We start from the raw sequence: 69,626 nt of genomic DNA on the forward strand, positions 1-69,626 counted from the left end.
GTTCTTCTTCCTTGACCGTCGGGGTCCGAGGCCTCGCGTTCGTCTTTCGGCTCTTGACTCCTTGGGCCCAAGGAGAAGCCCACGCGATTTTCACGCGTTACTTCTTCACGCGGCGCCTTCTCGACGCGCACGTGGCGTTCTTCTTCTTGCACCGTGCTCTCGCTGGCCCTGGTGCCCTCACGGCGGATCCGTGGCATCTGACCTCCGGAGGTCGGGAAATATTCGCGTTCGTGGGGTGGTACCGGGCTTACGGAAGTCGCGGTAATTTCGCGTTTGTTAAATACTTGTTTTTGCACCGGACCGGCGGGGGTCTCGGTGACTTCGTGTTGCGGCGAGGGGAAAAATTATCGGTAAATATTCACGTCGCCCTTGATAGGGGTATATGGACGGGTCGGGAGTATAAGAGCGAGACGGTTCACGTGACCGCGTAAACGTGACCGCCTTTACGCGTTTTTGAGCTACCTGAACTATCCGTGCTAGTCGCGCCGCTATGTGTAGCCAACGCGGCTCCGGACGTCCATTCGAGTGGCTGGCCTGGCCCTACCCACTCTGGAACGGCAGCATCCGCGAAGTACTCGGGTACCTCGCGGGGTTGATTTTCAACGTTCGGATGTTGTAAAATCTGGGGGGCGGCGAGAGTCGGCTCTCGCTCGATTTCTTGTAGGGGCAGGGGATACGGATCTCCTGCTCAGTCTTGGAGGTACATTATCGCGTTCGGTACCCCCGTCGGCAATCTGGACCGACCGCGTTCTCCTCTTCCATCTTAACGCGGGTATCGCGTGTCGGCTTGTCGGAAATCGCGTTGTTCGCGCCTGTATCCTCCTCCGCGAGGGGCGAAACGGACGCCTCCTCGGGGGCGATTCGCGTGGCCCGAACCCGGACCACGGTCACCAGCGACCGACTGTTGGAGGAGGTTCCTCATCGCTGGACGCGTCTGTAGTTGGTACCGGTAGTTTCGATACGCCGTAAACATCCGCTGCTCCGGCGCGAGGAAGGGGCACGCGTACATGGCATGGCAGTTCGTTCTGCACAGCCAGCAGACGTACGCGCTCCCGTCGGCTGAGGCGAAGGTCGCCGCCTGACGAGCCTCTTCCTCGGTGAGCCGGGGAACACAGGAGGTATTTGTCCCCCTCCTTGACGTGAAATGTCCAATTCCGCGATGCGGTGGTCCGGACCACCTATCCCCGCTGGGGTACGCCCGAACGCGGTGGCAAACCTGCCCGTGGTCTCCGTCGACGCCAGCGTTGACGGCCGGCCTCCTGTAGCCTCCCCGCCTCTCATGACGAGGACGGGGTTACCTTCCCAATCCTCCTCGTTAACGTGGAGGGCTGAGGCGGGGGAGCTCGTCGCGTTCGACCTGGCGGCTCTCCCTCCCCTCGCTGCCAGTTTCGGGTCCGGCAGTGGGAGTCCGCGTCGGGCGCGAAACGTGGTTCCTTCTGCGGTCGCGATGCGTCTGATAATTGACAGGTCCGTCCACTGGTTCGCGGGCAACCTCTGGACGGTCTCTGCCACCGCTGCTCGCGTCGCGGGAGCTAATCCGCGTACAAAATAATGAGCCAAGGCTTGCTCCGTAAATAACGCGGTGCACTTGAACGCGTTCGATTCGAGCCTATCCGCGAACGCGTTTTCCGTCTCGTGCGGCTTCTGATGAGCCGACGCGACGTCATCGTGCGCTACCCCCAGTACGTCATCAGTGAGGTAGCGCTTGATGAATTGATTAATAAGCCCAGGCCAGCTCACATCGTCATGGAGCTGGCCTGCGCGGATTCCACAAGCACAAGCGGGAACAAGCCAAGGGCTTCTTATCCCGGTCGTAAAGGTCACGCCGCCGTCCACTTAGCAGAGTCAATCTCCGCGTCAGATGAACGCAGTGCGCACGGAAGCAGCGAAAATCATTATGAAGGAGAATTTGTAGCCGAAGGCAATTTTATTGAGCCATCTGAGGGCTACGGACACGAGGACTACGGGGCAAGCGGGTCGTCAACTTTACCGACGCCCACATACACGACGGAGTCGTTTTCAGAGCCCACGGATCCCTTGATGATGTTCCAGGGGCGCGGCCACACGCCGGCGCCGTACATTCCGATGGAAGACAAGGGTACAACGGTTCGAAGGCCAGGCTGGATGGGAAGGCCGCAACATCAAGGAAGGCCGCCGGCCCATGGAGGACCTAGACCGCAATATCCCGTCAAGAAGCACGGACTGGTGTGCTATCACTGTTACGAAAAGGGGCACGCCGCGCCAACGTGCATTCTTTCCCTCCGGGAAATGCACCGAGTTTTGGGAAATTATGAGGCGTTGTCTCCGATGGAGAGATTAGAGATACCATCGACGAGTTATCTGAAGGTCAAGAATTGGTTCGATTCGCAGACGGCAAGCACGCTGAGTGCTTCAACGCCGAGGTCGAACCAACCCTTCAGACGGACCGCCGCGGGGCCCGCGTCGTCGGACGTGAGAAGGAACCCGCAGCCGCAGGGAAACTAGAGAGGGGAATCTCGAGGGAGTCTCGAGAAGCGCAGGTTCAACGTACTGCGTCCGGGACTCAGTCCCGTTCCCCGTCTCTAGCAAGAAGGGAAGGCCACGACGAGGAGGTAGTTGAAATAGGGGGTAAGCCGAAGGAGCCGATTGTTGTCAAGAAAATTCTAAGTCGAGACAAGGATCGTCCGATGGATCAAATTCGTAGGCCCTGGTACAGAGTTAAGCGACAAGAATGTCCTGAAAAGACCGTGGTCCTTGCGCGAAAAAACTACAAAGTTTACGCGGATATTGGACCAACGGTCGGATTGATGAGTCGAGTGTTGTCCGTGCTGGACACAGGTGCCGGACGGAATTTGGTTCGAAGGTCGGAACTTCCGGCAGGAATGGAAATGTTGGTGTCCTACGGATCGACCCAAGACATTGGCGACGCGAACAATAGGCCACTCCGGACTCTCTGCACACTTAAAATGCCTGTGAGGCTTGGAAGATTTGTGGGCGCAGCCGAATTTATTGTATGCGAAAAACTAGCAGTCCCGCTAATTCTAGACGCGGACTACTGTGACCGGTTTGTGGAAGCCATTTATCCAAGGAAGAAAACGGTTGAGTTGGCGGATTTCTCGGAGGTTCCGATAGTTAGGCGGTTCTCGACGAGAAAAGGGAAGAAGAATCTCGTCCCGGGAGAGGACGAGAATGATAGAAAGGGGGAGCGATTTCTCCTAAGGTAAAAGTGGCAAGAGCCACGACTATCGAGCCAGGGACGCAACGCGTCGTGGAATGCACCTCGAAGAGCGCGGGCTTGGTTGTGGTTCAGCCGTCCTCGTCGTTGTACGAAAGGCACGGGTTGACGTGCACGAATGGTGTCGTTCAGGTTGAGCCTGACAGGCCATTTCGTTTACTCGTTGCGAATTTTAGGACGTACCCTGTCAGGGTGCAAAAAGGCCAAGTGGTGGCAGAATTATTACCGCATCCGAGGGCCGTGCTCGAGAGCAAAAGCACCATTGGTGAAGTTCTCGGAATTCAAGAAAGGAAGAAGGAAAAGGTTTCCTAATTTTACCAAGACGCCTAACGGCGAGACATGATGCGAACCGTCGGATCAAGCGCGCAAGGACCAGCCAGAAGAACGGTCGAGTAGGCTCTCTGCGACGGCATCGTCGAAGCCGGAGCAGCGGATTAAGCCCCCACCGCCGGACGTGGAGGACCTCAACCTGAGCCACGTGCCGGAACGGCTGCGCGAGCGGTTCCGACGGATGTTGAAGAAATACTCAAAGATGTGGGATGGGACCCTTGGTGAAATTAATACCACTGTCCACCGGATCGAGCTGGTCCCGGAGACCAGGCCCATCGCACAAGCTCCCTACCGAGCCGGTCCAAAGGCTCGGGAGGTCGAGGACGTAGAAGTACAGAAGACGTTAGAAGCAGGAGTCATCGAATCGACGCAGTCAGAATGAGCGTCGCCCGTTTTATTAGTGCCCCAGCCGGACGGATCGATGCGCTTTTGCGTACACTACCGCAGGTTAAACGCGATAACGGTGAAGGACGCGTACCCTTTACTGCGCATGGATGAGTGTCTGGACTCGCTTGGTGACACCAAGGTTTTCTGCGCGTTGGACGCGATTTCGGGGTATTGGCAGATGCCTATTCCCGAAGCGGACCTCGACAAGACAGCTTTTTCGTGTCACTCAGGTCTCTACCGTTTTTCAAGAATGCCCTTCGGGCTTACCAACGCGCCGGCGACGTTTCAGAGAGCCATGGATATACTGCTCTCACCGTTCCGATGGAAGTTTTGTCTGGTGTATTTGGATGATATCATCATCTTCAGCAAATCCTGGGAGGAGCACGTCGTCCACGTTGACGAAATACTGCCTGTATTGGAGAAGGCAGGTGTGAAGCTCAAGCTTCGCAAGTGCGAATTTTTCGTCGAAAAGATCAAGTACCTGGGCCATGTCGTTCGGCAGGTACATTAGAAGTTGACGCCGCGCAAACAGCCGCCTTGGAACAAGTGAGGTACCCTCAAACGCAGACCCAACTCAGGAGCTTCTTGGGACTTTGTAATGTCTACCGCAGATTCGTTCCGCATTATGCGAAAATTGCGCATCCTCTAAACCAACTACTGACGAAAGAACAATCGGTCCAGTTGGAAGGATTCGACGAACCATGCGAAAAAGCTTTTCATAAGCTCAAAGACGCTATCTTGGCACCACCGGTGTTGGCGCTGCCGAAGAAGGACCTACCCTACTCGGTAGATACCGATGCAAGCGACTATCAAATCGGCGCTGCATTATTTCAAACGCATCCGGATGCGCAACGTAAACCCATCGGGTTCTTTTCAAGAACGTTAGCCGCAGCCGAGAGAAACTATTCTGTATCAGAAAAAGAATGCCTAGCGGTAATTTGGGCTATACAGACTTTAAGACCATATCTATATGGCGAGCACTTCATTGTGCATACCGACCATGCCTCATTGAGATGGTTGATGAACGTAACGGACCCCAGCGGGAGATTAATCCGATGGAGGCTCCGCCTCTCGAAATTTGATTTCGAAATCAAGTACAAGAAGGGCAAGGCGAACAGCCAAGCTGATGCCCTGTCAAGATTACGGACCGCAGGAGAAACCGTCGACGAAATCGACGACGCAATCCCATGCTTTATGGCCGAACCAGTCGAGGGTACAGTGGAGGACGAGGACAGTTTTGACGCGTTAGACGACATCCTCGCTCTTGAGGGGGGACCGCCTCTGATCGCCTCAATCAATTCCAAGCTGTCACTCCAGAGGAGCTCATTCGCGAGCAAGCCGTCCACCCCTTCTGCAACTGCATCAAGGAAGAAATGGACGCCGGAATGGTGAGAACGTTCAGCATGGAGACCGAGGAACTCGAAGGAACTCTATGCCGTACCGCGGCGGAGTTTGTACAAGTGGTAATACCACAATCGTTAAGGGACCGCGTCCTTGGGTTGAGCCACCACGCAAAATTGGCAGGCCACCCGGGAGGCAGGAACTTTACAAGACATTGAGAAGATATTTTTACTGGCCTACGATGGCCCTAGACTGCTACGCAGTCGCGAAGAATTGCGCCGCATGTGCGTGGGAAAGGGTGAAGTTAAGAAGAAACACGAAGGAAATGAAGCTGTTCACGCCCAAAGCTCCGCTGGAGTTTGTCCCCATCGACATCTTCGGCGAGCTAATTACAACTAAACGAGGAAATCGGTATATTCTCGTGATCAGCGATCGATACTCGAAACCGGCACGAACCGTACCGTTGAAGAAGATATCAGCTGCGCACATCGCACAAGCCTTCGTTACCATTGGATATTCGTGTACGGACCGCCGGTCAAGCTGCTGTCCGACAATGGAACACAGTTCACGGCCCGGTTCTTTCAGAACGTCTGCAGAATTCTCGGCATACGCAATGTGTTCACGACTACGTACCACCCGCAAGCCAACGGCCGAGTTGAGAGGTTTAACCGCACGCTGGCGTCCGCGTTGCGAAAATATGTTGGAGAGCATCCCAAGGACTGGGACTTATTTAGCGACGCTGTGACGTTCCCATACAACATGCAAGGTCATCGAACTACGAACATCGCGCCCTTCGAGCTGGTGTTAGCTCGGGCGCCGAAAAGCATTGCGTTACAAGCACAGCCAAGTTTGGAAGGATTTAGCTCGAATCGAGCGTACTACCTGAAATGGCAGTCGTGGTTGGAGAGCTTGATGAGAAGTGCCGATAAGAGTCTGCGCAAGGAACAGGCACGGTACAAGCGGAATTCCGGTTCAAGGCTCCGCAAGCCGAAGTATGACATCCCTTCAGGATCATACGTATTCCTTCGAAAGGAGCAAGGCACCGCCACCGAGCCGAAACATAAGTTGGCATAAGTGGCTACGGGACCCTACGCAGTGAAGAGGTCTGATCAAGGTACAGTCGTGATCGCCATTGACGATCAAGAGGAGCGCGTTTCGCGATACCGGGTGGAACTAGCCCCGAGTCCAATGGACCTCGCGCCGGTCACCGGCTTAACACAAGCGCTACGGTTCCTTGATGGGACAGAGAGAGAAGAAGGACGGAATGTTTTCGAAAATGGGGGTAGCCCTCATGTACACACGGCTCCGCGAGAGGACCCTGAAGATCTAGTTACCGAGTTACCGTTAGCGGATGCTCCGCAAGACTCACGCGAGTCAAGAGACCCGGCAGAAGAGGACGAGTTGGAAGATCTTCAGAAGGGGGAAGGAATTGTCAGTGAACACGAAGAAGGAGCTGAAGATCAGGAGTACGTGATCGACAAAATAGTCGACCACGGATATCGAGATGGGAAATTAATTCTCAAGGTAGAATGGTATGGCTACGTGAGCGAGGACGCGACATGGGAGCCAATTGAACAATTACCGCGTAGCGGAGTGGTGACGTATTTTCGGAGGAAGAAACAACTCCTCCCACATCAAGCCGCATGCGCGAGACCAGGATGAGCCCCCTACGGAACGCGTTGGTGAAAACGCGAAAAGAAGACGCGAGTCATAACCAAAACCCTACGTTTTTACTTTCTTAACTGTTCTGTTTTGTTTTTGTTTTATTTGTTTTGTGTTTGTGTTCGTTTTCGTTTCACGGGAGGCATCTAGGTTGGTGATCCCCGAGTGAGCGTGCGGCGCTCCCCGAGAGAGGACGACGGCCACGAAGATGCCAATCACTGCGTCAACGAAGGACGAGAAGATCAGGCAAGGTAGAGAAAAATTCAGAGGCGCCGACGCTTTTCTGAACGAAGGGGAAGAACCCCCGCCTGAAGGAGCGCGACACCCTTTGAGGCAGAGACTCTGAGTAGTTGATGGACAAGGGACGAAGAACGCAGCTGACTGCCCATAGAAATTTTTTTCTATCTTTCTTTAAAGAAATGATAAGTCAACGCTTTTGGTGACAATATGGTAGTGTTTGTTTAATTTACAACTTAGCGACCAAGTGCGGTCAGAAGGGCACATCATGAAGAATTCCGTGAGAGATCGAGGCGCTGGAAGGGCCTCGAAGGAGGACTATGATCGAGAGGAAGAAAAGAGAGTTGATGAGGGAATCGTGAGACTCAGGGGACGAAGTTCAAGAGACCATGATCCCTGGGATGGATTCTACCTGGGGGAAGACCAAGAGGGACGCTCATGTTGCGGAGAATGCGTCGGCAGAAAAGTGATAGATACTATCAGCGAAACGCCCTCATGACAACATACTGAAAGAGCGAAGGAAGCGGCTGTCCTTACCCGCGCAAATCGCGCGCGCTGCCTGGATAATTACTGCCAAGAAGAGGCCGGACGCGAGGTCTGTGAGTAGAGTATGAGAGGAGAAAAGAAGCAGGCGACCTGCATAAACCCGTACGTTAAGGGACGGACGTGAGGGACGGTTTCTAGAAATAAGAAAGTGATATCGTCAGTCCGGATGATGAAGTACAGTATGCATCCGCATTGCTGCAAAGAGGACATGAGCTAACGTTCGGACGTACGATTCGAATGCACGAAGTGTAATTTAATCGGAAGAATGGGAAGTGTTCACGAGGAGATACCAATCTGGAAAATGAGTCAGAAGGAGCCGTAGCTGTCCCTTGCAATTATAAGCAAGATTAGGAAAATTACTGGGTAAGCGAAGGGCACGCGAGGGGTGCCAACAACAACGATACAAGTGCCCAAGGCCGCCCCACGGTTGTCTTCTTACATTCAGTGTAGAATGTGACGGCCGCACCCGCCGACGGCTTTGGCAAACATTTGCTTCCGAGGTGCTGATGAGGCTCAAGAAACAGTGAGACGGACGCTTGCCGAGCAGGAGGACCAACCTCCCTAGTTTATAACACCGCCTGTGAAAGGATCTAGAGCACGCGAAACAACGCAAAATTATACTGAGGACGCCCTCTGCCTTCCCGACGTGCCGCGCTAACGAGGGTGATGACATAATGTCATGCTGACTAGGACGAGCGCGACACCGAAGCAGGACAAAGACGAAAGCGGAGAAATGAGCGGACCGTGATATTCGATCAGCCCTCCACGACGGACACGTTACTTATGGGCTCATGACTGTATCCTCCCCCCACTGATTGTTTCTGTTTTATCTCTCTCTTGTTGTTGTTTTTTGTTTTGTCTCCTTTGTTTATTTTTTTTTGTGTTGCAGAGATTCTCGTTGAGTGTGCTCAGAAGACACGAGAAGGAGAAGAGAAAGGAAAGGCGAAGCCGCCCAAATCGGAAGGCTGGCAGCAGGGCGAGCCCTCGGTGGCTTTGACAAACGCGACGACAAGTGGAGGAGAAGAGCGACCCACGCACCTACGCGCGTGCGGCACACCGAGTTAGGCGATTCCGAAGCAACCCGTTTTACGGAGGGACCAGCTGGTTGTCGCGATGACGGGCCCGGTGTGATGAACAAGCGCGAGAGAAGATCGACAAGGTCGATCATCGACGAGCAACGACAGAAAAAAAAATATACACATTCATGTATGTCAATGCTCGTGATAACCTGACTGTACTGTAGCCCGTTTTCGAAAGGCAGGCAAATAGGAGAGGCGGATGAGGATGACGCACGCCGAAGCTCGAAAGGGCCTGCGACGCAACCCCAAGAGAAAAGGGAATGCTGATGGAAGGCAGGGGACTCGTCACGATCGAGAGTCGACTGAGTGTCAAGGTTTTGACGCGGATCATCACACTGAACTGCTGAGAAAGGAGAGAGAAATCGTGCACGATTGAGGAAACCGGCATATGAAAGCCATCGAGGAACTCGCCCGACGAACCCTTTTGCGACAGGGACAGTTGTCCCTAACGTGGACGGAAGGGCAGACGAGTTGGAAAAGAGGAGGAACTGAAGAACGTACACTTCAGAAAAAGAAAAGGAAAGGCGGACACGACGATCTGTCAACCCGATTGACGGCGTCGAGTGACGACAACGTGCATTTGTCGGGGTAATGACGTTCCCAATTTAATTCCTCGAGCCAGGAAGAGAAGAGCTAGGGGAACTCGCAAACTAAGCGACGTCGATTACACCGAGGCAACGTGGGACCCCGGCATTGATCATCGATCGTCCGCGGACGATCGACGGCGCGACTGAGTACAGTATGCGATCCGTAGGTCACTTGTGTCAAGCGTGCCACATTCGGGGAACGAAGGGGGAGTTAGAGGCAAATGAGGGGATACGCTGAGCCCCCGAGTGAGGGTAGGATGCAAGAAAAAGAGGAGGAAAAATTGGCATAGACCAGAGGTGGATATGAGGGACGTGGGAACGCGTTGCGGGAAGTTGAAATTTTTGCTACGCGGAACGCAGGCTGACGATTTCGCGTACACACGTACAGTACGGTTCGGCAGGAAGTGAGGGAGGTTGTACGAAGGGAGCACGAATCAAGAGGAGGTATCTCAGAATTCAAAGAGGAGCATAGATGGGAACAGAAGACGACCAGGGGGTCGGAAGCACGCTGGAAGTGACGACACGACATGCCGGCGGCAGAGGTAGTCGCACGAGGATGTTGTATGAAGCCAACACAACGAGGGACGAGTCATTCTATTGATTTAGAAATGAAAACCACCGGCAGACAAGTGCACGGAGACACACGTGTGAAGCGGCCGTGAGAATATTTTGAAAAGAAAATTAAGGAAAGCAGCAGCCTTCGCTGGGAAATGCACACGTATCACGTTTGTTGTCATCAGACCCAAGGCGCCGATCTTGCGACCACGGAAATCACAAGAGGAGGAAGCTTGAGAACCAAACCCCCCCTTCACTTTCCCAAATGCCCAAAATTACGACTGAGGATGGTTGTTTGTGAACACCCCAAACGCTGACGGAAACCCCCACAGGAGACTCCGGTTTGCTATGCCAAGGGCGTCGCCCGCGTAGAGGTCGAACTAAGACCGAGGAGATGACAAGCAGGAGAGGAAGACAGATTGAGGTCTTGATACCCCTTACCCCCCCCGCTCGAGGCAAGCAAACTCTGCTAACCGGTAAGCGCAGAATGAATACAGTTGAGGCAATAACCTCGTTCCCCCTCCCTTCTCCATCATCATTATTATTTTTGTGTAGACGCAGAGGACGCGACCCCACAATGGGATGTTGACAAGCAGCCCCAGAAGATAACAGTAAGCAGATCAGGACCCCGCGACGCGCGCAACATCGGCGAAGGTGACGCGCGAGCAAACGCCGTCCAGTTCGACAAAAAAGAAATGGCGTACCTGGAGAGAAAGGTTTTTTGGGAGCACGTGGAGAATGGATGTGGCTGTTCGACAGCTACGCGAGACCACACAAAGGGGGTTCGGAAGGTGAATCTCACAAAGCGACGACCAGGACGTCGTCAGCATTACGTTAAAAATGCATGAGAAGACAAGCCTGCGAAACGGAGACGTACAGTAACTCTGTGCGTGCAAAGCTGACGAGCAGGAAATGGAGAGATGGATCTCGAGGGGGACTTCGCCAAGGCGATCAAGGCAGACGGTACCACCATGGATGAGGATATATCGATGTTCAAACATCGAGGAACACACACCGGGAAAAGACAACTGTCTTTGTGATTCGATCCCACGCTACCAGAACACATCACCCGGATGGTCCGCATATTCAGATCGCGTTTAGAGACCTACAGGGGAGTCAGTACTGCCCGAGTGAGGGATGCAGGCGAGAAACGGACCTACTGAACTCGCGAGAAAAAAAGGAGGAAGTTGGGGATGGAGGGAGCGACCGCATTGACGGTACGCAGAAAAAGAGGAGGAAGTTGATAGGAAAAGGGAATGCAATTTACTGTCGGTGGAATGTAGGGAAGTGTCGGCGATGAGACGACACCCTCAAAAGACAATGATCCGAACACGGATCGGCAGGACGCTACGATCGGCAACGGGTCAATGGGACGATTCACCCAAGGATTTTTTCCTTCGGAAGTGAGGCGACAAGCTGCACCCGTTACGCGCAGGTCAGTGAGGGACGCTCCTCGAAGAGCCCCCTCGTTTAGTCCGTAAGCACGGAGCAATGTGCGATAGACGCTGGCGACGTCGTCGTTCTTTGTGATAACATCTGGAGAGGACAGGGAGTTCGAACCTCCCCTGGTCGATGGGACTGCGTCGACGATTGGTGACAAGGGGGCGGCAACCGGAACAGCCGTAGGAGAAGGCGGACGAGCTGGGCCGGCGTGTGGGGAATCAGGGGGTAACCGAGGGATGGAAGGAAGACCTAGAGGGTCGGGGGAAGTGGAAGAAAAGCCCACGCCGTGGCGCTTACGTTTGGTACCACCCCTCGTATGGCTCGGGGATGAAGGAAACATCAGGCTCGTCTTGCTCTTGCACTCCGGCAGGTTACCGGAAGTGGCGATGTAGGGGTATGAGGAAGACGGTGAGGAGATTATACGGAAAGGGGGCCGCGTGCAAGAACGCTCGGAAGGGGATATGTAGTGCAATACGCACCTGAAAAGGGGGGTGAAAAGAATTGAAAAAGGAAAAAAATTGGGTAATGTAGTCCGGGTTTGGGGGACACACGTGTGCGACGAAGCGCACGATTATTTAATTATTTAATTTATTTACTAATTGGATCTAGAATCTAGAGTCGGGAGCTACTGTACTCGCCCCGGCGGCGCTCTATATAATTTAGCCCTTTGACCGACCAAGTCAATAAAGCCAACCCGAGTTGCCGGAGTTAGATCTCGCCTTCGTCGAAGACCGCTTCCGTTCACGCGACGCGCTTCCCTTCTACGCTGCTAACGACATCCTCTATTGCTTGGGGTCCCATTCCTTGTCCTTATCCTTTTACCTTTTATATCTCTAATTCCTATCCTTTTCTATCTCTACACCTATTTTTCCCTTAATTGTGTTGGTTCCATTGGAGTCGGTTGCGACCGATCCGGTGTAGGTGTTTTAGCCATCGTTGTGTAGCGCTGCTACTGTTTCAATTTCCGTAGGAAGGCTGTTGTAACGACGACTCCGTCGAAGGTCTTACTGTATAAGACAGAGTTGGTACCGCCTACCGCGATCGCGATCGCGCTGGTGAGGGTGTTTTTAGCCATCGGGCAACACGTCGGTAGTAGCGTTGCTACACGGTTACGATCCCGTCGGGTAGTGCTGCACAAGCCCCCGTCGAAGACCTTGAATTATACCCAAGGTGCTGAAGACGGTCGTCGAGCATGGGCCTTACAACCCAGCGAACCGCGGTTACATTCTCGTAGACAAGCCCAACCCGCACTCGTCGAGCACTCAAGTCTTCACAAGTCTCTACCACCATTATCCTCCCGGGCCGGGTATCTTTCCTTAACCACCCCGTCGGAGTCGAGCTACCGTGGGCCGCAAGCCCCCACAAGGGGAAAGGGAGTCTCGAACGCTCTGTAGCGCGTGCCATTGGCAGTGGTTGTTTCTGTTGCTGTTTTTCTTCTTTTTGTTTGACCGTCGGACTGTGTTCGCGGCCTGCCAGGCACATTGCACTACAGCCAATCCGGACGGTGGTCGCGTCGGCACCAGGTCGAACGGGGTTGTCTCCGTCGACCAGTGGACCTGCGTGTTATACGCGAAGGTCAGGGGCTGGATGTACTCGTCCCAGTCCCTCTGATGCTCCTCGACATAGTGTCGGAGGCGCTGCACCAGGGTGAGGTTGAACCGTTCGGTTTGCCCATTTGTCTGGGGGTGATAGGCGGTAGTCAGGTAGCGCCTCACCCCCAGCAAGGCGCACACCGCGTCGAAGAACTTGGCGGCAAATTGTGGTCCGTTATCGGTTAGCACGTAACGAGGTGCGCCGTATACGTAGACCCAATTGTCCAGGAAGGCGTTTTCCACGACCGACGCGGTGGTTGTCCGTAACGGGATGCTGCGCGTCAGCTTCGTAAACCCGTCGGTCATGACGAGCACGTGGCGATTCCCGTGCGCCGTCTTCGGTAAAGGACCCAGCAGGTCCATGACGACGAAATCCAGCGGCCCTGCCGCTGGAATAGCTTGAGGTCCTTCTGATGCCGCCCCAGGGTTCCCCGGGCGGCCGCGCACCAGGCGCAATTCCGTACGGTACTGAAGGCGTCGTTGGCCATATGAGGCCAATAATATTCCCGCCGGAGGGTATAATACATCCTCGTACCGCCCGGGTGTCCTGCCAGGCGGGGATGATGGGCGAGGTACAATATCTTCGCCCTGAGCCGTTTCGGTACAACCCGCTGCAGGGTCCCATCGAGGGGGGACTTGCGGACGACGAACCCGTATCGGTCGACGTCGTAGCGCGAGTCTGGGTTCCCCACGGTCTCGGCGGCCGCCCTACAGAAGGGGTCCTCGGCCTGCTCCCGAAGGAACTCTTCCACCGTTACGGATGAGATGTCGCGTTCTCCGGGTATAACCGCGAACGCTTGCTCAGCTCTCCCCGGGTCGACAGGGGTCTCCCAGTGTACGGTACCTTGGCGGGGGATATGCTCCTCCTCTCGCCATTGTACCGCGAAACACGGGACCTCGTCGTCAACCGGTTGGGAAGTTGCGCCGTCAACTCGGAGGCGTGATACACCATCCGCGAGTTGGTGCTTAATCCCCGGTCGGTACTGTACGTCGTAGTCGTACTCGGCTAGGCGTAGACGCCAGCGCGCTAGCCGGCCGGAGCTATCCGCCGGGTTGAGGACCCATCGGAGGGCCTCATGATCCGTACGGAGGTCGAACGTGTTCCCATACAGATATGGTCGAAGCGTGAGGATGCTCCACACGACAGCAAGGCATTCCTTCTCGGTGGTGGTGTAATTTTTCTCGGCGTCGGTTAGAGCCCGACTCCAATACCCGATCGGTAGGCGGTCACCGCTCGGCTGCTCCTGTAGTAGGGCACAGCCGACTTGGTACGCGCAAGCTTCCGTATCCAGGGTGTGTTTCTTTCCGTAACGGGGTAGAGCGAGGATCGGTGGGGACACAAGGCGCTTCTTGAGTTCCACGAACGCCTCGTATTCCTCATCGGTAAGAACCTCAAACTCGAAGGGTTGATTTTTCCCCGTCTTCCGGTTTAGCGGAGCGGCTATTTTCGCGAAGCCCTTCACGAACCGACGGTACACGTTGCACATTCCTAAGAAGGATCGCAATTACGTCTGGTTCTGGGGAGATCGAGCGCGCTCGATGGCGACCACGTTGCGGCGCTCGACCTCCAACCTACCTGGTCGGATCACGTGCCCCAGGTAGGTGACCGAGGTGTCGAAGAAAGCGAACTTCGACAGCTTCAGCCACACGCCCGCGTCCCCCAGTAGGCGTAGAACCTCGCGGACGTGCGCGACGTGTTCCGTTACGGTCTTGGAGCAGATGATAACATCATCCAGGTAGACCAGAACGGTTTCCCATTTTACTCGCGACAGTATAATGTCGACGGCCCACTGGAAGGTAGCGGGGGCATTCTTCAAACCGAACCACATGCGGAAGAAACGGTACAACCCGCAGTGCGACGCGAACGTCGTCTTGTCGCGGTCATCCTCGGCGATTTCTACTTGCCAATACCCGCTGTTGCAATCTAGCGTAGTAAAGACAGTAGCGTTGCCGAGGGAATCGATGCACTCGTCCATCCTCGGCAACGGATAGAAATCCCGAACGGTGACTGCGTTGAGCTTTCTGTAGTCGACGCAGAACCGCATGGTACCATCCTTTTTAGGGACGAATAACACGGGGCTTGCCCATTCGACCGTGGTGGGTTCGATTACCCCTGCCCGGAGCATGCGGTCAATCTCCGTTTTCTCTTTTTCCCGTAAGGTTGGTCCGGCGCGGTAAGGCGGCTGGTAAATCGGGCGAGCACCGGGCTTGAGCTCAATGCAGTGTTTCGTGGCCCCGATTTTTCCCAGCTGGCCGGTCCACATCCCCTTGAATTCGGACAGTACCTCGAGGACATCCGAGCGTACCTCCTCGTCCTCGGCACCGATGTGGACGTACTCTTGCCAGGCGTTGGGGTCCTCCTCAGGGGCGGCGGTTTCTTCGGGGTTATCCGTTCCAGCCGCCCCGAGGGGCGCCTTGGGCGGCGTGGCTTGTTCAGCCCCGCCCTTGTCCGTACGGTTGTCGGCGGCTTCTTCCGCGCCCTCCTTTGCGGTTGAGAGGTTGGAATTAAATATCCCTCCCCCTTCCTTAGCTTCGGCCGCTTCCGCGGCCGAGTCGCCAAGGGTCAGGATGTGAGTGGGCGACGAAAGAGACAGTCCGACTACGTTATGCTTCAGGATGTGAACCGAGCGGTGCCCAAAATTGCTGAGCATTACCGAGAACGGGTTTTCGGGGACAACATCCATGACCCCCTCTGTCATGAGGGTCAAATTCTTGTGCGCGGTTTTTGGGGAGTTCTGTAAAAAACATAGTCTCCCCACCGGCGTGGTGACCCTCACCATGGCCTGCGTCATCGGGGGAATTGTCACCCCCCTGGCGAGGCGGATCTTCCGTCACGGTGTGCTGGCGGGGAAGGCCACCTGCTTCCGTTCGGGTTTATCCGACGGCGGTAGTTGTTGTGCGGTGCTCCTCGAGGCCATCTTGCGGTCGTGCCTCGAGGGGGTTGTTCCGACCAACGCCACGGGTGGCCCGTCGTGGAACACGACCTTCCGTTGCGGTGGGAGGATCGCCATGACGTGGCCATCCATGAAAGTCGTACCGAGGATACAGTCCACGGCGAGGCTCGTGACTACCACGAACAGGACGCGCGCCACAAACTCACCGATTTGGACGAGCAGGGGGATTTCCCCTAGTGCCTTCATCGCGCGGTTGACGCGTCGATGAGCGCTGGGCTCCGAACCGGTTTTATCGATGGTCGCCACGCCTCGGCGACACACCGTAAATGGATGAGGTTCGGGCCGGCTCCTGAGTCAAGCACTGGCGTGATGGCGACCATCAACGCCTGCTTCTGACCAACCGTCGCGGAGATCTTGTAATTCTGTTTCTTGAAGAAACAGATGGTCTGGACTTCCGTTCGGTTATCCGGCTGCGCTTCCACTGGCGCAGCCGGATCGGGGGTGCCTAAGCTTCTGAGGCTGGGCACGGGGAGAGACGTCGTCGCCTCTACGGGTCCTCCCCGGCTTCCCCCGTCAGCAGCAAATCCTCGCGGGTTTCATCCGCGGCTTGCGCCACGTGGTCTTCGGTATGGTCGGGGTGCGGTTCCTCGACCACGTTGACGCCCGCGGGGGCCGTCGGACGCTGGTTTCGCCAAGCGGACGGCCCCTGGCGGTTGAACGGGGATCCCGGGCGGAGGCCTTGCTGGATGCGTAGCTTCTGGTAGTTGGCCTCTCGTGCCTCCAGAAGCTTGGCCCGCAGGCTCGCACCGGCAACGAAGGGGCACTCCTCTTGTCGGTGCGTGGTGTCAAGGCAGAACCGGCACAGTGGCGGTCCGGGAAATCTCCCGCCGGAGAACCGGACGCGTGGATCCTGCCCTTGCCTCCCGTACGGTCCTGTGTGCACGTCGCCAGAGTTGGCGGGTGGAACTGGGGCGCTCGCCGTCGAGGCTGCCGGCGACGGATAATAACTCGTCGGTGGCGAGCTCATCGAGGTCGGCGTGGCGGTTTGGTCCGTCACGGCCAGGATTGCTTCTTCAGCAAATCCCCCGGCCGTCGGGATGTCGGATGCCGACTCAACCGACAGCACGGGCCTCGTCCTTGCGGTGCGGTCAAATCTTCTAGCCGCTCCGGATGGCTCTCGGTGCGCCATGGCTGACATCCCCTGTCGACGGGAAGCCCGATTGGTTTCCCCGATCGCTTGCGCATAGCGAGCGACGGATTGGTAGTCCACATCCGGGTGCGTGGCGAGGTAATTACGAACCTGCGCGCACGTGGCGGGCAGTAACCCCTCGACGAACATGGACTTCAACCGCTTGTCGGAGAATACCGTACCGCAGCGGAGTGCCTTGTCCCAGAGGTGGTTACTGTAGACCTCCTCCGTCATGTTTGAACTCTGACGGAAGGAGGTCACGTCCCCAACCGCTTCAGAAATTACCTCGTCGGTAGCATAGGTATGCAACAGAAAGTTGACCACCTGTGGGTATGTCCGGAGCAGCTCGCGCCGCTCCACGTCAACCGCCATGGTGTTTCCATTGAGACGGGACTGGAGTAAGGCGTGAGCCTGCCCGGCCAGGTAGAATTGGAAGCAACACACGGCGGCTCCTTCGGTAATACCGTTGTGGTCGCACGCCATCTTGAGGCGTGCGTGGAATCCCAATACCGCAATCGGATCTTGACCGCTGAACGTCTGGGACCTCATCTGCACGTCCAGTTTTTTCCGGTAACGGTTAATGTGCCGCACTACTGTAGAGTCATAGCGCGAGCTACGCCGTTCCAGGCGGTAGGTCTTGTAGTTGACGGCCTTGGTAAACAGGTCATTGAGGGCCTCATTACCGTGGGCCGTCGCTCGTCGCTCTTCGGGGCAGCCCGGCGGTGTCTGCTCGAGCGACGATGCTCCTCATCCGACACGGTGTGGTAGTCTTCCGAGTCAGACGGGTCGTGCCGGTGCCGGTCTCGGCTTCTATCGCGGCGTGCCCTGTGGCCCCGCCTGCGAGAGTCTTCCGAACCGGATGGGTCATCATCGGAGGGGTATCCTCCCCCTCCGGCATCGCGGTATCGCCCGTGGCGTGCCTCGCGGTTATCGCGGTATCGCCAGCGGCGTTCCTCGCGGTCTTCATCCGTCCTGTGACGGGGGTCTTCTGCGTCGGAATACCGAGTGTATTCCGCTTCGGTCCTGTGCGTGCCGGGTGCACGTCTTCTGTTCAACCGGTACGGGTCCCGATTCTCTGCCTCGGGGAGCCCCAGGCGGTTGTCTGTCCCGCGGGGGTCGCCCGTACCGGCGAGTATGGGGAGGACATTTTCTGTGGTCCTCCTTGTAGCACCGTGAACGGTTGGGAGATAGATGGCTCTGCCCTCCGGGTGAGGGTCCATCCTATCAATCCCGGTACGGCGCCGATCGGATCAGCGATATTAAAGCTTGAGTCCCGAACGGTTTCACGGCGCGGCGCCGGCGGCGGTACCGCGCCTCCCGTTTCGGTAAATTTCGTGGCCAGACGGATGGCCACGGCGGAGCGAATAGCTCCCTTTAGAGCCAATGCGGTCGGAGATTTGTCCTCTTCCGCGGCGAGCGCTGCCACCACCTCGTCGCGTACGAGGGGGGCGATCTTCTCGTCCAGCAGGGCGCGGAGCGCGGTGTCCGCATGCTCCGCCACCAGTCTTGGTGCCGTTCGGTCGAGGCAAACCTGGACGACCTGAGGTAGTTCCTCAGCGAGGAAATCCTCCATCCAGGTTTGTAGTCGCGGGAGTAACGCGTCGTACAGTACTTGTACGCGGTTTCCACCACCAGCCGGTAGCCCGGCGGTGGTGTCCGAAACGGAAGGGGTCTTCTGACCCCTGGTAGACGGCGGGCGTAGCAGGGCTTCCGGATTGTCGACCCGGGGGCGCTGTGCGCCCCTGCCACCGCGGGTACTTGCTCGCCCGGAGGCGGTATCTTCTCCGGCGGAATCCGCACGGTTCATCGTCGATGATCACTGGCGATCGACGCGGTGATTTTCGACCTCTTTCAATCCGATCGGTAATTGCTCGCGCTGGTGATCCAGTGCGGGCTCAATCTCTGTAGTTATCCCCTCCACAAGAGTACGAAAGTGTAGTATAACTACCTTCGTCCCGACCACTCGGAAACGAGGGGGGTTAGAGGTAAGGGAGCGCGCGCCGCTGGGTAACTCACGCACGAACGCAAACCGTACGGAAGGACTGGAAAAGAGGGAAGGCTCACGTGGCCGGTGACGCGCAGCCGGTCAGTGGTGTTAGATCCGGACGGCCGGTCAGGAGTTAGGAGCCTGAGACTAAAAGGGAAACCGGAACGGGATAGCAACTAGCCGTAAAGGGAAGGGAGGCGAGTCTGCCTCCCGTTTACTGGAACGGGGCAGGGGCCCCCGGTCTTAACCCCTAAGAGGGACGCCGGGACACCTGCCCCGCTACAGTAGCTGTTACTTACTGTATACCAGCTACTGTGCTAAATTGGCTAATTTGTGCCATTAACTACTAATTACCAGTTAGCCACCGTACGGATTATACACGTGTGCCCGTGGCCACGATCCCGGCTAACGGTTGTGCCACGTGTTACCCGTGACCACGCCCGCTGTTACCGGCTGTCTCACGTCGGACCCTTGGGGTACTACTGTGCACGGCGGCGGGCGCGTGTACGCCTGCTCGCTACAGTAGCACCCGACCTCCCGCGCGGTTATCATCTCGCCGGGGGGTTGTGGTACGGAATTGTACTGCAATCTTCTTCGAATGAAGAAAATATTCACAGCGAACTGCGATGCCGCAAATCTTCTGTTCAAAAGATTGAAGGATGGTGATCTGAAGGGAACGGAAACTCCTCGCGCTGCTTGGGATTCCGAAACTGCATTCCAGGAATATAGCTTAGCAGTTTTCCGAACAAGGTACAACAAAATTAAGGCCTCTTTAGGACTCTCTGGGAAGAAACCGGGTAAGACAACCAACCCGTTTAAGTTCCCCAAATGCTCCTGTCTTCATTATTTTATATGGTATTTATATTCTAACGTAACCTGTTCTGCATAACAATCTTTGTATTTTGTGTAATAGGGAAGGACCTCGATGACGTTTTGGAGGCTAGGGCCCTAGAGCGGAAGTGCACGAACCGGGATGTGGAGGAGCGGGCTGTGCCACGAGATGGCCGTAGTTCGTTTGATGGTTCTGAGTCTTCCCTAGAAAACGAGAACGGAGGGGATGGGTCGGATGGTGTTAGTGGATGGCAGACGTTCAAGCTTCCTCATTTGTTCTATGTCTGGCTTGAACCGGTATCCATGCTTCGAATGCTGAATGTAGCTATTTTGCTTCCTGCTGGAATTGAAGAAGATGCGCTTGAGGTTGGGGTTGTTGACGATGGGTGCTGTCTGGAGGTCTCTGTTAAGTGGCTACCGTCGATGACGCAGTTCGATGTGCTTCACCGCAAGTGGTTAGATCCTAATTCCAAGTTGAAACTTGAAATGTATCATCCGATGCTACAGGCGTGCGAAAATGAACTCAAGAAAATGTGAAAGAAACAAAGCGATGATATATGGTCCCGCTGCAAAATTTACTTGCCTTTCATTATTCAGACCCGCGTGTCAGACGACGAGCAGCACCGTCTAGCTTTCGCGGGACTGAACGACTGTGTTGTGAATGTGTCGTTGCATGCGGCGGAGAACGAAAAGTACAGTGGGTCAAGTAGTAAGAAACCATTTCGGGAACATTAAATTGATATGCATGACTTTAAAACGTACATGGTTGTAGCTACAGTTGTTAGCATATTGAACAGCTTCAGAACTACACTCTTTCAGTTGTCGGGATCGTATTTTGTATCGCAGAGCTGGAGTGCTAAATTTGTTGGAAGAATGAAGCTCTTCATTTCATGGAAAAGAATGGGGTTGTTGTGCTGCCCCCTTTCCCTCCGTTATCCATTTTTATGTGAATAAGAGAATGATTATTTTGAGTCGTAAACTGTTTTATCTGGGGAAGTCGACAACCTGCAAAGTAAGGATCCCTGCAAATTTCTGAGAGCATTGAAGTTCTTTTAAATGTATGTTGAGTCCCATCAGAGCTACCCTCAGCTTTACTGCCGACAAAATAAGACGGCTTTGCCGAGCACTTATACCATACAAAGATCAAACATATCTTCAGATTGAGCCCGCAATTTTCGCAACAGGCGTTGCCGATGCGTATAAAGTGGCACGGTCTGGAGGAAATAACTGTAGCAGGTGCATCACAACTCATTAAATGCAAGATATATACATCACACTACTATGGTATATATAATATACGTTTGCAGCAAATCTCGTACTATATAGTACGAGATTTGCTGCAAAGGTATAAAAACGCTCATATGAGCGTTTTCAGGCTTTCGAAGAGCACATTTATCTAAACAGAGAGACAGTGCAACTATGGAGGTTTTACCCCAAAAGCTGAGTTCGAACTGACCATTAAGAGGTTTATGCTTCAATTAGAACGGTAAAGCAATTTGGAGGATGAACTACTAAATGGGTTTCTGAACAGCTTTTTATGCGGTTGAACGATTGGCGTATTACAATTTCCCATCATGTGTTTATCGTGTTTGAACAGAAGTTTCTTACATGTAATGGCAAACAGGTAGTAGGGCCTCTCCGAATCACCTAATCGCAATGCGACGCATCGGTTAAAAATATTACAAAGCTCTGCTAGTAAAGCATGAGATACATGTATGCATTTCTAAAAGGACGAACATTATATGCTATTTGCTGCATCGGTTTTAAAAGTGGCAGTTGTGAATCGTCGAGGACCCTGTCCGCGCTGTTGCTATGTACAGATTTACATTTATCGCTACTGCGAACGTTTGTAATCTATTGGAGCTCAACAGGGTCTTCATATGTCTCATAAGAATACGAAGGCTTCTGGAGCGCAAAACAATGTACAGGTGTACGAATTAGATTTATTTCTATTAGAGCATTGAGTAAAATATGATCATCGCTATATGGATGAACTGAAACAGCATGTCTTTCTACAGACTAGCACCCCACATTTAATGAGAAGCATATGTAGTGCTACGAGATGCAATAAATGTTTTAAGGGACACATGCATTTCTGATAACGATCTAATACCGTGTTTTTGGCATATATGTTCTTATTCAAGGATAGAGTCTTGAAGAAAACATGCGAAAAGTTATAGGTAACCGACATTAACCCAGGTTGGATATTTCTATAGTTCCGGATGTCAAGTGCCGTGGTAATGCGAACGAAAAGTTTAGATTTTGACGCTTATTACATTGAGAATGCTAACCGAAGCGGTATATACCTACTTAGTTTCTGGCGTACTGGGAGTTTTACGCAAACTCTGTCTGCATCAGGCTGCAATTGAGAAACAAGAATTCGTGTATGTCGTATGACTACTTTTATCGGTTACACAAAAACTGTTGAAGGAGACGTTGAGCTATTAGGAGTTTTAATCTACAATTTGATGTAGCATTGACATGGAAGTGCATACGCAACGTACCATCAAGAGAGTAAAGCACTATGTTGTTCTATAGATGGTTCCCTTTTCTATTCTTCAAAGGGAAAGCAAGGCTTGAGGCATTGTCTGGGAAGCCTCTGGGGTGAGGAGTGAGGTTCCTGATGCAGGAGAGGAAAATATGAATCGTTCTGTACAGAGTCCACGGTGGGGTCATTAAAAGATGGCATTTATTGTCCACTATTTGAAACATTTGCGAAAATCGGGGTTTCCCGCAGACTCCTGCCCGCTTGCAACCAAACCTAGCCGTCTGATGAGTGTTTCGACCACGGTAAACGGGAGAGCGGACTACAATCTAACACTTGAAATGGAGGCGGCTTAAAAGTAAAGATTACAACTCAAGATATGGCTCCTTGAAGATAGCTCTCGTAACAGCCTTTCACAGTCCGAAACGTCCAATAATTTAGGAAGAAACAGACAATAAACTATTCCATGTACAGTACATGGAAGAGGTCTATTCCATGCATTGGTTGAGGGATAAGGCGCTCAAAAAAATGGCAAATGTCTACGTCAAGTTATCCCCGGATGTAACGGGCAACAGTCTCCCCTGTAGCCTTAAGGCGACTTCAAAATCGATACCCGCTGGTTTTATCGGGAGCACAATTTCTTGAAAGCAAGAGGCAACGGAACAGGAAGCATAAAATTGTATGCTGGTTCACGCACATAGGGGAGAAAGCATTGCTCGACGGGGTCGTGCTCCCAAGGCCACTTGGATTGATCAGGAAGCCTACCTATCTGCCCTGATCTGAGCTGCGGCAGGGACGTCAGGTCATCATACGGTATGATACTATGAGCAGTGATGACAGCGCGGGGCCCGTGCCGACCAGCAAATTACAGTTTATTTATATCGTATGGGAGCGGAGCACTTCTGGTTCTGGATGCTCTGTTGCGTCCGCACAAACAGTGAGCACCATTTGGGTTTTCATCCAATCACTGCCCAGTCTTCAAACGGGCCGATGCATCTGATTTGCCACCGTTGAAAGGGCTTTCGATTCGAGTCACCTCGGCAATTTGTATGTTTCCGACTATACTTCGATCGATCGCACTCTGTGTCTGCACTTCACGTTTCGACAGACTTCTTGGAGTAAGTGCGAGACCAGCTAGGCACGGCAAATTGACTATCAACTTGCATCGTGGATGAAAGGGCTCTCCTTATCTCGTCAAGAACTCCGTCGCCTCGTCAGAAAGAATTGAGCTTCAAAATGGCTGTGATATGGCTCTCACCGAACTTATACTCGCATCACAACTGCAGTCGAGACTCGCAGCTGACGCACGGCCCACGAAGAAGAGCTCTTCGTGAAGCAAAACCTACGTTCTCTCTTTACGTGCAGTAACAATAGAGCAGAGCAATTGGCGCAGAGAATGTAGGGTAATAGAAATGAAACACAGAGGGGTGGAAATTTTAGGCCACCGACTGATGTCCCCACTCGTGTCCACTCCTGCGTGGCAGAAATCCAAAACAAGACAGGAACGCGTCCACGTCTCATTGGCATTTGATATTTTCGGCCCGCAAGTGAGGCCCTAAATGTGGGCACCAAATAGCGTTGACACAGATTCCTCGCGATGAACACGGCTAATGGTTTCAGCCATGAGCGTGCCGACTGAGAGCCTGGTAATACAAGAAAGTGATTCGTACACTTCCTGTTTCAGCTCGATTGAGTTAGTGACAACCAGCTCCTCAATGCAAGAATTCTGAATACGTTCGACAGCCGGACCCGATAGCACAGCATGGATACAGCAAGCCCGTACGCTCTTTGCCCCGTTCTCTTTTAGTGCGACTGCGGCTTTCGTAAGGGTACCAGCTGTGTCAACCATGTCATCGACGATGATGCAGTCACGGTCCTGCACTTCACCGATGACATGTAGAACATGAGCTACGTTTGGCGCGGAGCGTCTCTTATCAATAATGGCTAGGGCCGCATCCAGGAACTTTGCGAGCAGGCGAGCGCGTTCCATACCTCCTGCATCGGGTGATACAATGACCAGTGGATTGGGATTTGATGCTCGAATCGCGCGATATTCTTCTGAACCATTGATGTAATTAACGAAGACGGGGAGTGCGAACATGTGATCGACGGGGATATTGAAGAAGCCTTGGATTTGGCCGGCATGAAGCTCGAAGGCCAAAACGCGATGAGCGCCCGCAGTCTGTATTAGGTCTGCGACGAGACGCGCGGTAATGGGAACACGAGGGGCAGCTTTTCGGTCTTGTCGCCCGTATCCGTAATACGGGATGACAGCTGTAATACGTTTCGCTGAGGCCCTTTTGAGGGTATCAATGATGACGAGCAGCTCCATGAGATGATCATTGACCGGAGGAGACGTGGGCTGAACGATGAAAACATCTTTGCCACGCACATTGTCCTCTATAGCGACGCGAGTTTCGCCATCGGAGAAGCGGGATACGACGGCGGAGGTCATGCGAACTTTGAGATGTGAGGCGATCTCGCGAGCCAAGACGGGGTTTGCATTGCCAGCGACGACTCGAATTTCGTAGTTGAGGGCCTTATCGAGGTCCATGAGGTTGGTGTTGCTGTGAAAGTTTGAAAGAGAACCATTGGTGTAGCCAAAAATGGCCGGTTGGTTTGCCTCCTCCGGGACTTGAGCACCTTCCTCCGGCTTGCGAACGGTCATGGCGGTTGGGAAGGGGTTAAGAGAAACAAACAAGAAGACGGTAAACGTACAGTCGGAAAGTCGGTTTGAGCTCAGTACGAGAGGGAGAACAAGGAATGTGTTCGCAAGAGGAGACGTGCGAAATGTTTGAGGCTGAGCGCAAGGATGTAGGGGGTTCGTGAATGAGCAGCGAGTCTAGAGACACGGAAGGAATGCAAGAAACGGATGGATGACCAGGCGTTCTAAAAGTGCACCAGTGTTGGTTGACGAAGTTTGGTGGGAAACAGAGCAATGTATATACACACGCAGGGTGTTCAGCGAGGATGAGCGGGCAGGGGACGTCAAAGAGGTGAACTCAATCGTAATGGAGGAGGGCAGAATTTAGAATAGCTATAAGGACGGGGCGGCCTGTCAGGCGTGAGAGGTAGCGAGAAAAGTGGTTTACTAAATGGCGGAGGGGCGAGGGCGGGGGAGGACGCCGGGCGGCGGGGAGCGAGGTGCACAGTTGCGGACGGGGGAGGTGGGTGCATGGGTGTCATAGCGTGGTCGTTGCGTGTCTGAAAGGTACCTAATTTTTGTTGTTTTCTGGACTTGGCCCGGCAGGCGGGCCACGGACGGTCGTTTATCATACTGCGTTTTCAAGGCCCCAGCAGGTTTCGAGCCGCCGCCCCGCCGGGCACACGTCGCTGATCGTGAACTTGATTTGGCACGGACCGCCTCCGTCCCAACACGCATATATCTCTGATGCATGAACACCAGGTCCGTAATCTTAACCGCCTTGTACAGTATGTTTTCGTTCGTGCAACCTGAGTTTGTCTTACACTTTTTGCAATGTAATACCGAGTTCCACTATTGTGAAAAGGTCTATTTGGTGGGAAGCACTGTACTGCATGAGACAAACTCAGTACTACCCTTCGAAGGGTACAGGTACATGCTCGAGTGTGGAGAAATACCGGGGGCTAGCTAGTAATACGGCTTGGAACGACTGGCCCGTGCACCACAAGACGGAATGTCGCGCTCGGGACGACATACTGTACATGTCTACCTGCCGGTGAGCCATTTCTGGCGGCGAGACTTGGCCGTGCAAAATAGACCGCCTAAGCCCCAGACACATCTGCCCCAAGAGCTGCTTAAAACATCAACGTTTGATGGTACTGTATAGATTACAGTAATAGGGTTGTTCACTCGCTTTATGCAAATGGTATGTGTTGTACGCCCCTCTATTGGATGTTCTGCATATCCAGATGCATTTTAGACCAATGGCTAGGGCCAAGTGGCTCCCAAATATTCATGGCGCAACCAACCGGAGGCTCTCAGAATCCCGTTGGCCAGGACCTGTAAGGTTCCATGCACCTTTAAACCTTTTTTTCAAAACATTTCACTTCCTTGGCCTGACAGCAGCCTCTTAGTAAGAGGCAACAGCAGCCACACTTCAGGGCCTGGAGCGCAACAGAGCTAAGACCCCTGAACTTCAGGCTAAGAGGCTCTTACCCACGCTCCAGGCCCTGAAGTGTGGCTGCTGTTGCCTCTTACTAAGTCGGAAGTTCAGGTGATCAGCCACCAGTTAATTCCTTTCCGAACAGCAGAGCGTACTACACGCGACAGGTATGTAGTACACGTTTGAAGTGATGTGAGACGTGTTTACACGTGTCGGCGGCAAGAGGCGATCAGCCACCAGTTAATTCCTTTCCGAACAGCAGAGCCCGATGCACACTGAGGCCTGTCCTGGATCTCCGACCGAAAACGACCTCTCTCGATGTCGGTTCATGCAGGGAAAGGCAAAAGGCAAAAGGGCCATTGTCCCCCTTGACGCTTTGCACAAGCCTTGGTCTGCGTACCAACCAATTTCTGACCCGCACAGACCAGTATTTCTCTCCAAACCCGCATCTTCTCGCAACGCAATGCCTCTCCCCCAAGCTTTCATCCCAACCGTCCCACTCCTCCGTCTACGCTGTCCCCGCTCCCATGCCCGCCGCCGCTCCCGCTCACGAACCTCTTATCTTATGACTGCCTCCCCACAGTCTCAGACTCCCTCCCCACGCTTAGAAGCCTTCCTGAACAGTTCCGAAGAAGGCAACCCCTTCCTTGGTTTGCAGCGTGCCGACGCAGCCTTTGCCGCTCTCAAGTCCCGCACCCGCACCCCACCCAAATCCCCCCCCTTCGTACAGACCTTCCCCACTGCCGTTCGGGCATCAAACGATGCCCCCCATTTCGACGTCCTTGTCGCAGGAGGTACCCTAGGCGTGTTTTACGCCACCGCTCTGCAGGCCCGTGGCTGGCGCGTCGCCGTAGTGGAGAGAGGGCCCCTTGTCGGGCGGACGCAAGAATGGAACATTTCTCGGGACGAACTGCAGGCCTTAGTCGTCAATTCGGTCTTGTCGGAAGACCAGCTCGCGAAGATCATCGTCACTGAGTTCACAGAACCGGGGCGCATCGGATTTGCATCACAGGAGGGAGAGCAACGGGAGCTTGGAGCAAGTGGTGTGCTCAACATCGGGGTTGCCCCAGACAAATTGGTCGCGATGGCAAAGGACAATTTCGAGCGCATCGGTGGCGTAGTCATGGAATTTTGCAAAGTGGAGCAAGTTGAAGTGGGACCCGATGCCGTCAAAATAAGTGTTGGAAAGCGGAAGAACCTTACCGTGAGCGGTTCATTGGGCGCAGGCGGTGTGGGTCTAATAGGTACTGAGGAAGGTGGGGAGGATATGTCTGTGAGCGCCCGCGTGCTCGTCGATGCCATGGGTGCTTTCTCTCCGATTGCGGCGCAAGCGAGGAATTTTCGCAAGCCAGATGGTGTGTGCATCACAGTGGGAAGCTGTATGACTGGAGATTGGCCCGCGAACGAGACTGGAGATCTTATTTATTCGTTCCAGCCGATTGACAAGAGGAGATCTGCGCAGTACTTCTGGGAGGCGTTCCCAGTGGGGAGAGAGAAGGCCGCAAGGACTACATATATGTTTACGTATGGGCCGTGCGCCGAGGGTAGACAAAGCTTGACGGAGGCATTGGAGGACTATTTGGAGTATTTGCCAACATATCAAGGTATTCGGATGGAAGAAATGGCGTTGAAACGAGTGCTTTTTGGGTTCTTTCCGTCGTACTATCGCGACAGCCCCACTGACGTCAAGTTTGACAGAATATTGTCAGTTGGCGACGCAGGGGGCCTTCAGTCTCCAATAAGCTTTGGTGGTTTTGGGTGTTGTTTGCGGCATTTGAGTCGCATCTCCGGTGCTCTTGACGAAGCTCTGCGCATCAAGAATGATTCACTGCTGTCAAAGGAAAAGCTTCAAACGTTGCAGTGGTACTTACCTTCCTTATCCGTGTCTGGGTTATTCAATAGGGCCATGTCTGTACAACCGGGTCAAACCACGGCAGGCCCGTTGTTGGACGAGTTTGGTATAAACGAGGTTTTATGGTCGAACATGAAAGCCATGTCTGATCTTGGCGAAGACGTTCAACGCCCATTTCTGCAAGATATCGTCACTGCTGGTGGGTTGACTAAGACTCTAGCTTCCATGGCTATTCGGAATCCTGTCCTTGCTATCAAGATGACCCCGTTTCTTGGACCTTCAGAACTGATATCATGGAGCGGACATTTCTTTGCCCTTATCAGCTACTCGTTTGCCATACCTGCCCTCCTCGGTGTACGCAGTTTGTTGGAGAGAACCAGTGTGCTCTCGGATACGCAACGCTTTCTTTTGAATCGTATGATTGACACAGCGATATACGGAAGCGGAAAGGATGCTGAAATCCACTTCAACACGAGATCTTAGGTAAAGACAGCCTCTAGCCGACGATATTTTGGAGAATTGAAAGTCCAAATTGGGGCTTAGGGCATCCCCAGTTCACACAACACATTTTCGTCGGGGTTGCACATACTCAAAACCCAATCGCTGACCAAGCGGAAGAAAATACGGGCGTTTTTGGTTTCGAAGTTATCTAAGATACGGTTTGATGGTTGCTCAAAAAAGATTCTGCTACAGACATTTCTAAAACGACCGGGAAGGACATGTAGGTCTCAAGAATATATCTTTCCTTCCGCAACGCAGAAGTCAAGTACGGTGGCGTCGGTATCTTTCTAATTCTTGCCGAGAGAGCGCAAGTCATGAAAAAGCATGTTGAAAAGTGACCTCAATGTAGGACAACGGTCAGATTGACACTAGAGAGAGCTAAGCTCCGGCACTTTCCCCATCTCTCAAACTTTTGGGTTAATCAATCAACTGCTTCTCAATGTTACCAACAGCTTCACCTCGCGGCGAGTCTGCGCACCTTCGATTGAATTTCCTTTCGCGGCTCTGGCAGATTGATACGCTTGGGGCTCACTCTGCTCGTTCCCTAGATGTTCTCAGCGATGTCACCCGACGTATTGCGTTTGGCGACTATTACTCTTTGGCACTGTCTGGTCCGCCCTCAACACCTTATAAGCTACGCTAAATGGCGCACCACCGCCACCTTATTCTTGCGCGAATGTCGTGACGTGCCGCGGAAGGTTCGCACCCACTCCATGTCTGGTACTGACATCCACACTATGAAATAGTGTGCGCCTCAGGCATTTGAGAAAAGCACGAGTAACATCAATTTAGTGTAGAGTGGTAGGCGTTAACATGTGTCAGTCATTTAGTCTTCCCAGAAATAATCCACATGATCCGCAGTTAGTCTTGTGCAGTACAAGTACAGTGTCAACGTCCGAAGATATGACAGTCTGATTGAGAGAAAGTTTAACCAATGTTTAACAACAATAAGGTCCGAGATAGCCTGGCATTTCTCGACAGCTCAAGGCCTGTATTTGTCGCCTAGTTTCCGTTGGGTTTGAGTTGATACAGAAACTCCACAAGCTCAGGAGCATGAATAAGGGAATAGGCCGGGGCTGGTGGTGCAACCTTCTGCATTCGTGACCTGACTGTTGCTACGCGCTTGCGAATTTCATCCTTAACACCCTGCGTCAACAATCCCCTGTCATTGAAGGCCAGGACATGTGACATCGTCATGTGGAGAGCATTGTCAATTATGTTTTGTAGATAGGATCTTCGCGGTTCTTGCGCTCCTCGGTAAATCTCACCGCATGCGTGGTATTGCAAGGCCACGAGCAATCCCAACCCAACATCATTTCCCGAAATTACCATCGTCGGTTTGAACAGCATTACATCTGTCACATCAGCAAAACGGCGGAGCGAACCAAGAGCAAACCCAAGAGCTCGAAGTAGTGACCTCGATGCTTCCTCTCCAAAATACAAATCTCCTGCTGTAATTATCCCAGAACCGTATGGACCCCAAGGCGATCCAGGAGAAGGATGAATGCCGTTATGGGGAGTAGCGCTACTAACAAGCGGGGATTGGAACAATGGGGTTAACACTCCGGGCGAAGGAGGAATGATACCGCCTGGACTCCCTCTGACGTTTCCACCACTGCCTCCAATGGCTGCTCGTAAAGCCTGTGATGGTGAGCGTCGTGGGGGTGTACTGGCCGTATGCCCACCGGCCTTTGAAGGGCTCGCCGTCCATGGCAGTGGACTTGGTACGTATGAAGCATGGACCCCAGCGTCATCCCGGTCAACACGCCACAGCTGACTTCGATCTTTTTCACGTTGCGTTACTGGCCTCACTGATCGTTCGACTGGCTCAGCTCGAATAACTTTGTAGACTTGATAGGCGAATTGTAGAAGACCAGTAACAGTCCTGTGCAGCAGTTCTGGCAAATTCTCCTGTAGTTGCAAGCCATAGCTCGAAAGCTTGAAAATTGCAAAGCACCCTGCCTCGGCCTCCTCACTTCTTCCGAGGCTTGGGTATTTTCTTCCACTTTGCTGGCCATGCTGATAGTATTCTTCTTCAGTGGGGCATGGGAATCCTGCAATCGGCCAGTCACCTGAGAGATCAAGCGAATCCCGAGAAATTCGCAAGAGACTTGTTGAACAGAACTCCAGAACGTCTCGCAGGATTTGCTCCCTATCTGCGCTGCCTTCCCAGAGACAATCTCCGCTAGGAATGACTCTACCCGCCACTCGAAGGCACGCACACCATAAAAGATGAGCGCTATTTCGAGAGTCCTGTCTTTCATCGTAGGTGCTTATTGGGGTCTCCGAATCTGGTAGAAACGCTAGAATATTGCCTCCGCACAAGTGTCGAAGAATTTTTGACTGCCCAGCTCCTGAACGACCCGGGGTTACCAAGTGAATGTGCGAAACTGCAAGTAGAAGACTAGACGCAGCCACGCCGCATTCCGTCTTCCACGATTTGTTCCCACTTTCTCGTGCCAAAGCGGAAACAGCCGCACAAACAGTATCGATAGCGCCGGCGTCAAAGCGTGGACTGATTGGGAAATCCGTCATCTTGTCATCCAATTGGTTTTCAGGTACTGAGCAAATGGCAACAGATGCAGCACTGTATAAAGATGGTATGGGCTTGCTCAACCTCAAACAGTCTGTTGCACACTTCGCGAGCTCATGAAAATCTCCCGCATTTCGAAATGATGTACCAGTCGCAAGCCTTGCAACCGTTAAAAGTAGCCAACGCACGGTATCTAGCCTCTTGCTATCCACTTGGGGATGATCCAAACTTGTTTGCGTGCAAGCTAAGGTGCGAGTAATCGATATACATATTTGAGCAACAGGACTCATGGAACATTCTTTCTGGGCACATTTCGGTGGCGAAGGAAACCGAATCGACGTGAGGGCAGGGTGCTGAAGCTCATCCGTTGTTAAACTTGCCGATAAAGAAGCCATCAATTTTGCCGTTTCGACTGATATAGCACTAGTGTGGCATGACTTGGCGACGGATGACATCATACACACTAGCATTCTTGATAAAAATCGGCAAAGCTTCCCACCAAACTGAGGGCTCGAGTAAGTCAGGGCAGCATTTTGATTTGGGGCAAAGGCATCGGCAAAAAGGACAGCAGAGGCCATTTCAGAGAAGGCGGTAATAACTTCAACCTGGACATCTTTCCTGTTCAGTTCAGTGTTTAGCAGAAGCATCTCAAGAATCAAGTGCCTGTAACTGTAAATATCAATCTCAAGCGCTTCGAGAAAGGCCAGGATTGCTGGAACATCAAACTCGTAGTCAGTTCCAAACCTGGTCTTAACATCCCCAGTTCTTCTAAAATCGTTCAGAATTGGAAAGTACTCAGCTTGCTCATCATTAAGACCAATCGCCCTCGCAAGCGAAAGCGACAGTTTCCGGATTCGGTCCTCGATCGATTCAATATGCTGATCTGTGTGGGTAAACGGCTGTACATCGTTCTGCATTGCATCTTGCGATGTCTGAACTCCTGACGCTACACATCCTCGCAAATAGACGTCGTCAATCGTCAGTAGCACATGCATCCAACGCTCTGTGAAAACTGACGCAAACCGAGCGAATGGCTCTCGCTGAAATACCTCAGCAGAAACTCGCATTTCCCTTCGATCAGAACTCTCAGAATTGTCATTTTGAAATGGGATGGGCGATGAAGCGATTAGTGCCTCGCTTATCTGCATAGATATTTCGAAAGCAAATATGTGCAAGCAATCTGCTGTGATAGACTTCCAAGCTGCAATAGTGTCAACTGTGAGACTCTGCTTCAGCACCACTTTTGGGATGCTAGACACCCGTAGTTGTTCTGACAATGTTCGTATTCTCTCCGTAGATAAGAAATCGTTAAAGGAATGCAGTGTTTTGGCGAGGTCTACCTTTCCATTAGTTCCTCCTTGACCAGCGTCACACCGCAGCAAACTAGAAAGCAGATCCCAGATTTTTCGGTCTCCCCAACCTTTGCGAAACCACAGGTTGCTATGCGACTCCCATCCTACTTTCAAAAACCTTACACATGCCGCGATTAAAAGTGACTTCTGCCCCAATTCTTTGAGAGTAGTGTTGTTTCCCATTTCAGCACGGACCTGTGCTTTGCTCATGGTTTCCACGCACCCATCCCTGCTCTCGCGTAGAAGTGAGGCTACAGCTGCCAAAATATCGTGTTCAAACTCTCTTGATTCCTCTGCCTTTCCAGGTGCAGATATCGTTGCGTTTTCCTCAGACCCCTTTGGTCCTACCATGCTCGAAGAAGGCGGCTTACCGCTCGTTTGCTCTAATTGGATATCCCCGACATCGCTTCGGGACGCTATTCTGATGTTAGGCCCCATCAGAGACCGAGCAGCCGCCCTTTGGCCACAAGAAAGCACCGTCACGAGAAGCTCCACGGTTGCTACAGATCGGCCTCTTGTAATACGATCTGCAAATCCCGCTCGAATCCCCTGACCGCCTCCACGCCAATAACCGGGAGATATACGTTCCATCGTTGGCCATGGAACCTGTACGATATCTCCACTCTCAGACATGTGAGAAAGGCAACAAAAATGCAATGACAGACATCTCGCACACATGTCTTGCACCCACTCTTTCCAGGAACAAACAGTTTCAGAACGTGCATCTTTCTCTGTCGAATGCCAGTAAAGATACCGGTCTGTTTCTGAATCTGGAAGAAACCCCTGGAATTCGGATGAGGCCCACATGGAGAAGAACTTACGTCTCGTCAACCCTACTGCACATCCCGATGACATCATGGCCAAAGCATGGATGACATCCAGCTTCAAGAAGACCTTCTCGAGTGCAGTAAGCTCTATGGTGTTATTCGTCGGAGAATTCACTTGCCCGTTGTTTTCATCGACCTTCCCGTCGACTGCTTTCCTATTCTGAAGGAATGCGTTTCTGTGACAGAATGCCTCGTAGCACGAAACCAAAGCTGCACGAAGAGCCGGGAAAAGAAACGTATCCGTAACCTCCGTCTGCCTGTGACACCCACTACCTGATCCGGCAGCAGCAGTGATAACAGAAGCAATCACTGAGCAAATAGCTGGATCGTTTAAGATATCACTAGGGCGTGTGGAAAAAAGGTGAAGGCTACATGCTGGAAGCAGCCAATGCAATGACTTGGTGTCTGGGTCGGCGTCCACCACAACGGAAGTTGTAAGCCACAATGGAAGAGCTACACCACGCAAAAATTGGTAAACAACATTGGCGTCACCACGAAAGCATTGGAGTAAGTCCGACAGGACCCGACCACCATTTGAACTTGACGGGTCCGACGCCTTTATCATGAAAGTTTCAGATAAAGTGCCATTATGTGAGCACAATTCCGCCACCCGTGATATGGCTGCTACGGATGGGAACGCACTTACCCCCAACGCCGACATAGTGGCCTGGAGCGGCAGATCATTTTTGAAAGAGCTCATTTGCTCTAGAGCGTGACGGGCTCGGCTGTTAGACTTCATCGTCATTGATGCTACGCAAGCTGTCGACGCAGTCAATAGAACTTCTCGACGCTTCCTGGTAAGCCACGATCCCCGGGCCCAATCACCTGGGTCCAGGAGCTCCGCGACTATGTTTGATATCACAGATAGTCGCTCCTCGTCCTTGGCCAGAAAAGAACGAAGCTTTTTCGACCCAGATCGGCAGAGCCTATCAAACAGTTTGAAACAGTCGAGCGTCGATAGAAGAAGTTCACTTAGCACATCATTTTCATAACTTGAGCTCGCTTCATGTTCCCTCAACAGACGAAGAAAGAAGCGCAGAATGTAGTTCAGAGCTTGAAAACCGTTCCACTCAGTTATCCACGTAACAACAGACATCGATGTATTCGACACTCCTAATGTTCCCCTCTTAATCTCCCGGCGGTAGACATCCGACGGAATGTCTTCTCCTGCCTGAATGTAGACAAGTTCATCCTCATCAATGCAAAGACAACTGAGCTTTCGCATATGTTCTTCATAGCCAGAGGCATTCCTAAGACCCCCAGACTCACCAGTTGGAAAATCCTTCTCCCCATCGAGGACAATAAGGGCATCCTGATACACTTCACTGTGTTCGGTTAGTGACTCAAGGCGATTTTCAAGGAAATCACGTACACGCTCCGCGCTACCTCGGTTGGGGGCCAGGGCTGAAAGAAGAGAAACCAGAGGACGAAAGCTTTGCGGAAATACGCCAGAAGCCAGCCTGAGAAGGACGTTCGCTCCTTTGTCCGCCGAGCTAGTCCCTTCGCGCTCCCAAATGCTCTCAGCAGTGTCCACCCAGGTCCCATGGTCAGTTCTGCTCAATAAAGCCGTAGTTAACTCAACAACATCCTCTACTTGTGCTTGAGTAAAGTTTTGCGGTGGAAAAGCCGTTAGGAACGCGATCATATCTACCCAAAGACATCGGTACAATTCTCCAGTGATCAATTCGTCGACTTGTAGCTGAAGCTGGGCGAGGTCCCGCAGGCTCGAAAAAACGTTCCTCTCTAAAGCGAAAGACATATGCCCGGCTGGATCAAACATCACCTCGACCCGTTTTGCAACATCATTTTCAGTTTCCCAGTTCCCTCTTCCTGAGAAAATGGACTCGCGAAGATTAAGGAACGACGCCCAAGATAAAGATAATATTCCAATCTCCGCTGACTGATAATCCCTCATAGACAGCATGGACGCGTTTACTCGGACCATGGCATCTTTTTCTCCGGAAAAGGAGAGGCCTTCAACGCGATGTCCCACACCCGTGTCCATGTGTTCGTTTTCTTCTTGAACGACAACAGCAAGGCAGTTCGACAAATTAATAGATGCAACAAAAAGTGCTGTGGCCTCGGCTCCGCCAAGATCAATGGTGGGCCCTTTCGAATCCGAAGCTTGTTGCATGAGAGTACCAGAACCTTTCTTCAAAGCGCTCAGGTACGTCTGGAGGAGCCTGTCCCTGTCGGATGGCATCAAAGGATTGTGCAGACAGTATGCAAAAAGCAACTCCAGGAACCACCAATTCTCCCCAACAACTGCCAGGTTGTTTCCTGCGCTATCTTCAACTCCATGTAAAGCAACTTCTGCTCCCTTTAGAACTGTTGCCTTTACTCTTTCTGCATTCTTCGACAAAAACGAAGCAAAAATGTATTTGTATGGATGCGTACTTCTCTGCGACGCTCCCGCACATATGGTAACAAGGGTCAAGAATGCATTTCGATTTTCCATGACCTTGTAGTCTTCAATAACCAGCATAGGGGCGATATCTGCAAGGGTAAAGCGATGATCCAAGAAAGCAGAAACTCCTCCACCCTTTGCATCATGCAAAAAGTCTCGAAGGAGCAATGCCGCTTCCTGCATGGGGATGGCAAAGTGCTGTTCAAGCGCTTCGATGCAAGATAACTCTGACGGTGTAGGTTTCGGGTGCGTCCTGGTGCTTGGGGCTGCACGTCGATATGCAATAGTCTCTGTGTTCCCGGTTTCTCTCTTCGCTTGCTGTTGAGCAAGAGCTCGAAAAAGAGCTTCGCCGTGCTCGAGCAACGTCGCTTCCGCATCTGTGGAACATACGGTAGCCGTTCGAAGCAGAAAATTCAATTCGGTGAATGACAATTCCGGAGCATGCATATCGACCATGATGTTCCGCAATTAGCTTTCAGAGGAGCAACCGTCGATAACGCCGGTTCAAGGCCAACCGAAGGAGACGGCGAAAATAACGTGGATTCCTCTATCGCGAGGATTGACCCATACGAAAAGTTGCTTGTGGACAGAGGAGTCCCTAGGTTGCGGTTAGCTTCTGTAGATAGACCCCCCCAACTTGTCTGCAGTGAATCGACGCTCGTCAATCGGAGGATGTCACACAGACGGATCAAGCGTAGTGACCATTCCTTCATATAAGCTCTAAAATTAACAAATTTTGAAACTTGCAAAATTTCCCGCCGAGTCATCTGCTGTGGTTATGCTGCCCAGAGCCCCGCCATCGTACTCATCTTTGTCAAACAGCAACCGAATCAGAAGACGCAGTGCTGAACTCCAACGTTCAGCAGTGGTACTTGAAGCCGCATGCTCGCTCACTTCTTGCTTACATACGTCAGCCCATCTTCAACCGCGCAACGAAAAATCTCTCAAAGGCGATCCAACCACTGTGTCTCTTACTTTCCTTCCGTTTGCTCTTTCGCAGTATTGGTTTCATCATGGGGTCCCGAGCCCAGAAGATCATGACTCAGCCCATCAGCCTCATTTTCCGCTTCTTGCAAAATCGCACTCGAGTGGAGATATGGCTATATGATAACCCTCAAACTCGTATCCAAGGTTGCATTATAGGTTTCGATGAGTACATGAATCTTGTTCTCGACGAAGCTGTTGAGGTAGTGGAAAAGAACAGTTCCTCCACAAAGCTCGGCCGAATCCTACTCAAGGGGGATACCATCACTATGCTCACCGCTGCGCCACGATGACGACGGGACTGGTATTGCCACAGTCGACGAAAATTAAACATGTGGGCCTTTGCTTTGCGTCGCAGTTGGATCACTAGTGCCAGCCCACAAAGTCTTTTCAACCACCGGAGGAACAGCACCCCTACAACTGTCCCAATGCAGCATTTTCAGGTTTCGATTCTTGGCGGAATACAGAAATGGAACACGTTGTGTGTTCTTCCAAGCGATGTGCGACATCAAGAAAAGAAATTTCACTGACGCAAGAACCAACAGACTGCTCTAAACGAAATCTTAATTTACCGGTACGAAGGGCGGAATTGCCGAGCAGCATTACTCGCTCGCAACATTTGGCAGATCGATTCAAAACGACAGCACTCTCTGCTTTACTCAGCCCGGACCACTGCCGTGAAATGATGTGGACACCTAGTTACAACTAAATTAGTTCTCTTTTCTTCCACTGCTGCCTTACACAATGTGAGCACAACTACTACAAATGAAATAGAATGCTACGCTCACCAGTTACGAATTTGTGACGGCTGATACCGAAACATCATGAGGTTCCTTTGAAACAATTGCGTGAATGCGTTTCGTTGCGTTACTTAAAAACTCCCGGTAGGCCTCATCTGCTGCACTTTCCGATCCCCCCTCACTCCTTTTCGCAATTGAAATGACCTGGACAGTAGAATTAATGGTGTGACAGCGATGCACATGGCGAAAGAATGCACGCGTGCGATTTCCAGTCGTGTCTTCTCTTTTGCATCTCGCGATTAAACTGATTATAAAATCATTGAAGAAACGCGGCTCTTTCCTCTCCACACTAGCCTTTCGCAAGGCCTGCAAACAATTCATCGCTCTATCATCATCAACTACATCCCTTATCAGACGGCGAACGACAACTAGCAGCGAAACGGCAGCGAAATTAAATTTGTTCATGGTGACAAGGTTTTCAAAGTCTAACACAGGGGTTTCGTCGCCGACGTCCTCTAGCTCGAGACCCGTTAACGAAAGAACATCATCACTGGCGTCTGCAAGCATTGTTGCTGCATTTTGACCATCTCCCCCTTCATCGTCTGCTTCTCTTTCGTCAAGACCTTCAACCATTTCTCTTGGCAGGTAATCAGAAATTGAAGCCATATCCCCGTTCAAGACTTCATGCGTTCTCTTTCCTTTCTTTTCTTTCTTTTGAGCGGGAATCACAGGAATGGCGCTTTTCAGGTTCAGAATTGCGCTGCGCAAGCCCTCCTTCCTATTATCTCCGATAAACGAAAGCGGGCTTATCAGGTGCTGTTGCCACTCAGTAAGAGAAGGAAAATCTGCACCAGATATACCAGCAAGAGCCCGATGGATAATGCAGATGTTGTTCCAATCAAGATTCGGGTTGCATATCTCCGAGGGCCACACGGGCTCTTCGCGGTCGTCTTCATCTCCATCCCCGTGCTCTGCCTCTACATCCAATGTTGCTGCAGAAATAAATCGTGACATGGCAAGATCAGCGGCCTCTGGGATTTCTTCCGCTGTTTCCATTAAGGACGCAAACGGCATATCACGAACATCTTCACGCATCGGAATCTCCACTTGAAAAAGAAAGAAGCTTCGCAAGGCACCTGTTTCCCTCTCAGCCTCGACACGGGGCCAGAGGTATACCAAACTCGGAGCCCCTCCCTTCTTAGTGGTAACAGATCGTGCCAAGATTCCAACGTTCTCTGCTTGCATTGCCAGCACCAAAGTTTTCATCAATTCATCAGCTCCTGGCACACTCGGCATCGCTATCACTACGTCCACTCGGCCCATGAAAAGTCGCTGAGGAACGGAATTCTGTTCGACAAAACCGAGTATATCTAGTCCTTTCGGCAAAACTATGGACCATGCGTATGTGTCTACTTCATTCTGTTCGGGGACCAATTCTGGGCCGTACGGATACGCGTTGATGATCTCTTCTGGCTTCAGTGGCGCATCGTCTTTCGCTGATGCCACGCGTTGAGTTTCAACAAAAACCGGAATCGGGTTAATGCACTTGGTGGAAGCTTCCCAAGACAATTTCTTCGGGGTGACCGGTGTGGACGCATAGACATAGCTGTATCGCATCACTGGAATTTTGACAACGTCTGCAATGTTGAGAGTGCCCCGATACTTTGCCGTAGCCCTTTTGACCTTCGGCGTCGGTATGTCTACAAGCGGAGAAGCTTCCTTTCGCGACATAAAAACACCTCCCGAAAACTTGCATAGAGAAAACAAATGGGATAACTGAAAGCCCTTCGTTTTGTTCATCCAGTCTTTGATTGAGAGCAAGTCGGCATCTTCGACCACTTCTTCAATTTCCTGCAGCTTCTCCACAAGCTGCTGTTCGCAATCGTATATGACATCTATTTGTATTTCTTGTGCTTTGTAGAGCTCGCAAATCGCTTGAAAGTCCTCAACATCATCTGGACAAAGCGATTTAGAGATTTGTAAAGCATCTGTGAATAATACGACCCTCTTCTTCTTCGAACGGGTCACGGCGGGTTCAGAAAGAGTGTCTCCGCAGACTTCCAGTGCATTCAGTAAATTACTAGGCTGCATCCCTTGTTTCAGGTCTGCAAGGACGCGCACAGCATTGAGATTCTTCGATACGGGTGATTGAAGCACACACAAGCCCAAATACCCTCCCTCGTTCTCAGAAGCGAGTTTATTTTTCGTCGTGGACGAGCCGGACGCGATGACTGCGAGCAAGTCATCCCTTAATAAGCTATAGAGAAGACGAGTACGCGCCATTCGCATTGCCGCATCTCTTAGAGACAAGAATGTTGATGGTTCAGTGACGTACGTATCCACGACAATTAGCAGGGTTTCTGACTCACGTGGCTGGGGAATTTCCGGTTCATACTCCATCCTGTGGTCCACTTCTCGAGTAGGCACTGACGCACGCCGAAAAGATGCTGTTGATTTCGCAAAGCTGTCTGCAAGAGATTAGTCCTTCGCGTATCAAGTACTGGGCATCGACTTCTGTGTCACTGAACGCCAGAATCTGTAGTCCCCCGATGTAACAAGTGCGATTTCGCGCATACCCGTCAGACAACTCGCATCTGAACCGTGTTCAAGCGACGGGTTTTAGACCTTCTTGCGTACTTGTCTCCTCTTGGAATTGCGAAGCTCAACGCCGCCTGCCTTCCCTGGCCCAGGCCATTTTGCCTGCCAGGCATACGTGTACGCGGCAGGATCATATTATGATACTGCCGCGTACACGTATGCCTCATATTATATTATGTTATGAGGTGAGGTTGATCATATGCCGTGGTACACGTGTACATTGTTTCTCCCGCCAAAAATGCGAAGCACCAATGAATTGAAAAGCATTGGTAGCTCAAGGTAACCTCAACAGAGACAGAAGGGTAGGCATGCCCACAGTGCTCTGCCATGTGCTCGCATCACCAGAGCAGGATTCAGTGGTATCAGTTCATCTCTGGTCGTGTCATTTCCAGCGGTATTCATTCTTTCCAAACCAGTCCCTCGCGATCTTGGTTTTTGGCGAAGTGGTTCCTGAACCCGTCCTCATTTTGAGAACAGGAAAAGGTACAATGATTAGCCGCGAAAGAGGCTGGAAGAAAGACTCTACCCGCCCCTCTAGTGTCTATCCGACCAAGCGTTATCACAACATAAAAATCTGCGAATTTTATTTCTTTTCAACTTTGATGGCCACGGTTTCAATTTTTCTTTGGTAGATTGACTGGTTTTTAACTTTTTCCTGAAGTTAAAAATGAATAGAAAGCCCTCAATGCAATGTTCTATGCTACTGGCATAAAGTTAGCTTTAAGAAAAATGCTTACAGTATGCTCACTTTTTCTTTTGAACACCTTTATATGCATCAACGAGTTGCTTTTCACTAGAATCGACAAGCAAACGCTTTACCCGTGGTGATGGCCTTCTGGTTTCAAAGAACAGAAGTGAAATCGCGAGTTTGGTTGTCTAGAAAAAATGACAAAACTTTTGTTCTCATATGAGGACTAACGGTCCGATAGACACTACCCAAGGGTAGACCTTCGAAACACAGGTGTGACAGGTCCTCTACTACATTGCATGCCGGGAAGCAATATATTGGAGGTTTCCACATCTACCGAGCATACGGCTCGCGCCGGACTTTGTCCAAGGACTTAATTTCAATCCAGTGTGCTCTGCATAGAATTGTGGGAATACTATCTGCTACAAAGCCGCCCCAGAGAGGGCTATAGAGCAGCGGCTACTGACTATTACTGCCGATAAGACTGGGCTTGCCGTTTTCGTTCACATGGACCATGGCACAATTCGGTTATGTCGGGGATAGCTTACAAAAAATTCCATTCCAGTACAGGGGAACAATAAACGCATTTTGGAGTCAATCACCGTGCACTTGGTGACGGGTAATTTACCGCCTGTCGCAGGAAGCTGCAGGTTGAACCAATATACATAGACACGTACGCCTAGGTATCTATGGTCCTCTCAACTCCTCTAGCGCAATTCCTTTGAAAGGAAGTATGTCGTCCTTCAGCAATGCATCAAGGTCGGAAGCGAGGACACTTTTTGGCACCAATCCAACGAGGTTTGTTTGCACATTGCCGTCCTTTGAAATCATAGAAAACTGCGGAATAGCATCTACACCGTATTTATCAACTACTTCCATTCTCTGTGGGTCTTCCCCATCAATGACCACAAAATTGACGCGCCCAGCGTATTCATTTTCCAATTCAAAAACGCGGCGGGCCATGAACTTACAATTCTCACACCAGGTGGCGCTGAACTCGATGATTGTAGGTTTGCCGTTCGTGCCGATCACACTCACCGGAGTGCTCGATTTGGCCATATATTCCATGAGATTGACGGCGGAGTTAGGGTCGAGATATTGCGTGAAGAACAGTGTGCTGCTAACAATGATCGAGGTGAGGGCTAGACCGTACTTTCTCCGGTTTTCTGCTTTTGCTTCCTGCTTGAGCCGCTCGGCTTTTGCTTTCAGTTTTTCCGTGTCTTGCCCTAGCATTGCGGCAATCTGTGCTGTCTTGGAAGATTTCTCGCTGTTGTCTGCCTTGGGCGTTGTCAGTGATACTTCTGCATCTGGTGGAGTTTCGCGCTTTTCGTTGGGTATGCATGCTCTGACCTGAACTCGATTGTTGACTCGTTTTGGCAATTTTCCGCAGGTTTGGTGAGAAGCAAAAGCGCTTCGCGAATAAAGCCCTGGATGCAAAACGAACGCCGATGCCATGACCGACCTATTCGCCATGGCTTCAACTGGGAAACCAAACAGCACTAGACGTGGATAGACTCTTTCTGGTGTGAGACTGCAGGCTCCCACACACAAAGCCGCAATTTGAGCTGCCTGTTACACACGTTTACATACGCTTCATGCATACGTTCGAGGCGAACTGGGAGCGAGCATCCCAATTGCGAGGACGTAAGGGGTTGCAATCTCGCCTCATATAGTGAGGCTTCATGCCCTATGCATTGCGCCAATAGCAAGCTTTCAGTGCACACTTGTCTACATCCAAATCGCTGATTTATTTTGAGCACCGAAGCGATGCATTCTGATTGGCTGAAAGAGCCTCCAGCAGAACCATGAATCTAGTCTCCCAGTCTCAGACGCAAATTATTCGGTGAATGGAAAGCTATTCGGTTTTTACTGTGAGGGCGATGACTATGAACTGTTCTGCACGTTTGTCTTCTCACTTTCTAGCTAGAGGCTAGCGTGTGGTCTATCCGACTTTGTCCTCATGAGAGCGATCTTGTCCTCAAACGAGGGCAGCCTTTTTTTTCCACAAAATATATACAGGGGGGATTCCCAATATCGCACTTTTTGATAGTGTACGGCGGCAGATATCGCACCCCATTCCTCCATGTCACGACTACCTACACGTGTCAGCCTCTTAGTACATTTGGTCGACGATGACGTGATAAACCATCATGACCCCTTCCCCGACGGAAGCTAAGGCTGCAAAGCATGACTTCCTTCAATCAACAACATTTTAAAAGGGCACGAAAGAGACTACCTCTCTCTCTCTCTCTCTCAAGATGTAGTGAGGCGTTTTCTGTTCAGCCAGGCAACCCCTATGAAATCAAGTGCTTTCAAAGAAGTGAAATTGAATGTGGTAAATGTAGGGAAAGCAATTGTTTGCGATGTCATCCGCAGAGCGAAAATAGCCTTATCTAATGCGTTTCATAGACAAAACAATAGAGTGAAGGGGCAAACGTCAATGGTGGAGCACTTAAAAACCCCCTGTGCACCACGTGAGTATCGCACTATTTGGCAAAATGACCGGGGGTGCCATTTGAAGAGGGGTCTACTGTACATGAAATTGAAATTGTATAATCAATTTGGACAGCATGCCTTGAACGTACTTACCATCAGCAATAATGTCTTGCAGAAATCGGGATAACAGGTTGAATAAAATGAAAGATTATTTCTCAAGTAGGGTTGTAGCAACCAGTTGCTCGTTTAAATAGGTATTTTTCTCGAGGATATCAGTACAAATCCTTTCAAGGTTGCTCTCAAAAGATTGGTTCCTGAGCATTTCTAAAACGACTGCAAAGGACGGGTATTCCTCTCAACATCTTTCCTTCTGCAAAGCAAAATTCAAGTACGGTGGCGAGAGTATTTTTTTCCTTCCGATCGAGAAAGCGCAAGCCTAGAAAAAAGTAGTGAGGCAACCTCAACTGAGGACAACGGTCCGATAGACATTAGCTACTCATTGTAATTCAAGCTCCGATGGTCTCGAATGCAAACGCAGATAACTACAAACAAAATGACTTAATAGTAGCGTCATTTTCAAACATTGTCTCAACTAGTGTCTTAGTAACCTCAGAGGAGATCACTTTCTAACTTCCTTTTCTCGACTTTAAGTTGCTCGATATGAATAGGAGAGGTGGCCCCATCGCTGGAACAGACCACATCCCAGCAAAAGAGAGCCCTTCTTTTCAGACACTTCATGAAAAAGAAGAACTTTTGAGCATCCTTCGACTCATAGATTTTCAGAACAGTATCTTCGAATGAAAATACAGAGTTTGAAAATCAACTCATTAAGCTTCAGGGAATTCTTTGCCTTTCAATGTACTTGCAACTAGTATCCCGATGTGGCGCGAGGTTTCTTTGTCGAGGGCAAAATACGTTGCAGAAAAGATGTTCAAACTGACATGGCAATTGGCGAAATAAGGTTTCTGTCACAGAAAGGCTAGCCTTACAAGAAGCAAACAGAATCTTATACTGCAACTAGACGCTGGACACGAAGCACTAGACTAGTCTGCTGTGTTCCAGAAAACATGTTTTCGAAAGGACATTACTGACGACCAAACAACCAATACTTAAGAACTGGAACTATCGCCGTAATCTCTGATGCATCAACATTGTATGCTTCTGTCAGGGCCATAACAAATTATATCTCAAAACAAAACTGTGAGATTTTTATGCACTTGAAATATATCCTACTTATTCCATGAGAATAAATTGGTGTACACCTACGGGTGAACACCATCTTATGCCTCTCGAAGGCCCGCAGCTAGAAGTTTCTAATTCCAACAAGAAAAACCAGACACAACGACATATCTCGCACTGATCTGCACCCCTTGTGTGTTGGCAGGGATATAATTTATACCTGTACAGTAGTCCTCATCTGCCTCATGCCTGCAGAACCGACGTTTCCTCTCTAAATGGCGCTGTCTCAGATGCCCAGTTCTGCTGTCATACGTGATATATGAAAATCAATGACAACTCATGACAACTCATGCCCCGTACAACACCTCAACAACTTTTACAGATACTCGAAAACTGTCGTGCAAACCCCGCTTATCGCGTGGCGGCTCGCTGTCCCTTGTACAATCAAGGGAGGATTTTGTGAGCTGCCAAGAGGGGGTGGGCGTCTCTTCGCCCACGGTACAAAGAAAGACGAATCTTTTACTTTGCAATACCCTCCTGCTCTCCCTTTCTTTTACAAGGGGGGGAGAGGGGTAAGGACAGATATATTCGCAAGCAGCGAGCGTCCAGACGGCGGCGCCAACCGCCGTCGGCTGGAACGCAACTCTAATAAAGGAATGAATTTTGGCCCGATTTTGACACGTGGCGTTCGGGACGTTCGGGGCGTGAGCGCGTGCTCGCGCTACTGTATATGGTGCATACCCATCTTGCGCGCCCCCCTGCCCCAATGACTCTCTCTTTCTCTCCAGCGCCTTTTTCTTCCGCGGCTATCCAACGGCTCACGGCGCGTGCGTGCTACGACACTCCCTCCATTTGCGTTTCGCGAGCTGCTTCGGGCCCGACGACTGGTATGGCAATAAGGCACAGACTAAACCGAAAGGTGAAGTCTTCCTCCCGACATATATTGTAAGATGCCAAGTCGTCGGACCAAGCAGATTATTCGCTCGAAGGGGAATGTCCAGTACCACCAGCAGCGTAGTAGCGACGCTCAGACGCCCGTCAGCGAGACGCTACCGGGTTCGGGTGCGCAATCGGGTGCTGGCGCGCAAGCGGTTGCTGGTGTGCAGCCGAGTTCTAGTGTGGAACCAAGTGTCAGTGTGCCACCAAGGGCCAGTGTGCAACCAGGTGCTATTGCGAACCGAAGTGTACATACTCTGGCGCGTGTCGATTCTACAGCCATTGAGAAGGTGATTGCAGGAGACGGGTGTACAGTTGGCGACCGAGAATTTCCAATTGACGCGTTTTTTGCTGCAAGTAGCTGGCAGAACGATATCTCTTGTTTCTATCGCATTGAAATGTCCTCCTACCGCTCCCCCGCTTGGGAGAACGCATTATTCAGCGTCCATGCAGAAATGGCGGCAGCGAAGAGAAGCAATAGATTACCGCCGGCTCCTGCACCAAGAATTCACAAGGGTAATTACAAGCGCGCGACGACGATAATTCGCAACTCAGTTCGTGCATGGTGCCTTGCAAACCCCGGTTACTCTGTAAGCAAGCGTGGGCCCGGAGTGCGTGGGAAGTCCTCGATCGCGTCATCAAACTTCGTCAGCAATAGCTCCGTTGTCTTCGAGCATGGGCCTAAGGGTAATTGCCTCCCGTTGGCAGTTGTGAATGCTTTTGAGAGATTAGTCGGAGCTAGGTTCGCAACCAAGGTTCGAAGTGACTTGAAGAGGCACGAAGGTCCCTTGCACTCGATCGGTCACGCGCAGCGGGCGATTCACAAAGCAGCACCGGAGTTTGACTTCAAAGGGGTTCAAAATTCTGAGTTCCGTTCCGATAAGATGAAGTGGGTGGCAGCTGTGAAACAAGGTATATGAATCGTGCGTTTTCAATCTGGTAACACTGTTGACCACTGTGTCGTTGTGGACGGCGTCAAACGGGAGGTTCTTGATATCGAGTGGAAGAAGCCGATGCGTCTCTGCGAGGCTTCTCTTCGGGCTTGTGGCGGTGACGATGCCACAGACTTATACATCGCCGAGGTGCGTGAGCTATACAAGTCATCGAAGGCTGTCCACAATTAAGTAATCGTTAGACCTCTACCATTGTTTTGGGAAAACATACTAGTGCCGAATGATCCATTGCTCAGGAGCAACTTGAAGGTAGCCTGTCGAAATAACGTCGCGAAGCATGGCCTGACTCATCGACTTGGTCAGACCATCCGCAACGTTGTGAGAGCTGCGAACAAAACCAATGTCCGAAATAGTTTTGCTCTTAAAACCTTCTCTCGCTGCAGCTATGTCGAGCATCATCCTCTTCTCTGATGTTCTCGATCCCTTTGAAACCGCATCGAATAGCGACTTACTGTCTGTCAATAGTTGAACAGGGATCTTCTTAGGCAGCATGTTTCCAAGTTCTTCAGCGAAGGTAATTGCTACGTCAAATAAATCGATGAACGCGATCACCTCACTAGACATGGTCGATCTCGTGACGCGGCGGGCCTTATATGACTTGAATGATATAGGCGCCACTGCTCCGGAGCCGTCCCCCAGGAAGCAGATATGGCCTAATTGTTAGGAGAGATCGCGGTTATTGGCAAACGAAAAGTCGGAGTATCCGACGATGCGAAGTGTATCGATATCCAGGGCGGGTATCTGAAGAGATATTTGGTTTTGTATTGCATATCTGACTGCCCGGTTGAGCTGACGCACAAACTGCCTCCGGTCTGCATCATACATTTCCTCCGTGATTTGTGCGAGCTGAGAGATCTCAAACAAGCAGTCTGGTCTAGTGTTTGCGAGCCAAGCCAGTCTCATCCGCATCGAGCGGAAAGCCCGAAACGAGCAATCACCTGGTAGTTCTTCCAGTCTCCTCAGATACTCATGTTGATCCTGAACGACTGTTCCGTTCTTGAGACGCTTTAGGGAAGAACCTGTGAACACGCATGGTAGATCTTGATCCTCTGCCATTTCGAATTTACGGTTTGTCTTCTTTCCGAGTTCCTTGAAACTCTCACTCCCTGTCCTGATGATATCATCTACGTATCAACCCGAAAGTCCTTGCAGAATGTTGTCTTTCATTAGCACGTAAAGTGCAGGGTCGCAACGCAGTGGTTTCATCCCAGGTCCTCCCCGTGATGGCGATCCGAAGTGTCATGCCAGAGATCTCCTGACTCACAGAGTCCGTACAAGGGCTTCAGGAGCTGTAGGCATTGCGATGGATCCAATTCAAATTCTGGTACTGGTTTGGATATGAATACATCCCGGGAAAGGGGTTCTGCGGACTGGAGATATTCTTTACGAACATCAGATGTCCATATGTCCAATCCATGTACCGTTGCGAGTGCTAATAGAAGTTGGATCGATGAAGGCTGCAGTGTGGAGGTCGAGTGTACCATCATGTGATTCAATCGGTCTCGGTGGCCTCCGATGACATATCGGGCCTTGTACTTGACCTTGTTATTCTCAGTGGACTTCAAGGCCAGTACGAATCTACCCAGGAGGACGTTGGCATCCTTTGGTACTTCCTCCTTCAGGATAACCTTAAAAGTCCCCCTTTCCAACAGGTTCTTAATCTCCTGTCGCTTTGCAATTTGCCCTTTTATCATTCCTGCTGATGATTGCCGTTAGATACACTTCTTCGTCCTCTGTTAAACCAAAGTAACGTATGCAATCTCGCACATCTGACACAAACGTGGCGGAGAGTTGCTCGGGTTGATCGTAGCGCTTCACTTGCGCTATATTGAATGGTCTTGCTTGTCCAATACGAACGTCTTGCACAAAGACCTGCTTCTTCTCTTCATCCACTGCAGTGACGGTGAATGGCCCTATACATTCTCCGATGCGGTTATCGAACTGTTTCTCCCACCACAGCAGGACTTGGTCTCCTGGGGAGTACACAATGTTTGCAGAGGATGGTGTCGCATGCCGCAATGCGCGTTTTACGCGAAGGTCAGCCATTATTTTCTCCATCTCCTGTCGTGCCGCATTACTTATTTCGGCTCGGCTAGCGAGTACAGCACGTGGATTAGGCGTCACTGATTTCGTATGTACTGGTGGGTACTCTCCAAACACCAGAGCAGTAGGTACGAGGCCTTCTGGTCCGAGCGTATCGTTCATCGCCTTTACGGAAAGCGCTAGAACGAGTTCAGGTTCGGACGTAGGGTGTGCTGCCATAATCTTGCGGTATGTCTGTCTGAGAGGTTGATGGTATCTCTCACCGATGCCAAGGCTAGACACTGCAAAGGCATATTGTAATAATTATGTTTAATTTAATGATGTAAACTGCGCTATATACTGTTCAGTTCTTTTTGATGTAGCGAGTGAGAACGCTCATTTTGACATTATATTAGTTGGAGGAATGCTGTTGTAATTGTGAGATCAATAACGGCCATTGCTGTTTTCGCGTTGTTTCGTGCGTTGTTGTGACATCACTGTATCGGAAACGGAATCTTGACACGTACTGCGTAGGATAGCTCTGATAGTAAAGTAAAAACACACTGAATTTGGTTTCCTAACTACTGTAACACAACTGCGCGATATGATAATGATATTGACTGAAAACATCAATCTGATGCCAGCACCATTCGCAATCTTCTTGAGTGGGCGGTCTCTTATGGAGCCTATTCATTGTGTGGATGTACCGAGGAGCGTCAAAAAAGCACTGATCTACCGAGAGAACGAGAAACTATTACATTCACTATAGTGGTCATCTTAGCACATTTCTTATCACGTGGTATGACCACAAATATAAACATCAAGTATTGCGCAATGATGATGATCTGGAACGATATGTTTTACTATTCCTGCTGAAATATTATTTGAGCCGGGCAACGGTATTACTAGTCCTCTTCTCCTCTAAGGTCGGTTTTCAGAACACTGTTTCAATATTCTTGGTTCCTTTCAAATTCGCAAGGATCCCCTTCACCATCTGCCTCTTCCCTACAGCCTTCCCCGCTTGCGCGGGGTCACACTCGTTTCTTTCTTTGTTCTTGAGCAGATAATCAGTTGATGAAACGAGTGCCCAGTTGCGCTCAACGAAAATCGACCTGAGGCTGTAAGATCATTCAAAGCTGATCCACATCTTGCCACAACTTCCTCTCCCTCATCCCATCTCAGTTACAACATAAATAGTGATCCACGAATCATCGTCATCCTCTCCCCCAAAAATTGTTACCTCACTTCTTCCCGACGTTCTTTTTTCCCGCAACCTACACTACTTGGAAGCCATCCCTCTCGACACATCCCCAATTACCAGCAGCATCTTTCCCTCACAAATATACTCCCTGCTTCAGGAATTCAGATCATTCACAGCTGATCCGCATCTTGCCACCACTTCCTCTCCTTCGTCCTTCTCAGTTCCAACATCAGCATTGATCCTCGAATCTTCCCTCGCAAAAACACTCCCTTGCTGTCGAAGCAGTTGGTCAGTTTTCTTCCCGTCTAAAGCCTCTTTGGAAATGTGGTTGAACACACCTTATCCTCGCTCTAACGTCTTGGATAAAATTCTCCTCGCTCGCTGCCCCACCGATAAGGAAGCTACAAAATGGGACTGTCGCGAAAACGTGTACTTACCGCAAAACCACATGGGTTGCTCAGAGTTTGGAGTCGTGGATATGAAAAAGGCGATCTGAGGGACATGCGATCTCGTGAGTGCTGTTAAAGGGGATCTGGCAAACCGTCGTTTGCTTCGAAAGAGGTTAAGGAACAAGTGAGATTTGAGACGTGAAGACGCGATGCCCCGCCGTGGTGTTCTCACGTATGTTTCCAGGGAACTACATCACGATTGGATTTTCATCGCCCGTTCAAAGAGATACGTGTATTGGCACTCAACGATTATTATTGGTCAACCTTTGAAGGTTGTGCAATGATTGTCCCAAAAAACCGGCTTCTGAAATTTACAATCTTTGCTGTTGGCGAGCACCAGCTTGTGCCCTCCACACCCTACCTCGTCCTTCGGCCTGCTCAGAACCCCTCCTCAAATACCTCGCATTGCCTACACTCTGGCACGAATTAACTTTTCACGTCGGTTCGTCACATCCGTCCGCCTCATATGGCGGACGTATGTGAAGGGGATGCAATTGAGGTGCTTTGGATCGTCGAGATACCTCGGCGGGATGATCGAAAACGAAGGAAAACTGTCGAAAAAGATGTCCGGTGGAGGGCTGTCCTGGAGAAGGTAGATTGTAATGGCGTTGTCACCAGAGCAAGGGTTCGCTATGAGCAAGCATATGGGATGGAAGCCTCTTTCATGGACGCTCGACTCATTGGATCTGTTTTGTGCCACGACGGTACTGGGGGCCAAAAAATGTCACCCAGCCGTGGCGGATGTGTCTCTCGGCTCTTTCGGAATCAGGAAATAATATTGAAGCCGATTCCGTGCAGCAGTTATCAAATCAGTCATCTAGTTCGGAGTACAAGCCATGCACCGGACATATGAAGGAATCGGGCAGAAGACGGAGATCGATGGTTCTATCATTTGATCCACAGAAGGGCGAAGCGGAGGAAAAAATTAGTACTTTAGAAGTCAAGCTTGAGGAGCTTCAGAGGATCGTGGGAGCTCAGAGTGCAATGTACTCTCATATTGTAGGCTCATGGAGTGAGAGCGATAAGGTTTCTGACCGAAGATTCAGTTACTTAACACACAGAATTGTTGTTAGTTCTCACAAGTCTATCGTTTTCCTCCGTACTCGCTCAGCTATATGTGACGTACATGAGGGAGAAGGACGCTTTGTTGGCATGTGTTACACTTCCTTAATCAAAGCGGAAGCGGACTGTAGCCTAGAAAATTTTGAGCGGATTGCCGCGGTAATCAAATCGAGATGTTCTAATGCAGTGTTCCAACCGGCTTTCGTAGAAACACAATCACCAATGCTAAGTTTGGAACATGCACTGGTTGCTTTTAACACCTTGCATGAATTAGCATCATGTATTGGCATTTCGGGGTACTCTGATATCCTTTCTCTTCTTTTAAAGGGTAGAAAAATGAACGCACCTGACCCAGGGCAACTGCCGGAGGATTGCGCATTCAGACTTATTGGGGCAGCTTTGGCCGAAAAGAATGAAGACGATCATTAATTTGCTTTCCGTGTTGCCAGAAGCCTGCACCACTCACTTCCCAATCAGACTTGTGACTTGCTTTGGAGGGAGACGAGGCAATTCGATACACGGAACTGTAGATACGTAAACAGGCTTTGCAAGAAGAATATGCCCATTATGGATGCCATAAGAAAATCAGATTTGGTAACGATCGCTGAAAAAGAACCATACGCATCAGACCACAGACGTTTTGCATTAAGCTGGGCTCCTCTCTCCAACCGTCAAGGTCGAAACTTTTCGAGGTCGCTGCGGCAAAACGACGAGGTCTTGGGTACCTTGGAGATGGTTTGGCCCGCTCTTGTCGTACGCAACAAGAAAATAGTATCTGAATTTCAGAATACCATAACACAGGACATGTTGAAGAGAAGCATAGAAACGGGTGTGTACAAATGACCTAGTATCTTGAGATGGAACGATGTGTAACACGAAGTGCAACACAGCTCTCCAACACTGCAGCTCTGTAGGGAGAATTTCAGTGCATTTCACAATGAGGACAATACAGTATAGTATTGCAGTGTCCCCACCATCTTCACGTAAGCGTAAAAATTCAAATTTGTATTAGCAGGCAATGTTCCCTCCCCACCATCTTCATCAGAAATAAGCGCAAAAACTCAATTTTGTAGCATTAAGGACGAATAGGAACCAAGGATGCCGATCCGCATATCCGCACACTCCCGCTTACCCCGAAGGTTTATCCCATTCGAGGGGGGTAACCGCTCTCTTTCGTTGCGTGATAGAACGTGCCTCCAGAAAGAAGATCCTCACTGTGATACACTTATCCTTCAATCTCGCGTATCTCACATGATGTACCGTTGCACGCAGCTTTACAAGCATGAACTAACCCAACTCTTCTCACAGATTCATTGAGTTTAGCAGTACCAACGGCGAATTCCTTGCCACTCTTAGAGTACTGTCCTCATATCTGGTACATTTTCGAGCAACAACAAACGGCCCGCTCTCGTGGGCGATTATTTCACATGAATAATCTCTCCACTGCAACAGCGTGTCCACTGCGAAAACACACATCTGATACTTATCAGGGTTTCGTCTCATCTCCTCAATAGACGGTTGGTGCGGAACCGCGAAATTGGTCGATTGACGATGAACAATAGCTTGCACTGCATCACTCTTTTGAACGCATTCGTGAGATGGTGACCTGATGGACTGATTTACTCCCCTTAAAACTTGTTTTTTCCGCTTCGCTCCGGTATATATTTGCAACTGTCGAGCCCCTTGGAACTGATTCAAGACAAGATTGTCCACCAGGGCAACCAGCGCGGTGTCAGATTCCCTCGCAACTTTTCTATTTTGCAAAGACCACATGCAGTTCATTTTGCTATTTGCTGTTTGAGATGGTAGTGCACCCCATAGTTTTTGGAGAACAGGCTTGATCAGTACATTTTCCAAGTTTGGCATGCCTTTTGACATTGATGCCGCCTGCCTTTCTAAAACTCGGGTCTCTCTCATGCACCTTCTCAGCTGCAAATCAAATATGCCATCAACATCACTTTCCTTCCGTGATCCTGCCAGAGAGGCTAGCTTTCCTTCCCATTCGTCAACCAATGTATGTTTCGCGGCTTGAATGTGCAGTTTTCGATGGTTAGACATCGCCACGCCTCTCTTCAAAGGCTGATGGGCAAACTCAAAACCAGCTCAAAAAAGTGATGCGCGTGCCCCATTGCTGGAACTGAATGTTTGTAGAGCTCGATGATTCTGTGAAGGTTCGGTTTATCCAGCCCCCTCGCAATTTCAGAAATGCCACAAAGTGAATCGCAACTTTGGACGTACAGGCGTGCAGAAGCCTGCTGTTCTGATATGAATGCCATACCCGCGGCACTGTTAAAATGCTGCACAGATTTGTATCCATCTACATGCAGTTTAGGATACCAATAAGTCGACGCGACTAGGTCTGAAAACAGTCCCAAAGCCCGCACCGTTTTCAACAATGTGTGATTCTGTCCTTTGTCGTTCGCCAGAAGCGCAGCGCACTCGTCCTCGAACACAAATCGAGCAACAAGTAATGTACAGAACGTACCACTGATTGTGGTAGAATACAGCTTATTATTTTTGACGTCGAAAATTTTTCTCTGCGTGATCAAGGAATTCCGACAAAGCCCGTCACATATTCTGGCATCGATTTGATCTCTTTGTTTCCTTGAGGAAAGCATCAGAAAGCATGTGTTTAAGATGTTGATGGCGTTCTCAGAGAGCAGGTGGTCTGGTGCTACTAGCACTGAGCGATATGGGTCGAAGGACGCCTCGAAAACGGGGTGCCCACATGTCGTCAACGGCACTTGCTGACTTGATCTAGCATCATTAATCCTTTCGTTAAGTGTACGAGGAGGACTAGTTATTCTCATCCGACAAGACGTTGATTCCATGCCTAGATAGTTAAGAAGACGGTTCCTTTCTTTCTCAGTGCCTTTTGATTCACGTATAGCTTTCATACGCGGCTCAGATCTAAAGCTGGATGTATCCGCACAATTGAGTTCTGTCGTATATCCACGACAAGAGCGATATGGATCCAGTTTTTGCTTGCGAAAAAAACATAAATGACATGCAGAGTTTGCGTTGTGACCCAATAAACCGGATATGTGCGCGATCTCGAGAAAGTCTCCAATGTACGCCACAGCTTGAACAAAAACCTTGTTTGGGATTCCGTCTCCGTCACACGTGTCTATTCCGATCGTTCCCGACCCGGCCATGTCATCAGATACGATCTGAAGCACCTGACTAGTACTAACGCCCGGCGGAGTGAGACTCAACAGCCGAACGGCTTTGCGTGATGTCCGTTTTTGCGGAAGAAGGTTAAGAGGTAGCATGTAAACACCACCTGCAGACCCTTGACCATTCTTGTATTGCGAAAACCCGTCGGAATAAAGAAGTACTCTGTACATACACAAAGTGACGCATACCGTTTTTAAGTAATAACCCCTCAGACTTCTTGCAAGGACAACCTAGGTCGAGATTGTAGTCGGTAGATTTTACCGAGTTTCTCACCTTCGACTCGCTGGCATGGTTGACTCCGAAATATTTCTGTCACTGGTTGTACGAATCCTTCAGCGTGAGGGAGTTTTCGGTTGCGTTGCGAGGATGCGAAATTAGGGACCCATGCGAGCTCAATCATATTGCCTGATCCGCAGAAACCGCCAACCCTATGAATGAGCAAACATTCATAAAGTGTAATTTCGCTGACGGATACAGTGGTCAGTATGTCTCCTGCTCGACCAATGTAATGTTTTGAGCAGAGTGAAGGAATCATGTCTGTTGTTGAAAGTTTCGTTTCACCTAGAACAGCCGTCAAATGAAACTCGGAATTGCTGCATCGCGTGGTCGATATACTTCGCACGTACTCCTGGAGCTCTTTTGAGCCAATTCCAGCCCACTTCTTAGGTATCGGTTCAGTTTCAAGAACAATGATGACCGTTTCTCCTTGAGAAAGAAAACAAGCTGCAGGACCTGCGTCAGTAGATTGGGAGAAAACGGCATGATGGGGCTCGTCGGGAAATGTCTTTCTATCGGAAACTATGGAAGCGCTCGAGGCGCTGGAAAAAACGGGATTACTCAAACCACTACCGGTGTCGCTCAGGCTCCCAGATCGCATGATGTCCATGTAGGCTTAAACGAAACGTCCTGCACGGCCCAAGTGCTTGGAAGTATTACTTCTACTTCAGCTTTTGGTATAATGCCCTCACGTGGTGAGGTTTAAGTTGTTTGACTTGAATTGTGGTCAACAATTTTAGTGTCGAGGGTACTGTGCTTCGCACCACCCTTCTGGAAATCCACTAGGAGGAAGTGCTTCTCCGACCGTGGGAAACTGTTTGCACGAAGGTTAGGAAGCAGAGTTCTCTGTACTGTAGAGTATGACGGCAACAAGCTTTCGTGTGGAGCATATTGCTCAATAACCCATTTAACAGTGTTCCGAAAGAAGGAATACTGCGCAATTGTCAACCGGTTAGTGCCTGACGTCGCCAGTATGGCGGTCAACTTCTGCCAAGTTTTGATGGAGTTTGGCCTCGAGCGCCGGCTGTACTCCTGTGCATACCTAGATGCACCTAGTTCTTCTTCCGAACTGGCCGAAGATACATCAGATTCTTCAGTCTCACTACGCACTTGTGAAGGGTTTCCATCTTCCCCTCGAAAAACCACTCCCAGATCCACATCAGATATATGTATAGGTTTGGTCATTTGGTCGTCCGATACTTTTAACTTGCATCCGCTATGCGGATGCTGTGTTGGGAGCTCATCAAATGAACCCTGATGAGACGGTTCCGGATCACTATTATAAAACAGCCTCCTCTTCACAGGATTTGGGGAAGGAGAGTGATACTTGCCCTCCGCTTTGTACGCGGCAGTTGCAGACCCACCTACATTCTCTTCTTCCCAGTCGAACCTGTTATTGCGTCGCCGCCTATCTCTTCTTGGGCTAGGTGTTTTCCTACCAGAAGACCGCGAGCTGTGATTTGGTGCATCACAACTATCCATTAGGACATGAGCGAAGCCGCAGATATATGAAAAGTACTGGATCGAAGGAGCTGAATCTGAAACTTGAGCAATGTACGATATCGAAAACACGTGTACTCGCGGGGAACTTATACTGTATCACCGAACGCTGCACCGCATTTTTGAGACACTGACGGCGAGAAACCTGACAAAGTTAGCTGGTTACCTTCTCCCGCAGTTCAGAATGCCACGGATCCTTTTTCCATAACTTCATCAACTGAATTCATCTGTTCCACCTGTCATTAGTTGTCGCGGTAGTGCACGTGCCCCTCGTCATGCAGCCTCCATATTCGGGCCAGCCATCTCACAGGCGGCTCCTTAAGCGAAAGAGCTCATCTACCGTCGTCGGAGCGCAGAATCTACACATCAAGAGAAGGGGAAATAAGAACGTTCTCAAAACTATTTTCCCGTGACGGTAATTCTCCTGATGGAGAAAATGACGAGCCCCGCATTCCACCCGTCACGAGACTTTCAGACATGGAAACGCAGCCGCCTCCAACCGACGAAGCAGAAAGGGGGAATTTCCCTGCTCAGGATCGTCCCTGTTCCGGAACCCAACCTCATCCGCCTTCTAATGTCGACAATGCGAGATCTGGGCGATGGAGGGGCCCGGCAAGAGCCAATCTGCGACGAAGGGACACGTAAGGAATCGAGAGGAAAACGAGAGGGACGAAGGGCCTGATGTGCTTGTTCGTATTAGCTCAGGAAACTGGGCAGCGACAGAAGAGTTGCGCCATGAAGAGGGCTTCTTGGGCAGTGACATTACCAGTACAGTACGGCCAGGCCTTAGTGACATTCGAGCAGTATCTGCCAGACCAAATTCAACCAAACAGTTAAGACCTAACATAGGGGGAGCATTGGGCTCGTTTCGCCTCTTTTTGGATAGCATGCAAAAATCTGTGCTGGCTCGCCTTGATACAGTGGAAGGGACCATGAAGAGTGTTCAGAGAGACCTGTAGACTGTCAAAAACGCCCTAACAATCTTCAGCGCAGATATTGGAGCAAAAAGCAACACTTTATTGAAAGTCAACTCAAAGCGAACAGCAAGCACGTCTTCGAAATGGACGTTCAAGGATATCGTCGATATGGAAAATCCAACTTTGAAGTCCCAAGTGGAAAAGGTTTTTCGCATTTCTCTCATGTCGCAAGTTATAGCAGAATCTTTTTGCTATTTTATGGAGTACACTTGGTCTATGGGATCAACCGTCGCCCATACCCACCTCGCAATGGCTGCTTTTCTTTACGGGCATCAAAAAAACCCGACAAAAAAAGACTTTAAGTCAGGCCCCGCTCGTGTTCATTGCCATTTCAAATCTCGATTCGTGCGAACACTCTTCGTTGACGGTGGAAAGCAGCTCGAGAGAGATTGCATGCGTGAAAACGATACTCGAAGATCTTTGAAAACGAGCGTTCCTCCAGATAAGAGAGACGCCCATGGAAGATCCTTCGCACGAGTGGAAAATGAGCCAGGCGTATCCAGTCTCGTGATGCCTGTGCGAAAACCCCCGTACTGGCTGAATTCTAAGTACGTCGGAAGGCATGCATTACAGAAAACTCGACAGTTGGTGGAGACCAAAGCAAAACCGGATAAGAAGGATGTCGACACGAAGAACGGACGTGAAAGCCTGTACATTGCCCACACCGTATACTCAATGTCTACAGATTTTTTGAGAGAATCACGTGTCGCGGCCAGAAAACGCTTCTTCCAGGATCTGGGGTTTGCGCTTAGACCTTGGGAGGCAAGTAGAGGAATACCGGAAGAGTTCGGCCAGCCCAATATTGCCTTCAAGTATCCAGAGCACCCGTTCAATTTCCGTGACCATGTGTCATCTGCCGTGACATCCGATGCCCCTAACGCAAGTGTTTTGAACTTGCAAGCTCTGAAAGAAATGATTTCTTCTCGGCTGGAACTTGACGTTCTGGTCGATTACTACGTGATCGTCGGAGATGGTTTGCTGAAGAACGGGATACAAAAGAGGGGGTTTAGGCCTGCGGAACGCAAGCAGATGTACCGTACAATCAATCTTGCACGTGTTGCTGTCAACTTTTTCGTTGCGCTAACTCAAGGGAGAGGAATTACTGAGTTCCTTGGGAGCCACTTTGGGTCGTTACGAGCCGTGTACAGGACTGCTTTGATCTTTCGATGGTTCGTTCGTGACATTATCAATGGCAGTCGTCATTACGATATGCCATCCACGTTGACAGGGGAGACCCAGATATGCCTGCAACAGAAAAAGGGGAAAGGCGTTGGTCAGGAGCAACCAGATCTCAGCGCAATGAGAACAGGTTGCTCCCGCTACCATGGAAACGATCGAAACAATGAAGATAAACTTTTTGAAGAAGTGGATGACAGCATACAGTTTTCTGGTGAGCTGGAGGAAAGTGGAGGTGCGCCAAAAGGTGGCAAAAGGCGGTTATCTAAGAGTCAGATAGTTGATGAAGATCTGAGTGACCGCGAACACAGCGATGAGTCGCAGCAAGGAAGCACCATGATTCGGTTAAAGATAAGGGACTTCATCCCCGGGCATTCGAAGCAGAAAGATATATTGGATGCTTACATCTTAAGAATGCCCCCAGCGCAATTTAATCAGCTCTGCACGGACTCACCCAGGAGAACTGAAAAGGTGTACAATCCAGTAAACGCCCTTAATCGTCGTGACCGGACAGAAGTTCATGCAATAGCTGAAAATGATGATAATTGGGAAGGTCGTTCTGATGATGGATTTGATTTTGACCATGTCCTTCATCATGCAGAGGAAGGGGCGAATGAAAACTGAAATAAAACCGTCCCCCAGCTAGCGTCGAAGACGTTTATCTTCTAGGGGACCGCGAGGAGCGGCGATGGGGAGATGAGGATGGAGGATAACGACGGCGTCGGTGGTACGCGAGGTTGGGTGGGTCGTGCGGGAGAGGTTGCGTCAGTGGCGGGAGTACGTGCTGGGTTTGTGAATGTCAATTTTTTAGGTAAGCCATACAGTGCACTGCTGGACAAATTGAGATGAGGATGGAGGATAACGACGGCGTCGGTGGTACGCGAGGTTGGGTGGGTCGTGTGGGACAGGTTGCGTTAGTGGGAGGAGTACGTGCTTGGTTTGTGGAGGGCGAGGAGTGGTGGAGTGGGAGATCCAGCCGGTGGGAAGGCAGCTTCTGGGGGAGTCGGGATTTGGGGACGGGTGCTCAATGCGAGCAGATAGATCGGCGCGCAGGGAAGAAGATTGCACACACCCTTTGATTCTGGACGGAATGAAATGAGGATTTTTTGCCGCTGTTTGCAAACCATTGTGAATGTCAATTTTTTTGGGAAGCCATACAGTGCACTGGTGAGCAATTTTTTAGGTAAGCCATACACGGCACTGCCGGACAAATTGAGATGATGATGGAGGATAACGACGGCGTCGGTGGTACGCGAGGTTGGGTGGGTCGTGCGGGACAGGTTGCGTTAGTGGAGGAAGTACGTGCTGTGTACTGTGGGAGCGTCATACTGTACTACCTTGCAATTCGCGCAGTAATACTTTACACTTTGTTGTCTTAAGGTATGTGCGCCGAGCCATACGTGACCCGCATCAGTGGTCCAGATTATTACTAAAAAAATATTGTGATGTCCATAACAGCAACGTAACGACCTTTAACAGACATGATCGACCCTAATACTTTTGGTTTGTACATTTACTACCTTTTACAATTTTTCGGCTTGCGTGGCTGGTTGCATTGCTGTTTTATACATATTTATCAATTCACAAAATTTGATTATCTGGAACACTGAATATTATTGATCTGGCATTTAGCGCCTTTGCAGTGGAGTGTGCTTCAATGCCAGTCCTTTGCACATCGACATTTGACATTGCCCCTAAACTGATAAACAAAGGACCGAAAGCACTTCCTTGATCAACGAGCATGCGATTGGGTAGCCCAGTGTATATGCAGGCCCAACATTCCAAGATTGTCTTCCATATGGTCTTCGTAGATACATCAGCTAGGAAGCGTGCTGCTGAGAACTGCGTCCCCTCATCTACAATGTGCAAGATAGTCTTTCCGTTGATGTACGTGATGTCTAGAAGGATTCGCTCATTGAATCGGACATGTTCTGCGCCGAACGATACTCGAAACCGTCTTGGGGCGTTTTGGATACGTTGGCACGGGTCACATCTCTTCGACAAGTCCTCGAGTATAGACAGAGTCTCCGGGGTAGCTTCCTCGGGTCGCGCTTTACGAAGTAAGTTGAATAACTTCTGAGCTGACGGATGAAAGAACTGCTTGTGCAATTTCCACAACTGCGACCTTGCGAAGAATGTTCCGAATGCAAAGTGAATTCTTGCATAGACGTGTCTACTCGGTGATCTATGTAAGGGGGTAGACCACTCATCGATATACTGTTCCTGACCTTGCTCAGATAGAGTTTTCACCCTCTTTGTGAGTCGGCCAGCGACCGTATCGGCAATGAGACCCTCTCTTTCCAGAATGTCCATCCCAAGTAGTGCCGGGATGTCGGCCTGAACGACATCTAAGTCAACGCGGATCGGAGGTATTCCGCTCGGTGTTGAAAGGAAAAGTGACACCTTGCCAAGAGAGTCAAACAGCTTGTCCGCAAAGCGAAATCTGTGCGTGATTGCGGATTTCTGTATGTTGGGCACTCTTATCTTCTGTTGTAAGAAGATCTTGCCAAGTTCCTTTTGACCTATTACCGATTTTAGAGCACCGATGTCGACACAGAAGCCAGGGTAACTTGCAACACCACGTCTTCGGATGCGTGAGTGGTGAATGTGTGTGGCGTTCACATGGACTATCTTTTGTTTACGTCTCGGATGGGTATTACGATGGGGTGCGACCCATCGTGAAGAGCGACGAGAATGAGACGAAATATTCCGCCGCTCCATTAAAAATCCGACGACGACTCTTTGCCATGCAAGACGGGCTGGTGTGAGAGTGACGACTGGAGGTGATGTGTCATCCAATCTCGTTCCGCTTGCTCCACTTCTCCACTGGTAGTGTGTTCAGCACCACACGTCAAAGAGTCAAATAGTTGCACTTCGTCTGGTTCCGTGCTGAAGTGCACATGGGGACTGGAAGGTGCCTCTTCGACAGAAGTTTGGGTGGCATCAGTTCCTTGGGTCGGAGGGGTCTTCCTCAAGTTCTCCCTCCATGCCCAGGACGAGGTCGGATACTATGTGAACTGCAGATTCTCCGTTTGTCATCCTTTGGCGAACATGATTGCGAATTGTTCCGCTCTGGCACCTGTGACCAGGGGTCCAACGCGCCCTGCACTTGTGAAATTCATTTCTGCGATGGCTCTCAGCGAATGACCGACTACTGGAGTCCACCTCTCTTGAAAAAGAGGTAGGATTTTGGCTTTTGTCATTCCCTCTACCTTGCTTCAGAGTACGGACATGGTGCGGGTTACGCCCATACTGCTGAAAGAAAGTACCGTTTGGAGAAGGGCGTCGTTGGTCAGAACGTGCGGACTGGATCTCTTCCTCCAATTGCATACTTTCCCTTAAAGCAGTCACGAACCCATTAAAAGTCTACTGTGCAGTAACAATGTTACTGATGGGAGTTCTTGCCCACTGTTGTCCGAGGACTGCGTTCCTAAGATAGTTTATCTTATGGGGTTCGGAGCGGAAGTGTGGCGGACATTGTGGTGTCATGGACTCCATAATTGTAACGATCTTTGACAGTGCAGCGGATAAAGAATTGAGTTCATACTCGGCAATAACACTTTCAATACGTAGAGTGCTAAGTTTGCCGTACACTTGAAGCTGCCGAGAGTTACTATTGAATTCTCGCATCATCATTGCGGCCATCTCTTCGAATGACATCGACTCAGATGCATTGTTAAAGAAGAAGGTTCGAGCACGTCCATCCAAAATATTGACGAAGTAGTCAGCCTTCTGGGAGGCAGATAGGCGATGCTGACGGTCACAAATATTGTAATCTCGGAGTGTCATTTCAATTGATTGTGTCAGTGAACCGGTGAAGCAATTGTCCTTGAAATGTTGATGGACATAATTCGCCTTACGAGTGTCTTCTCTCTCCGATGCAGGGTCGAACTTATAAGGCGTGTCCATGCGAGCATTCACCGGAGGCTCGGGGCGGCCAGGTTGTGTAGGTTCAATAAGTCCCCTGTGAGTTAAGCCAGTTGCCGAGCCACCCGGGGTAGGTTGTCGAACAGATCTTTCGACAGTAGCATTCTGCTCATTCTGCAAAGCCGCCTGGCTGATGGGGATGGGCAAAGTAGGAGTTGTTTGAGCATTCTCGTTGTTGTTCGAATCCCCATTTAGTATATTATCGAGGAGTGTCTGCGCTGCTAGTGCCCTTTGCAAAAGATTTGGTGATCCTCGAGTGCGACGGAACAAGGCCACGGCTGCCTGAATCGTGTCTAGATCGCACCCTAAGAACCCTAGAAACCAGATATGAGTCATAATTGACTTATTGCTCTTGTCGGATTCACTAAGCTCGAGGGAAGTGAGGAGTTCTTCCTCCACATGAGCAAAGTCGTAGAGCCTTGCCACGTCTCGTAGAAGAGTAGCCGGAAATAGCGGTGACTTGATGAAATCCTCAGTGAGAAGGATCTCCGGTGCTGGCATGAAACTGCTCAGAGTCTCCCGTACCTCCTCGGAATCCGGTAGAGCTTGTGCGGAACCATCAGAAGAGTCTGAGAGCGTGTAAATGTCTAGGATATATAGCGCTGAGTCGCGAAGCTGTTTGGCAATGTCTGTCACAGGCTGAACAACGGTGGCAGACCTCTTGAGGCGTGCGTGACTCGCCGCAATTTGCCCTCGACTCGAGGATGCCATTGTTACAGTAGTAAAAACGAAGCGAAAGCGAAGCTGCGAATCCAGATTGTCGTGCAAACCTCGCTTATCGCGTGGCGGCTCGCTGTCCCTTGTACAATCAAGGGAGGATTTTGTGAGCTGCCAAGAGGGGGTGGGCGTCTCTTCGCCCACGGTACAAAGAAAGACGAATCTTTTACTTTGCAATACCCTCCTGCTCTCCCTTTCTTTTACAAGGGGGGGAGAGGGGTAAGGACAGATATATTCGCAAGCAGCGAGCGTCCAGACGGCGGCGCTAACCGCCGTCGGCTGGAACGCAAATCTAATAAAGGAATGAATTTTGGCTCGATTTTGACACGTGGCGTTCGGGGCATTCGGGGCGTGAGCGCGTGCTCGCGCTACTGTATATGATGCATACCCATCTTGCGCGCCCCCCTGCCCCAATGACTCTCTCTCTTTCTCTCCAGCGCCTTTTTCTTCCGCGGCTATCCAACGTCCTACAGCGCGCGCGTGCTACGACAAAAACTGCGCTTGCTAAACTGTTTCCAGCATTTATGAGGTTCCCGATTTCAAATCAAATTGTACTGCTGAGTGAACTGCAAGCAATTCGGTCAGAGCGCCAGACACTAAATCATTTGTGTTACTCTATTAATTATGCAGGCAGATGAGCAATGAAGGTCCACTGCTGGAGAAATACTACATAGTTCCAGTCAAAGCGAACGGCTTTCCCCAAACTGTGAAGATTATTTTCCAACCTCGGAGGTAACTACTGCTATCATTCCAAGGCTCCTGGAAATCAAGATATGGAAACTCTTGTCTTTGCGATGAACTCTGTCGATTGCACAATTCAAATAGCGCATCTTACTAAGAAACATTGAATCTTACCATCGCAATCCAACTGAATACATTGCGCTTCTCTGTCGTTTTCAATCGATTCGCAATTCACTCTTTTTCCTCAAACGCGCAGGAGCTGTGGACTTGAGGTCTCCCATATGGGCTCAGCCTTTTACAGAATTCGTTCTCCTTTCGATGCCGCCGCAAATGATCTGAACGTTATCTACCAAAACCTGAGCCCCAATCCCATCCGCAAATTTCTTATCGCCTCCCACATATCATATCGTATCGATCATTTAGAAGCTGATGTGAGCACCTTGCAAAGGGATCTACACCTCCTTGGTTTCTTCACAGCATCTACCCAAACCTCTGCATTCCGATCCACTACAGTTCTCTCGAACGTGAATGACGTTCAACAGTCAGTCGCGAACATGGAGGTGAGATAAAATGATATCACTGAAAAGCTGGACGCTGATGTGGACAGCCAAAACGTGTCAGAACCACAACCTTGCTCTTTGAAGTGGTCCTACCACAACACAACGATCAGGTTACGACTCACAGCACACTGCACCGGTAAATAGGTCGGCAGACACAATAAAGGGCGGTGCAGTTGCACGTGACATCGGAAATATCTGTCAAAGGATTCGCAAAATACAAACGACCGTAAAAGAATGCAAAAGTGGCCTGTCTACGTCCAAGTTACCTTTTGATGGGCATGGAAAAATTAAAGATCTTCTCAAAAGCTTTCATGAGCCATGGCTTTTGGACATATCTGATACAAACTTGTCCATTAATGACGTTCTGAGGAGTTCTGTAAGATTGTGCACGTATGAAAGTTCGATATCGTTTCGTGATTTAGACGGATATCTAGCATGCGAGGCTCTGTCGGGAGTAACCGTTTTGGAAAAACAGCACGCTCGAGAAGAAGATCATACAGTCACCTTGAGACGATTCTTTTTGCTTCGAAAACTGGTGCACCCATGTCTGGTGGAATTCTATAGGGCATATTGGCCAGGTTGCAATGGTATCCAGGACAAGAAAAGACAATTTCAATTAGCTGATGATACTTCAGCTATTTTTGTCACTGAGTTGACGACTCATACCATTCAATCGGCTTCAGAGGCAGGTTAAGAGCGTCCCCACCGGTGCAGAAAATCCGGGTCCAATCCAATCGTTGGATCTTATTTTGCGAAAGGGTACCCCACCCATGAGAAAAACGAAATCCAATCCAACCACTTGGATTGGAGCCCAGAAAAGTGGGCCCAAATATGCCATATTTGGACCCCTTTTCTGAGAATCCAATCCAACGGGCTGAATTGTATCCAGCGAAAATACTACTATCGTTTACGATTTGGCCTCATTTGTATCCTTCGCTGAGAGGCTGCATTGGCGGGTAGGGCTACCGCCAAAAGAAGACACCCCTGGCCAATGAGAGAGCTTGCTGCACAATTGCGCGGGATGAGCACTTCGTATTCTTGCCGCACAATTGCGCGGGATGAGTACTTCGCATTCAACTGCCACAATCGACAAACGGTGCCGCCTCTGGTCGCCAACCCGATGCATCGCTGCACCAAACATGGGCTCCGGCAAATCATGGAGCTCGTTGGAGAGCTTCTTTGCTGCCAAAGCGTTCGTGAAAGCATCCGAAGACCCGTCTAAGGGCGCCGGTAAGAAGCGGAGTTTATTCGAGGCGCAAGTCGGGAAGAAGTACCAGCAGCTGTGCGACGACCGCGACGCGAACAGCGATGCAAGTATCGCAATGAAGGAGCGCACGGGCTGCGCGATCTTGCAGCGATACAAGCTGGTCAAGAAGGAGTCCTTGGCCTTTGAGGGCCTCTACCTATCGGCGAAAGCCCTCAAGCCTACGGGTGATCCCTCTGTGGAGGACTTTATGCGCTTCACGCCTGCGGCGTATAACAAGCGAGCATCCTTCTCCGACTTCTACGCATACGTTGCCCCGGACTTCGCTGATCCTGGAGCTGACTTTCCTTTCCTCAAAGCGCTTTCGTTTCTTCGCAGCACCCACCAATCTCTGGTCGTCCATCATGGGTGCGATAGCCGCCGCACGCGCTTGTCCAAGATCTGCGATTGTGACTAACGCTCCGTCACCTGCGGCCGACATCGTGCTCGAGGACGAGATTGAGGCTGCGGAGTCTCATGAGGCCTCGGGAGGGAGCGCCGGCGCCGCTGTGAGGAAGAAGCGGCCTGCTGGGGCCGCGCGAATAGAGGCCAGGGCCGTAGGAAATCGTCAGGCAAAGGCACTCGAGGATGGTGCAGCTGCAGTCGCGAGGATGGCTGATGCCGCAGTGAAGCGGGCGAAGACTGCGGAGGACCTCGTCGCCATCGAAGAGCGCCAGTACCGCTTGCGCCTGTTCAGCATGGAGGGGACCCCTGCAGATCGAAAGCCTATCTTCCTCCAGCGCGTGCAAAAGGCAGAGCTAGACCGCTTGATTGTTTCGGAGGAAAGCGCGCCTCCTCAGCCATCTGCTGATGACCCTGAAGAAGAGGGGCCCCAGTCTTCGAGTGTCTTTTACCGCCAGGATGCTGAGGACCTCCAGGAGTAATAGCTTGTGGTAGGCAGACTCAGCAAGCATCGGACAGACGCTTGCATCGAACCAAGGGCTCACTTTACGAAGTATAGGCATATCCATCTACTGCAGCACCACGACTGGCGCTAAAATCTCTAGTCGTCGCCAAGCTTGCGCCACTGATGTTTCACCAGGGCATTCAGGAGCCTCTTGTGCTTCGATTTCGACTTCGTATCGTCAGACACGTTCGCCATGTGGCTGAGCCTACTGACAATGTCCTCGTCATCAGCTGCCGGCAAAGAGACCAATTTTGCATTGGCCTCCGGTGGCCCATCGTATCTGGTTCCTCCAACGCCATCCTTCTTGTAGTTGTGCCTCCTCACATCCACGATCATGTTGTGAATAGCAACACATGCCATGAGCACTGTCCGCATTTCATCTGCAGCCCAAAGCCTACCTGGTATGCATAGGATAGAGAACCTCTTAAATAAAACCCCAAATACGCGCTCGACGCACTTCCTTGCAGCCTCTTGGTTCGCAGAAAATGTCTTCTCTGCTTCGCTGCTGGCCGAGCTAAACGACTTGATGAAAATCTTCCAACTCGGATATATACCGTCGGCAAGATAATACAGCCAATTGAACTGTTCTCCATGAACCTCATACTTGGCTTCTACCGGTGGGAAGCGACCCGCAAGGACATTAGCAAAATGCGTACTCAGTGTTAATATATTGAGGTCGTTCATCATGCCGGGCATCCCAAACATCGCATGCCAGATGTGGAGGTCAAGATCGCAGATAACTTCCAGCCGAAGAGTAGGTTTACGTTCTTTTCCACTATGAATGCCCTGCAGCGCCTTCGGACACATGTGCCACTCCCACCCGGCGCAGTCCAAGCACCCGATGCACCCGGGAAAGCCTGCGCGACTAAAAGAAGCTTCGATTCTCAGCAGCTCAGCCGATTTCGGTGCTCGTAGCCACTCCGCACCAAACGCTTCGACCACTGCTTCGCACAGCTCCTTCATGGAGCGAAGGGCAGTCAACTCACAGATGCGGCAGTATTCATTGCAGTTATCGGCCCCGGCCCCGTGCGCCAGCTGCTTCAGCGCCGCGACCACCTTCTGCAGCGGGCTTGCGCCAAGCCTACCGATCGCATCGAGCTTCAACCCAGAACGCAAATACGCACTACGCGCAACCACTGCCGCAAACAGTCTATCAAAGACTGCTCGCGGCATCCTGAACCTTCGCTCAAAGAGCACCTCGGAGTACACTGGACCCTTCTGCCCAAACTCGTCATTCCGAACCAGCGAGCTAGGCCAGAAGTAGTCTAGCATGATTTGCCGGTGCCCCCGCTCGCGTGTGCGCTCGAAGTTTTCTGCGCGCCCTGGCCTCGAGCCCCGCGTCTTCGTCTCCTCTGCGCCAGTCACTACCGCAATGGACACCATCTGCATCCAGATCGCAATTGCCATTTCCTCCGCTTCCTCATCCGCCATTGTGTCCAGGAGCGAACCTGCAGAGGCCATTCTGCAACAGGCCCTGCTCACCACCGACCTCGTACAACGGCGTTGGATCTGCAACTTTATTTGGCATGGGTGGGGTAGGTAACCGATTTTCTCGGGTCCAATCCAACGAGTTGGATTCAGAATTTGCATCACAGCTTCCGCAGTTGTATCACCACTAATACTTCGCCAAGTGTGCAAAAATTTGGATTGGACCCCATTTTTGGACCCTACCGGTGGGGACGCTCTAACTGGATTAATTGCTATCAAAACTTCAACTACTTCGAGATATTGCATGCGCAGCGGAATGTCTGCGCTCTCGAGGCGTAGTTCACTCAGATCTCACAATGGATAGTATTCTTTTTCGCGTGTCACAAGGTCAGGTAGTTGGTCACGCGAAAGTTGGAAATCTCGAATGTACTCTTGCCAGCGAGCTTCCTAGAAGGATTTCCAATGTACAGGGAATAAAGAACAGGGGTTGGCAGAATCCCTTCCGTCAAAATCTCAAGAGATGAGACCCCTCTCTCATCCATCGTGGGAGATCTGGCGGTTTGGCATTTTTTGTGTGTACTTTGTTACCTGATGTTGCACCTTAACAAGACATGAACATTTTGGACATGCGCATGAAAAGTAGCAGTTTTGCATCTCAACACGTCAAACATGCGAGCTGCGTCTGGTAGTGGTTGAAAATATAACAGACCTACGTCTACGAGAACTTACTCAGCGATGTCTTTCAGCTGAAAGGTTCTCTCGGCCATCTATGACCCAGATTAAGCAGGCAATCGAAAACGTACTTCTAGCAAGTGGAGCACAAACGCCTCAATCAGTGATAAATGGAGAATATCCACGGAAACGGGGAATGAGCTCCTTCAGGCAAGCGGTCAACCGGCAAAGAATGAAAAAGCATTCAAATGTTTCCATTGCTATGGGCATGGAATTTCCCAAATGCAAGGAGGGGAGTAGAGCTCTATCGCCTTGCAGCCAATGCAGGATATCCATCAGGGCAACTACGGCTTTGTGAATGTACGTATGATGGGTATGGCGCTGAAGAAGACAACTTACAAGGAGTCCATCTTTACGCGAGAGCCGCAGAACAAGACAATATTCCCCCAATGTACAGACTTTGGATCGCACTTTTTCCAGGAAACCAATGAAAACAAGACATATCTGCAGCTGATGTTTAGGTATTGGAAGAGCGCTGCAGATCGTGGACACTAGAGGTGGCACAGATTCGACTTGGTCATTGTCTTGAAAAGGGGCTAGGCCTGTCGACAGATGTGGTGGCGGCACGACTATGGTACATGAAAGCGGCTACGAAGGGGCACTATGGCTCAAAGTGGGCCTTGTAAAGGCTTAACGAGGAGAACACTGCAGTCATTGGAGAATTCCATAAGGCAAGAGAAGAGACTTAAAAGTCTTGGATGTTCAGTGAGACAGAAAGCACTAAATTTTGCACAGGTTTCTGCCCAGCGGACTTTGACGAAGAGTCCTAAATGGTTTCGAAAGTACAGATAAAGATCGTATGGCGATAGCGTAGATGGATTTTTCTAAGGCATCTCTTCAACCTATGTTTGATACTTTTTGCAACAGTCCAGAGTTAGATGAGGGAACGGTCTCTCTAGAAGAGACTTTTCTCATTATTGCAGTTTGTAGCCGACTAAGCCCTTCCATTGAGACGCACACCGCCAATGTCCAAAGCGGCCACCCTATCCCACAATTGTGAGTTAGTGGTTTGCAAGACTAGCATGAATTTCAGAACTGTGGAACGACCTGTGGTAGCCTGCGAAAAGGGCCTTTAATGTCCTTCAGCGCACTGTTTTTCGACATCGCAAGTGGAATAACATTGTCCCCGCAAGGGAAATGAATAAGACGCTTTCAATAAAT

General features: G+C 50.6%; 8 protein-coding genes; 4 read left to right on the forward strand and 4 right to left on the reverse strand.

Annotated features, from left to right (window-relative positions):
• Positions 1–4,181: 4,181 nt before the first annotated feature.
• Positions 4,182–6,017, forward strand: CHC_T00007507001 (hypothetical protein). The gene is made up of 3 exons (XM_005711107.1): positions 4,182–4,263; positions 4,404–5,175; positions 5,303–6,017. Exons 1-3 carry the CDS (start codon positions 4,182–4,184, stop codon positions 6,015–6,017), a joined length of 1,569 nt encoding a protein of 522 aa, XP_005711164.1.
• Positions 6,018–23,193: 17,176 nt separating this feature from the next.
• Positions 23,194–25,756, reverse strand: CHC_T00007508001 (hypothetical protein). XM_005711108.1 is given in 4 exon segments: positions 23,194–23,914; positions 23,915–24,396; positions 24,424–25,201; positions 25,484–25,756. The coding sequence occupies 3 exon segments, from the start codon at positions 25,754–25,756 to the stop codon at positions 23,915–23,917; spliced, it is 1,533 nt and encodes a 510-aa protein (XP_005711165.1). The 3' UTR covers positions 23,194–23,914.
• A 1,151-nt stretch (positions 25,757–26,907) lies between these two features.
• CHC_T00007509001 (hypothetical protein) lies at positions 26,908–28,779 on the forward strand. The gene has a single exon (XM_005711109.1). The coding sequence runs from the start codon at positions 26,908–26,910 to the stop codon at positions 28,777–28,779; it is 1,872 nt and encodes a 623-aa protein (XP_005711166.1).
• Positions 28,780–29,799: 1,020 nt separating this feature from the next.
• CHC_T00007510001 (hypothetical protein) lies at positions 29,800–36,372 on the reverse strand. Its single transcript, XM_005711110.1, has one exon. The coding sequence runs from the start codon at positions 36,370–36,372 to the stop codon at positions 29,800–29,802; it is 6,573 nt and encodes a 2,190-aa protein (XP_005711167.1).
• A 322-nt stretch (positions 36,373–36,694) lies between these two features.
• CHC_T00007511001 (hypothetical protein) lies at positions 36,695–37,024 on the forward strand. The gene has a single exon (XM_005711111.1). The coding sequence runs from the start codon at positions 36,695–36,697 to the stop codon at positions 37,022–37,024; it is 330 nt and encodes a 109-aa protein (XP_005711168.1).
• On the forward strand, positions 36,930–37,193 carry CHC_T00010098001 (Sm-like protein, SmE). The gene has a single exon (XM_005711112.1). It carries the CDS (start codon positions 36,930–36,932, stop codon positions 37,191–37,193), a length of 264 nt encoding a protein of 87 aa, XP_005711169.1.
• A 121-nt stretch (positions 37,194–37,314) lies between these two features.
• On the reverse strand, positions 37,315–37,503 carry CHC_T00007513001 (hypothetical protein). Its single transcript, XM_005711113.1, has one exon. It carries the CDS (start codon positions 37,501–37,503, stop codon positions 37,315–37,317), a length of 189 nt encoding a protein of 62 aa, XP_005711170.1.
• Positions 37,504–37,530: 27 nt separating this feature from the next.
• On the reverse strand, positions 37,531–40,040 carry CHC_T00007514001 (hypothetical protein). XM_005711114.1 is given in 2 exon segments: positions 37,531–37,691; positions 37,692–40,040. The coding sequence occupies 1 exon segment, from the start codon at positions 40,038–40,040 to the stop codon at positions 37,692–37,694; it is 2,349 nt and encodes a 782-aa protein (XP_005711171.1). The 3' UTR covers positions 37,531–37,691.
• Between the last annotated feature and the right edge of the window lie 29,586 nt (positions 40,041–69,626).

Source organism: Chondrus crispus, genomic scaffold (genome assembly GCF_000350225.1).
Source record: "Chondrus crispus Stackhouse genomic scaffold, scaffold_76, whole genome shotgun sequence".
NCBI classification, from domain to species: domain Eukaryota; phylum Rhodophyta; class Florideophyceae; order Gigartinales; family Gigartinaceae; genus Chondrus; species Chondrus crispus.

Excerpts from the sequence above, each read along its gene's own strand:
- CHC_T00007508001 (XM_005711108.1), bottom strand. The coding sequence starts at position 25,756 with ATGCATCAGAGATATATGCGTGTTGGGACGGAGGCGGTCCGTGCCAAA. Across the intron at positions 25,202-25,483 it reads CTCGCTCCCCGCCGCCCGGC|ACTCGCTGCTCATTCACGAA; the intron begins GTCCTCCCCCGC and ends CCGTGTCTCTAG. Across the intron at positions 24,397-24,423 it reads CTTCGTTAATTACATCAATG|CATCAAATCCCAATCCACTG; the intron begins GTTCAGAAGAAT and ends GCGCGATTCGAG.
- CHC_T00007514001 (XM_005711114.1), bottom strand. The coding sequence starts at position 40,040 with ATGGAGTATGAACCGGAAATTCCCCAGCCACGTGAGTCAGAAACCCTG.
- CHC_T00007509001 (XM_005711109.1), top strand. The coding sequence starts at position 26,908 with ATGCCTCTCCCCCAAGCTTTCATCCCAACCGTCCCACTCCTCCGTCTA.
- CHC_T00007510001 (XM_005711110.1), bottom strand. The coding sequence starts at position 36,372 with ATGGTCGATATGCATGCTCCGGAATTGTCATTCACCGAATTGAATTTT.
- CHC_T00007507001 (XM_005711107.1), top strand. The coding sequence starts at position 4,182 with ATGCCCTTCGGGCTTACCAACGCGCCGGCGACGTTTCAGAGAGCCATG. Across the intron at positions 4,264-4,403 it reads ACCGTTCCGATGGAAGTTTT|ATCAAGTACCTGGGCCATGT; the intron begins GTCTGGTGTATT and ends TTCGTCGAAAAG. Across the intron at positions 5,176-5,302 it reads GACGAGGACAGTTTTGACGC|AAATGGACGCCGGAATGGTG; the intron begins GTTAGACGACAT and ends GCATCAAGGAAG.
- CHC_T00007513001 (XM_005711113.1), bottom strand. The coding sequence starts at position 37,503 with ATGCTGCTCGGCAATTCCGCCCTTCGTACCGGTAAATTAAGATTTCGT.
- CHC_T00007511001 (XM_005711111.1), top strand. The coding sequence starts at position 36,695 with ATGCTGCCCAGAGCCCCGCCATCGTACTCATCTTTGTCAAACAGCAAC.
- CHC_T00010098001 (XM_005711112.1), top strand. The coding sequence starts at position 36,930 with ATGGGGTCCCGAGCCCAGAAGATCATGACTCAGCCCATCAGCCTCATT.